The following is a 72,089-nucleotide window of genomic DNA, read 5'->3' as shown; positions in this document are numbered from 1 at the left end:
AGAAATATAATAAGAACAACTCCTGAGAACGATCGACCTTTTGATTCCTTAGCGGTTACCTAATCACAACCAATTATAACCTCCATTAATGATAAGCAACAATGAAAGGGTCTTAACCTAAACCCCACTCTCGGGACCTCGAAACATGCCCACACGGTGAGTAGATTCGATCCCGGGCCTTAAGGATTGAAACCCCGAGCCAAAAACACTCAAAATGGGATTCTAGAGGAACAGAGTAGCGCTACAGCACTACTCCCTAGCACCCCAGAGCTATACTCAGAACCCCCAACCGCCCAACATTCATCCTGTGTAGCATTATAGCGCCCTCTGATGGGCGTTGTAGCGCTACCCCCAGACTGAATCTCCCCTGAAACCTCCTTCTTCGACTCCTTCAATTCCAACCTGATTCCAATGCTTCCAAACCTCATTTTTGATGCCAAATGAACCCAAAAACCATCCTCATATACCCTAAGCATCACAACCACAAGAACCCTAGCCAAAACTCCCAACAAAACCAATCATTCAACCTAGAAATCCCAATTGAAAACTAGAACTAAAACAGAGCAAAGTAGGAATTTTAATTGCTAGAAACTTACCTCAAGCTCAGATTACGATGCTCTTCAATGGTGGAACACACTCCCAAACTCTCAAGATTTACTTCCCAAGCTTGAATCCTCAAGAATGGCTCAAAAATCACAAAGAAAACAGAAGGAGAAAAGGTACGGGAGAACTCTTGAAGATGCTTTGTTGTCACTACCTTTCTACAGCCTTCAATGGCTTATATCTATCCTAGGGGTGAAAAGACCAAAATACCCCTAGGTCAATTAAGGGTTTCTAAAGGCTCCCATGGGCAATATTGGTATTTCCCTCCTATCTCGTTAATCATAATTAACGCTCTCCAATTCCCGCTATTCTCAGTATTCTCAAACACCAATAATTCACATTCTGTTACCCTTCATTTCTCGGCAACGCTCTAATCATTAAAATCACCCCGAGACTCATCCCAAGCCTCGAACTTAAACCTGTTATGACTAGACCGCTAATTAATATTCCAAGATCGTCTCATATCGAATAGCTCGAACAAACCCACATTATAATGTGGTCTCAATAATATATCACCGACATGCGTACAAATATACAATTACGCCCTAAACGGGCCAAATTACTAAAACACCCCTGTAACTGAAATGTGGACCCACATGCATACATTTAACATCATATTATAATATAATTCACATATACATGAATATTATCAATTAATGGCATTGTTTATCCAAAACACAGCTCTTGATGACGTGGCATGGATTTTCGACACTTGGCCGACACGTGGCAGAGATGCTGCCCGCATATTGACCAGAGATATTTCCATATGCGAAGTGCAAGTTTTATATAAGACCAGCCTGGTCGTATACTCTGTTTATTTATGAATAAATCTGTACAGTTGTAATAATATCCGAGAATATCTCTTCATTATGACCTGAAGATCCGTTTATTAAGGGAAGATATTATTACTTGACACATGTAACCCTCCTTGAGCCTATAAATATACAAGAAATAGCTCAAGGAGGGATCTTTTTATCTTTTTCTGAATTACATTACTATTATCCATCGTTTGTGTTGTTTTCTCCTTCTAAGGTCTATGAAACTCAGGAACCTTAATTCTTTGATCACACCTTTGAAGCTCAATATTAATAATAGTATCAAGTGGACGTAGGTCATTACCAATCACTGGGGCCGAACCACTATAATTCTTTGTGTTCTTTATTTCCCATTAGATTGTTTTCTCAAGCTTTGTACTATTTTTCTGTCGTTTTCTTGACTTCGTGTCGTTGACCAAAACGAGGGTCAACATTCTGGTGCTTTCATTGAGAGCTTGACAAAAGAAGATCTAATGGTGAAAACTACCAAGAAGACTGGACAGGCTGCCACTGCACCAACCCAACCCCCTCCCCCAAATGTGGCTGAAGATGAACCTCATTTGGAGTTTGATGAGGAGGAGTTGGATTATGAGACCCTGAAGACAACACTGGGGGTGTTGCAAGATGAGTTGGCCAATCTAAGGGCCAACCAATAGAATGTTGCCGAGATAATGGCGTTGCAGCAAAGGGAGATAGAGCGCCAGAGCCAGGAGCTAAGCGAGCGGCAGGCGAAGATGGACCGTCAGGAGAAGGATGCCATGGCAGCCCTTGAAGCAGCCATCCAGCTGGCTAGGAATCAGGCTGTGCCAGCCTCCCAGCCAGATCAACCACAAAACGGGCCACCTCAAAGGGGCCCCAATCCTAGTCCTCCGCTCCAGCCAATCCTAGGCCGGAGCAGCCACCTATGCCTCAGAATGTTGTCCTACCTAGGGATCTTGAGACGTAGCCTCTGGCTCAGGCTGGTCGGGGCAATCACCCGCGCCCGAGGCATAATAGGATCAGGCAATAGCCCCGCAGCCTTAGACACCCAGGGGGTGAAGAGTCGCATCCACTAAGCAGGGGGCAGCATCCTTCTGCCAACAGAAGGAACTCAGAGACAGGCTCTACGGTCAAGGTCCCCCCACGACATGACAATGCACGAGGACCCACCGACCAACGTAGGCCTCCCCTTAACGCTCAGGAAATGCCAGCCCAAGGAGGCAACGAAGGGAATAGTCAGTCGCACCATAGCCAGCCACGGTTCAGAGATGGCCACGGCTACAATGAAGCTGACTCGGGCAGAGGAAATGCTGTTCGGAGGGATGAAGAGAGAGGTGGCGGCAGGAGCCCCCCACCTAGAGAAGACCGACCAGCAGGTCGTAACGCTGGGGGGTAGCCCAGGCAGAATAACATTTTTAGTCGACTCGAAGCCAGCGAGTAGCGGCGAAGAGACGATGACTTGAGGGATGTACTCAACGATCGCCGAGAAAGGCATGATGAGTACATTCCCCTGGCACCAGAGGCCCCAGCAATCCCAGAAGTTGTTGAGGCTCAAATCGATGCCCTGAACCAGGCTATGCAACAGCTGGTCGGGGGGCAGACATCACACATTGAGTACAATCGGAGGAGAGGCACCCCTTTCATACAGAGGATTGCTGTGGCAGAAACCCCCAGTAAGTTCAAGATGCCAACTCTGCCAAATTTCGACGGGTATGGATGCCCAGTATCTCATGTCAACAAGTTGGAGATACAAATGGACATTCAGAAAGTCTCTGAAGATGCTCGCTGCAGGATCTTCCCAGCGACACTTTCTGATGCTGCCCAGGAGTGGTTCTTTAAGTTCCCTCCTGCAAGTATAGTATCCTGGGAGATGTTCGTGAAGGATTTTTATGAACAATTCTACGCAGGTCGTGTGCACCCCACTGAGGTGAATCAATTGGTCGAGATACACCAGAAAAAGGGAGAGCCCCTTAAGGAATACGTTCAACGCTTCATGCGAGCTGCAGCTGGAGCCAAGACTGTGGGCGATGAAGGCAAGATGATGGCCCTAACTACTGGAGTTAGGTGCCATTCTCCCCTCTGGAGTAGCCACAGAAAGCATGGGGTTAAAAGTACCCAGGATTTTTTGGATCGAGCTGATCGATACATCAAGCTCGAGGACGCGATTTCCAATGAAGGGAAATCTCCAGCAAAAGACAAGGGGCACAAGGAAGAACCCGCCAAAGCCGCCACCGGGTCTAAACCCAATGGCAACGGCAAAGGAAACGGAAATTCCAATGGCAAGAATGGTGGAAAGCGAGCAAACAGCGAACCCTCAACCTCCGAGAGTAAGCGCCCCAAAGGTAATCGGTATGAACCGAAATTCACCAATTACACTGCCCTTGTTGAAAGCCGAGCCGAGGTTTACCAAGCGACCAACTCAAACGTGCCCTACAAACGACCCGCACCAATAAGGAAAGATATCTCCAAGAGAGATTCAACAAAGTTCTGTCATGTTCATAACGACTATGGGCACGACACTAGTGACTGTAACCAGCTGAAGGACGAAATTGAGTTCGTGATAAGAGAGGGACATTTAAGAAGATATGTATGAGCCAGGGGAGGTTCTCAGTGAGAGGCTCAAGGTGGCAACGAGTCAACGCCTGCACGCCAATGCTTGCCACCTTTACAGCCAACTCCCGTGGCAGTTACCCTACTCAGCATCTGCGGAGGCCCAGATCTTGCAAGAGATAGTGAGAAAGCGAGGGAACGATATGCTCAAATCCTGTGCCATGATCAGGACATCGAGATGATGAGTGTCGAGGATCGCGCACCAAAAAAGGCTCAAACAGAGGGGGAACTGATCACCTTCTCTGACGACGACACCCAGCACGTGTTATGAAAAATAATATTGCCTCAATGGAAATGGTAAGATAATGTTACAACTCTATGCAAAATATTGCAATGGACAAGATTTATTAAATAAAGTGTTACAACTCTATAACTGAAAATACAAATAAAACAAAGGAAATGAAGAAGATGATGAAGAAGAAGAGAATAGTAAAATACAACTCAAAACAAAAGTTACAAATAAAATAAAGTGTTTGGACCAAATGAAGAGATTACAACTCTTAAACAAAATATACAAGTAAATAAAACAAGAGAATAAGAAGAAGAACAATAGAATAAAAGGAAGAACATAAACCACAAACAAACTCTCACTTACACAACCTAAGTGAAGAGGATTGGGGATCACCAACTTGAACAAGGTTTGAAACCTTTGTCCAAAAGCTTATTTCCCCCTAACTCAAGCACTAAGGGATCTCTCTCAGATTTTGGAAATGCTTTCTGGAATAATCAAGCCTCAAGGTGTTTCTAGCCAAGTGCTCTAGTGGATAGAAAAATGGTGTGTCTTACAAGTGAGCATTAGGCTCCTATCTATAGAGTTTAGAGGCACTCTTTGAATTTCAAATTCCACCAACCCCCATGGCTGTTACCAATGATTAATTGGGTGTTTTATGGAATTAAAATAGAGATTTGGGAGTTACTTGGCTGTTGGAATCGTTCAAAATTGGATAAAAACCGAAATTATATGAAGCTGTCAACCTTTAGGGCCGCGGCGCTTGTTCCAGGCACCGCGGCACTCAGTCAATTTCAGCAACACATTTTTTTAGTTTTTTTCAAAACGTTCCAATTTATTCCCACTTGATTTTGTAACTTCCATACACAATATGGGAGTTAAAATCACATCTCTATCAGCCATTTCTCATATGGCTTTAAGAAATTCATCTCAATATTGTGTAACAACAAATCTACACAATAATGGGTGATATTTAGGAGTTACAAATTTGTGATGAATTTGTAACACCAAATATGTTACATGTTTGGATATTTCACATATATCCAAATAATGTAACTCTCTATTATATGTTACAATATGTGACACTCTATGTCACATTTATTTAATCTAAAACATTATATTATAAAATAATATAATATTACATTATATTATAAAATAATATAATATTACATTATATTATAAAATAATATAACATTCCCCCACTAGATTAAATAGTCATCTATTGTAACACTTATTTAATCAATCATTATATTTAAAATATAACATATCCCCTACTTGATTAAATAAGAACTCTCTCTTATAGGAGTCATTGCATTGATGCATAAAGTAAAGTGTTTTTTAACTTGAACTTTACTATAGTGTAATTATCACAAAATTTGTCGAAAATTTGGTTGCACTAGGCATTGAACCATCTTTTCATGATGACAAATCGGTGATAATACACACACCTTTGCGATGTTCACTTGAGACCTCTATGTCTCGCTTTGCATCGTTAATGGCCATGTGCACTTTCCATTCATGGACGTTCTTGAGAATACTCCCAATTCTCATGAGAGGCGGCACCACCCCTAGGTCCATATAGGTAGAATTCTTATAGTATTTTGTTACCATAAATTTTTGTCTTTACAAGACTGAATTTTATTAAAAAAACCTTTCAGTTTTAACCCTCCACTTGGTAACACACAAGTACTCAATATCTCAGATGGGACTTGTTTTGAGTACAACTAATATTCACTTGATTGACTTGTTATTACCTATTGAACCTAACACTAGTTGAATAACTAGTGTGAAGATAGGTTGCCATCAATCGTGAATCTCTTTAGGGAGTTTAAGTCCCATCCCTCGAGATGATGCAGCGACTAAATCCCTTGTTAGTGGCTTAGTGAAAGGATCCGCCAGATTTTTACTTGTTCTCACATAGGATATTGAGATGACTCCTCTTTGAATCAATTCTCTTACATATCCATGTCTTATACTAATATGTCTAGACTTCCCATTATACACTCTGTTGTATGCTCTAGCCAATGTTGCTTGGCTATCACAATGTATCGATATAGTAGATACATTATCTTTGATTAGGGGAATCTCTATCAACAGATCCCTTAACCATTCGGCCTCTTTGCCAGTAGCAGCTAGAGCTATGAACTCCGCTTCCATAGTGGAATGAGATATACAGGTTTGTTTCTTGGAACCCCAAGAAATTGCACTTCCACCAAGTGTAAATACCCAACCAGTTGTGGACAAGTTGTCCCCAAGATTGGATATCCAACTTGCATCTGTATATCCTTCTAATATCAAAGGAAATTTGGAGTAGTGAAGGCTTAGTCCTTTGGTTTTCTTGAGATAACCAAGGACTCTTCCAATTGCCTTCCAGTGATCCACACTTGGATTACTTGTAAACCTACTAAGTTTACTTACTGCAAATGCTATATCAGGTCTAGTACACTGGGCAGCGTACATTAGACTCCCTATAGCACTAGCGTACTCCAATTGAGCCACCGCTCTTCCTTCATTCTTCTCTAGTTTTACACTATGATCGAATGGAGTATTGGCATCTTTAACCTTGAGATGGTTAAATTTGTTCAATACTTTCTCAACGTAGTGGGCTTGTCCTAGCGCAAACCCTCACTATGTTTCTTTACTTTGATACCGAGTATGGTATCAACTTCTCCAAGATCTTTCATCATGAAGGTTGATGATAGAAACCTCTTCGTTTCTTCTATCCCTTTCATGCTATTACTTAGAATAAGCATGTCATCCACATATAAGCAAACAATGATCACATATCCCTTACAATTTTTGGAATACAAACACTTGTCTCCATTGTTATGTCTAAACCCATTAGACATGATGGCTTGATCAAATTTCTCATGCCATTGCTTAGGAGCTTGTTTCAATCCATATAAGGATTTTACAAGTCTACAAACTTTATGTTCATATTTTGGTAGGACAAACCCTTCGGGTTGTTCCATATAGACCTCCTCATTGAGGTCACCATTAAGGAATGCTGTTTTGACATTTATTTGATGAACATACAAGTTGTGTATAGAAGCTAAAGCAAACAAAAATTCTTATAGAAGTTGTTCTTGCAACAGGCGCATAGGTATCGAAATAATCGATACCCTCTTTTTGCCTAAACCCTTCAGCTACTAATCTAGCTTTAAAGGTTTGGATAGTGCCATCAGTGTGGTATTTTCTCCTAAATACCCACTTACACCCAATTGGCTTAGACCCCGGTGGGAGGTCTACCAATTCCCAAGTGTTATTGGAAAGAATGGAATCCATCTCATCATTGATGGATTCTTTCCAAAATGCACTATCTCTCGATTGCATAGCTTCTCTATAAGTCTTAGGATCATCCTCAACGAGAAGTACAATAGGAATTTTCCTAATGACTTCCTCTCTATTTCCTTCTACCATGTAGAATGAAATTCGTTGAGAATCTATCTCATCCACTACTAGACTTTTATGATTTTTAAGCCTTTGACTTCTTCTAGGTTCAAAGGGTTGCTTTACATCCTTTTGAGAATTCTCCTCTTGAGAATAAATTTTGGATGTAGAAGCTTGAGAATTATTCTCATATAACAAATTCTCCTTTAGAGATGTTGAAGCTTGAGAATTGTTGTCACATAACATATTCTCAAAGAATTCAACTTCTCTAGATTCAATCACAATATTAGACTCTAAGTCTAATAGCCTATAAGCTTTACTATTGTTGGCATAACCAACAAAAGTACACTTTATGGCTCTTGAGCCTAACTTTGTTCTATTAGGTTCGATTTTCTTGCAATATGCAAGACACCCCCACACTTTGAAGTACCCTATGTTGGGTTTTCTTCCTTTCCATTACTCATATGGAGATATCTCATTTTTCTTCATCGGTATTCGATTAAGAATGTGACAAGCGGTTAAAAGCGCTTCACCCCATAAGTTGAAGTTCAACTTAGAAAACACCAACATAGAATTTATCATCTCTAGATAAGTCCTATTTTTCCTTTCGGCAACACCATTGTGTTGTGGTGTATAAGGTGCAGTGCACTCATGAATTATACCATTTTCTTCACAAAATGTATTGAATTCATTAGAGAAGTACTCTCCTCCTCTATCACTTCTTAGCACCTTAATCTTTTTATTTAGTTGACTAAATAATCTCAAAGTCACTTAACCAACTTTTGTGCGTTTTCTAAGAGTCTCTTTGAGATTCTTTTGAAAACATCATTTTGACATCCATTGATTTTCTCATCAAAATCAATTTGAAGATGTCAATTTTAAACACTTAAATCAAAGAAAATAAACCCTCAATGATTTATTTAAACACTTTGATTTCTAATGCTTTGGTTTAACATTATCTCCTCTTTGAGATTAATTTAAAACATATCACCTTTTTTAACAAGAATGAATAAAATTCTCTTCAACCTTATTCATTATTGGTATAAAGATTCAAAATTGCTTCTCCAATTTTGTAATGTTACCTCATTGAGACATTGAATATTTGAGAATTATTGTCACTAAATAATTCTCAAATGTTTTCTCTTTTGACCACACTTTAGACTCCAAGCCTATAGGTCAATATTTCATTCCATAATTTTGGATTCTCTTAATCCATTTTCTTGCAATAGCAAGACTCTTATCAAAACATGTAACCATTTTAGGTTCATCTTTTCTTATCTCATAAGTTGAGATGGTCAACACTTAAATGAGAAATTTTAATTTCTCAAATAGTTCTCTTTATTTACCAAATAAATGGTAATTCATCACATTGCAATAAAATATGATAAAACATATTTATATTATTATCACCTTAATTATCATATTATATGAAACACCATAATAATCATGATAATTGTCATGTATATATCAATATACTTTTATATATTAACATAATTATGTCTCAAAGAAATTTCACATAATTTTCCAACATACATCCATCATATTAGCATGCATTTTGAATCTCATAATTATATTGTAAGTATATCACAAATATCATCCAATAATTCACATATCTATTGATTCACAAAATCAATATATAGGCATGTCAAAAACAACCTAATTATCATGCTTTATAAATTCTCAAAACATAATTTTCTTGTCAAATGTATGTACTACTATCTTACTTATAGCATACACATAAGATTAATAATTACTAGATTATGTAGAGCTTCTCAAAAGTTCACTTCTAAGAATTTAACTTTCATAAATAGATGTGTAACCTATGTTACAATGTATCTCATATTATATTAACATGTTAAAATTTACACAATTATTCATATATCAACATTTGGAAAACATGCTAATACATGAAATAAAATTTCATCACTATAATACAAAAGAGTGTATACATTTACACTTACCTTGTCTTACCACCTAGTTCAATGGGATCCATCAAACCTATCCAATCTCACTAAGTCTTGGTTCATGATTTTGATTGTCTCCCCTTCCATTGAAACAAAAAGGGATAAGCTTTTGAATGTTATGAAAAATAATATTGCCTCAATGGAAATGGTAAGAAAATGTTACAACTCTATGCAAAATATTACAATGGACAAGATTGATTAAATAAAGTGTTACAACTCTATAACTGAAAATACAAATAAAACAAAGGAAATGAAGAAGATGATGAAGAAGAAGAGAATAGTAAAATACAACTCAAAACAAAAGTTACAAATAAAATAAAGTGTTTGGACCAAATGAAGAGATTACAACTCTTAAACAAAATATACAAGTAAATAAAACAAGAGAATAAGAAGAAGAATAATAGAATAAAAGGAAGAACATAAACCACAAACAAACTCTCACTTACACAACCTAAGTGAAGAGGATTGGGGATCACCAACATGAACAAGATTTGAAACTTTTGTCCAAAAGCTTATTTCCCCCTAACTCAAGCACTAAGGGATCTCTCTCAGATTTTGGAAATGCTTTCTGGAATAATCAAGCCTCAAGGTGTTTCTAGCCAAGTGCTCTAGTGGATAGAAAAATGGTGTGTCTTACAAGTGAGCATTAGGCTCCTATTTATAGAGTTTAGAGACACCCTTTGAATTTTAAATTCCACCAACCCCCATGGCTGTTACCAATGATTAATTGGGTGTTTTATGGAATTAAAATAGAGATTTGGGAGTTACTTGGCTGTTGGAATCGTTCAAAATTGGATAAAAACCGAAATTATATGAAGCTGTCAGCCTTTAGGGCCGCGGCGCTTGTTCCAGGCACCGCGGCCCTCAGTCAATTTCAGCAACACATTTTTTCAGTTTTTTTCAAAACGTTCCAATTTATTCCCACTTGATTTTGTAACTTCCATACACAATATGGGAGTTAAAATCACATCTCTATCAGCCATTTCTCATATGGCTTTAAGAAATTCATCTCAATATTGTGTAACAACAAATCTACACAATAATGGGTGATATTTAGGAGTTACAAATTTGTGATAAATTTGTAACACCAAATATGTTACATGTTTGGATATTTCACATATATCCAAATAATGTAACTCTCTATTATATGTTACAATATGTGACACTCTATGTCACATTTATTTAATCTAAAACATTATATTATAAAATAATATAATATTACATTATATTATAAAATAATATAACAGCACGTGTGATTCCCACACTCCGATCCACTGATTGTGAACATACAGATCGCGAACATGATGGTGAAAAGGGTGTTGGTTGATACAGGCAATTCGGTCAACATCCTGTATAAGTCATCGCTGGAAAGGTTGAAGTTGTCCGTGAAGAACCTAGAGTCGTGCAACCAAATCATTTATGATTTTTCCGGAGAAGGGCTCACCCCAGTAGGGTCGATTAGACTCCCAGTCACAGCAGGCACTGCGCTTGCTAACAGAACATTACTCACTACTTTTATAGTAGTTGATCGTCCTTCAGTGTACAACGCTGTGATAGGGAGACCAATTCTAGTCGACCTGCGAGCCATCACTTCTATATGGCACCTCGCCATGAAATTCCCAACGGACGCAGGGGTAGGATGCGTGTTGGGAAACCAGAGGGAAGCGAGGGAGTGCTACAACGCCTCGATCACCAAGGCAAAGACGGGTGTATCGAGAGATGCCATCGGAAAGGGGTTGCAAATGGAAACTGATGTTCAAGCCCGCTCAGGTGATAATCTCACCAAATAAAGTGTTGCCCAAAGTGAGGATAGAGACTTAGATCCTCGCTTTGGGGATTTTGAAGAAGAAGTGGGACCCATCGAGGACCTTGAAGAGGTCCAACTCGATGAGGAAAATCCGACCAGAGTTGTGAAAGTCGGTAAAAACTTAGAGACAACAACAAAACAAGCACTGGTGGAGTTCTTAAGGAAGAACCAGGAGGTCTTTGCCTGTTCGCACAAACACATGGTCGGGATGGATCCCGCAGTCATCAGCCATGTCCTGAACATCAACAAAAGCTTTCCACCAGTGCAACAAAAAAGAAGGTTGCTTGACAAAGATAGATCAAAGGCCTTGAAAGAGGAAGTCGAGAAGCTGAAGGAGAATGGGTTCATCAGGGTGGCGTTTTATCCATTATGGGTCTCTAATCCCCTACTAGTGCCCAAGCTGAATGGTAAGTGGCGTACATGTGTGGATTTTATAGACCAGCTGGTCGATGCCACAGCAGGGCATGAGATCCTCTCATTCATGGATGCGTACTCCGAGTATAATCAAATCAGTATGCATCCCCCTGATGAGGATCACACTAGCTTTCGAACTGATACAGGGCTCTACTGTTACAAGGTGATGCCCTTTGGTTTGAAAAACGCTGGTGCGACTTACCAGAGACTCATCAACCACATGTTCAAGGAGCTGATCGGCACAAACATGGAGGTCTACGTCGACGACATGCTGGTTAAGTCAAAGAAAGCAGAAGGGCATGTAAGGGATTTGCAGGAATGCTTCAACGTCCTGAATAAATATCGGATGAAGTTAAATCCCCTTAAATGCTCCTTCGGAGTAGGATCAGGGAAGTTCTTGGGATTTATAGTTAACTCAAGAGGAATTGAAGCCAACTCCGAGAAAATAAAAGCCCTGATCGAAATGAAATCGCCAGTAAGGATTAAAGATGTTCAAAGCCTCACCAGGAGGATTGCTGCTCTTAGTAGATTCATTTTGAAATCGACAGACAAGTGTGTTCCGTTTTTCAATCTACTAAGAGGCAATAAGAAATTTGAATGGACAGATGGGTGCGAACAGGCCTTTCAAGCACTAAAAGCACATATGGCGCAACCACCCATCCTGTCAAAGTCGGTCAATAAAGAAACTCTGTTTATCTTCCTGACAATCATGGAATACGCTGCTAGTGCGGTTTTAGTAAGAGAAGAAGAAGGTGTGTAGAAGGATGTCTACTACGTAAGAAAAAGGCTGATTGGAGCAGAGCAGCGGTATCCGCCCATTGAGAAGCTAGCCTACTGCTTATTTTTGGCCTCTAGGAAGCTGCGGCCTTACTTCCAAGCTCATCCAATTACGGTCTTGACCAACTAGCCTCTTCGACAAGTCCTGCAAAATCCAGAGGTTGCAGGTAGATTACAAAAGTAGGCAGTCGAACTCGGACAGTTTGACATATCTTACTTGTCGCGAACAGCGATAAAATGACAAGCCTTGGCTGACTTCATCGCAGAATTCACAGAGCTCACGAGTGGCGAGCAGACTGAAGAGCCCAACGAGCCTGATTGTCAAATCTAAGCACCCACGTGGAAATTATTTACGGACGGTTCTTCTAACGAGTCCCATGCTGGGGCAGGAGTAATTCTGAAAACACCAGAAGGGCATCAATTTCACTGTGCAATTAGATTTGACTTCACTGCTTCTAACAATGAGGCCGAATATGAGGCACTGTTCGCTGGATTGCAGTTAGCCAAGGATATGAATATAAAAGTGCTTGACATCTATAGTGATTCTCAGTTGGTGGTGAATCAGGTCTTGGGAGAGTACCAGGCGCGAGGTTTGAAGATGGTTGCCTATCTAAACAAAACAAAGGATATGTTAGCCCAGTTCAACAGATATAGTCTCCAGCAAGTCCTTCGCGATCAGAATTCCAACGCGGACGCTTTGGCAAAATTGGCTAGTGCAAATGATGCTGATACTCTGAACATAGTGCCAGTCGAGCGACTATATGTACCAAGCATCCAAACAGCAGAGACCACTCTGGTAATCCAGATGGCGAATATGTGGATGGCACCATATGTAGAGTATCTATTGAACGGCGTGTTACCGACGGACAGAAACAAAGCCAGGACCCTTCAGCGCCAAGCTGCTAGGTATATCCTGGTCGATGGAATCCTGTACCAAGCTGCTAACAGGACATTACTCACTACTTTTATAGTAGTTGATTGTCCTTCAGTGTACAACGCTGTGATAGGGAGACCAATTCTAGTCGACCTGCGAGCCGTCACTTCTATATGGCACCTCGCCATGAAATTCCCAACGGACGCAGGGGTAGGATGCGTGTTGGGAAACTAGAGGGAAACGAGGGAGTGCTACAATGCCTCGATCACCAAGGCAAAGAAGGGTGTATCGAGAGATGCCATCGGAAAGGGGTTGCAAATGGAAACTAATGTTCAAGCCCGCTCAGGTGATAATCTCACCAAATAAAGCGTTGCCCAAAGTGAGGATAGAGACTTAGATCCTCGCTTTGGGGATTTTGAAGAAGAAGTGGGACCCATCAAGGACCTTGAAGAGGTCCAACTCGATGAGGAAAATCCGACCAAAGTTGTGAAAGTCGGTAAAAACTTAGAGACAACAAAAAAACAAGCACTGGTGGAGTTCTTAAGGAGGAACCAGGATGTCTTTGCCTGGTCGCATAAAGACATTGTCAGAATAGATCCTACAGTCATCATCCATGTCCTGAACATCGACAAAAGCTTTCCACCAGTGCAACAAAAAAGAAGGCTACTCGACAAAGATAGATCAAAGGCCTTGAAAGAGGAAGTCGAGAAGTTGAAGGAGAATGGATTCATCAGGGTGGCGTTTTATCCATCGTGGGTCTCTAATCCCGTAATCGTGCCCAAGACGAATGGCAAGTGGCGTACGTACGTGGATTTTACAGACCTAAATAAAGCCTACCCCAAAGATTGTTTCCCACTCCCGAGGATCGACCAGCTGGTCGATGCAACTGCAGAGCACGAGATCCTCTCATTCATGGATGCATACTCTGGGTATAATCAAATAAGTATGCAACCCCCGATGAGGATCACACTAGCTTTCGAACTGATACAGGGCTCTACTGTTACAAGGTGATGCCCTTCGGTTTGAAAAACGCTGGTGCGACTTACCAGAGACTCGCCAACCACATGTTCAAGGAGCTGATCGGCACAAACATGGAGGTTTACATAGACAACATGCTGGTTAAGTCGAAGAAAGTAGAACGGCATGTAAGGGATTTGCGGGAATTCTTCAATGTCCTGAATAAATATAGGATGAAGCTAAATCTCCTTAAATGCTCCTTCGGAGTAGGATTAGGGAATTTCTTGGGATTTATAGTTAACTCGATAGAAATTGAAGCTAATCCTGAGAAAATAAAAGCCTTGATCGAGATGAAGTCGCCAGTGAAGATTAAGTATTTCCAAAGCCTGACCGGGAGGATTGCTGCTCTCAATAGATTCATTTCGAAATCAACAGACAAGTGCGTCCCATTTTTCAATCTACTAAGAGGCCATAAGAAATTTGAATGGACAGATGAGTGCGAACAGGCCTTTCAAGAACTAAAAGTGCATATGGCGTAACCACCCATCCTGTCAAAGACGGTCGATAAAGAGACTTTGTTCATCTACCTGGAAATCACTGACTATGCTGCTAGTGCTGTTCTAGTAAGAGAAGAAGAAGGTGTGCAGAAGGATGTCTAGCAAAAGGTTGATCGAAGCAGAATTGAGGTATCCCCCCATCGGAAGGTTAGCCTATTGTTTAGTTTTGTCCTCTAGGAAGCTGCGGCCTTACTTCCAAGCTCATCCAATTACGATATTGACCGACCAGCCTCTTCGACAAGTCCTGCAAAAGCCAAAGGCTGCAGGAAGATTACTAAAGTGGGCAGTCGAACTCGGTCAGTTCGACATATCTTACTTGCCGCGAACAGCGATAAAAGGGAAAGCCTTGGCTGACTTCATCGCTGAATTCACAGAGCTCGCGGGTGGCGAGAAGACTGAAGAGCCCAGCGAGCCTGAGTGTCAAATCCAAGCACCCTCGTGGAAATTGTTTACAGACGGTTCATCCAACGAATCCCACGCAGGAGCCGGAGTGATATTGATAACATCGGAAGGGCTTCGATTTCACTGTGCAATTAGATTTGACTTCGCTACTTCTAACAATGATGCCGAATATGAAGCATTACTCGCTAGATTGCGGTTAGCCAAGGATATGAACATAAAAGTGCTTGACATCTATAGCGATTCTCAGCTGGTGGTGAACCAAGTCTTAGGAGAGTATCAGGCGCGAGGTTTGAAGATGGTCGCCTATCTGAACAAAGCAAAGGATCTGTTAGCCCAGTTCAACAGATACAGTCTCCAGCAAGTACCTCGTGATCAGAATTCCAACGCGGACACTTTGGCAAAGTTGGCAAGTGCAAAAGATGCTGATACTCTGAACATAGTACCAGTCGAGCGGCTATCAGTACCAAGCATCCAAGCAGCAAAAAACACTCTAGTCATCCAGATGGCGGATACGTGGATGGCACCTTATGTAGAGTATCTGTCAAACGGCATACTGCCAGCGAACAAAAACAAAGCCAGGACCCTTCAGCGACAAGTTGCTAGGTATATCCTGGTTGATGGAATCCTATACCAAAGGGGATACTCACTGCCACTTCTCAGATGTATAACCAAGGAGAAAGCCAAAGAATTGATGAAAGAGGTGCACGAAGGCTTTTGCGGGGACCATGCTGGGGGGAAAAGTCTGTCAAAAAAGATCCTAAGGCAGGGTTATTTCTGGCCAACCATGAATGAAGACTCAATGGAGTTTGTGCGAAGATGTGACAAGTGTCAGAGATTTTCTAAAATCCCACTAGCAGCTCCCAACGAGTTAAAGCAGATGTAGAATCCATGGCCCTTCATAGTTTGGGGAATAGATCTAATCGAATCTTTGCCTACAGCGAAAGGTGGTGTAAAGTATACAGTGGTTTCCATCGACTACTTCACCAAATGGGCCGAGGTTGAGCCACTCGCAACCATAACGACCAAGAAAGTGCTTGACTTCATAATCAAAAACATCATTTGTCACTATGGATTACCAAGGAAGATAGTCTCGGATAACGGCACCCAGTTTGACAGTGATCTAATCACGGACTTTTGCAAACGACATGATATTATCAAAATCTTTTCTTCAGTCGCTCATCCCCAAGCGAATGGGCAAGTCGAAGCAGTTAACAAAACGTTGAAGGATACCCTGAAGAAAAGACTTGAAGAAGCTAAGGGAGCATGGCCATAGCAGTTGCCTGAAGTCCTTTGGTCGTACAGAACTTCCCACAGAACAGCAACAGGTCATACCCCGTTTTCCTTGGCGTACGGGTATGAAGCTATGTTGCCTGTTGAGTTAGATCCACCCTCGCACCGTAGATTGACATACGACCAAGATTCTAACAGCCAGCTATTGATGGAATCCCTGGACTCAATTGATGAAAGGCATAAACAATTTCAGCTCCGAGTAGCTGCGTACCAGCAGAAGGTCTCCCGGTATTTCAACTCTAAAGTACGAGAAAGAAAAATCAATATTGGAGATCTTGTACTTCGAAGAGTTTTCCTTAACACCCACGACCAAGCTACTGGAATACTAGGGCCAAATTGGGAAGGGCCTTACCAAATTGATGAGGTCCTTCACCCAGGCACTTATAAACTTGCACACTTAAACGGAGATCTCGTTCCTTGCTATTGGAACGGAGAACACATGCGCAAGTATTACCAATAAACAATTCTTCTTAAAGAATTGGCTTGTATAAATTTTACTTTCTACAAGTTTTGAAAAAATGTAAGATCTTATTGATCACTCGTACAGACATGTTTAGTCCATTTATTACGAGAAATAAAAGGGATTGTGCTCAGCCAGTCATTTCTTGCCAACTATTTTATTTATTACAAGTATTTTCTCATTACGTGTGTTGTTTTGTTGTATTATAATGCTAATCATATTGCTGGGAGCAGTAATGTTCGAGCAGGTTCTAGTCAAGGCAAGTGACCAAGGACCTAAAGCTCCCCGATCACTTAGGGGGCATATAAGGTACAAGTAAGCAAAGCATATCGTGAAAAGGTATGTAAAAACATGAGCAAAGTAAGTGAAAGCATGCTAGGGCACTTAGAGTATTTTTCAAAATTTTGTTATTTTGTTAAATCAAACCAAAGTGCTATGCTAAGTTCGGTCATGCTAACAGATGTTATAATAATATGAAAATATATTATAATATCAAAACAAATCCTTTTACACCGCAAGTTGTCACTGCTCGAATGTAATTGTTCAAGTAAAAGTAAAAGTTGCCCATGCAGCAACAAAAAAAAAATATATTGTCTTTACATCATGACCCGTAGGTCGTGTAGTTAAAAAGATGAAATATAAGCAGAAAAGACTAAGGAGCTCAAGGATCTTGAGGAGCCGGAGGATCTTGGGAAAGGTTCTGATCAATGACGCCTACAGCCTCGTTGTCTACCCCATCCATCTCAGTGGCCAGCGAGATTTCAGGGGAAGCAAGAACCCTTGATCTTTCTTCCTCAGCCAGCTGAGCAGCGTAGCGAGCAAACTCGGCATCTCTCGAATTCTCAGGAAGGTAGTCGAAGTTGGCACCCTGATTATGCTTCCAGAAATCATAGAAGCATCGAAGAGTGGCACTCTTGTACCTTTCCAAGTTGCCGGCGTTGGCTTTCTCCAATTCCTCAATTCGGCCCTCCAGGGTAGTATTCTCCTGCCTGCTCGCGACCAAGTCCACCTCGAGCTATTGGGCCGCGCGGTAATTGAAGCGGTTGGACTCCTTAAATTGGTCCCTCTGCTCACGAACTTTCTCCAGAGACCTCTGCTTTTCCTCCAACTCCTAAGCCAGTTTGGCCTTTTCCTCAACCACCACTGCCAGTTGTTCAGCATATTTTTCCTCGGCAGCTTTAAGTTCATCCTAGTGCCGTTGCTCCAAAGTTCTAGCCTGCTTGGTGATGGCACCCGAGCGGATACGGCCGGCAGTGAGGGTCAGCATGGCCTGCAATCAGAGTAAAAGTTAGGCTAACTATAAAATGAAGAAGACATGTTGCCACAGAAAAAGATGACTTACACTAGTGAACTCATTCAGGGTGCGGTTCAGGATTAGGTCAATATCCATAACCTCTGTAGTATCCATTGCCTCTCGGTAGCAGTCGTGCTTCACAATCTTCGTGACCCTCTCCTTGATCAATTTAAAGGCACGACCAGTCATGTCGCCCCCGGGTGAGGCAGGATCGGCCTGCTGAGTTTGGTTGGTCGAGGTCACGGGAGGTGGAGTTGATCCAGCTGGAGCAGGAGGAATCTGCTGCTCGCGGGGAGAGGATGGAGTTGTGGTGGCAGAGGGCATATCCTCCGAAGGGCCTGCATTTCGAGCCTTCTTCGCCTTAGGCGCTTTGCTGCACTCCCCGTGGTGTCTCTTGCTGGTTTTCTTCTTGCTCAGGGGAGCCGCGGCAACCTCAGGAGTGCTGTAGATATCGAACACATTAACGGATTCCATGTCTGAAAAAGAAGAACAATGTTGAACAGTGAGATAGCATGAATGACCAAGTATATTACATCATAAAAAGAAGTAAAGAAAGATTGCAAAGTCAAATACCCGAGTTATTATTACTGGTCGCTATACTATAGACTCTACTAGTCTTATACTCACTCTCTGACATGAAGAAGTCTGGACCTAAATTTGGAGCATGTTTAAAATTGTCGTCCCTATCGAATAGGTGACAGGGAATTGACAAGCTATCTAAAAGCGAAATATCTATACCATTATCATCCAAAGACTCATCCGAGTGTTCGACAGGCTCGATGGCCTTCTTCTTTCCCTTCCCCAAGGGGACAGAGGGCCGCTCTGCTGGAGGAGTGTTAGCAGGTTCCCTGATCGTGACCCCAGTCGGTCTCCTTCGTGGAGGTGATGCTGGAGGTTGCTACTCGGGTTCCTCCTCGGCAATGGCACTCCCTGATGTTGGCGCCCTCATGTCCTGATGAGGGGCCAGGAGGCCAACCAACCTAAGGTTAGCCTCAGTAACCAGATGCTTGACGCTCTTTTCTACGTCAGTCATGCTGGCTAGGAGAACCGATCTCAACTCCATGTCCGGAGTTGGGTCTGGTCGTAGCCATGGGCCTGGAAGACATTAAAAGTTTAAGAAATTGTGGAGGGAAACACTAAGTGAAGAAGTAACAGCCAGTGATACGAAAGTTTTACCTCCTTGTGTGAAGGCCAGGTTGTCTGCAATCATGTCAGTTGTGAGGAAGTACTCCTGGTAGTACCTCCCCACATTTAAGATGTGGGTGGTGTCAGCCAGGAAGGTGCGCCCGGTTTCCTGATGACAGAAGTGAGAAAACCCTGTGCCTTCTTAGTTGGGGCTGGATTTGAGGTCGAACAGGTAGTTGACATCATGAGACGTTCGCATGGGCCATTTCTTGTGGTTGTACAGGATATAGAGTGCAGCGAGCATCCTATATCCGTTTGGGGTTATTTGAAAGGGGGCAACTCCGAAATAGTTGGCCACCCCCTGGAAAAATGAGTGAAGAGGCAAGGTAGCCCCTGCCTCGATATGAAACCTCGACCAGGCGCTGAAGACACCTCCGGGCAGGTTCGCCCTTTGGTCTTGGTTAGGTCTTACTAAGGTCACCCCCATGAAACCATACTTCTTTATATAATTGGCGATAATTCTGATCGTCACTCTGCACTCAGGAACTAAATGCCACTCAACATCTGGTTGAGTGGCATGTCGGGGTCGAGCGTGTCTTTGGATGTTGGGGTCAGGAGCATTTTCATCTCAACCGTTGGTTGAGGGAGCATCAGCCCTAGGAGCAGGCTGATGAGAAGGATCGGAGGTTCTCTTTTTTTGTGCTTTGGTTTTGGTGCGAGCCATACTTTGAACAGGGACAGGTGAAGTGTTTGGATTGGCACGAGAAAATGGAATTTTGGGTATCAATGATGATGGTTGTTCTTCGTCCTCGAGCAGTTGAGCCAATAGATCGTCGTCTATAGGTCTTTCTCCTCCCCATGGATCTTGCATGTAAACTGCGAACAGAGAAAGGAGGAGATAAGACACACAGCCTGGGAGCTTATGTTGAAAGTTGGAATAACATTGCTCGCGTCTACGACCAGCAGCATTCTAACAGAAACGCTAAGTTCTATGCGAGCAGTTTGAAAAACTTATCAAAAAGCGAAAATAAAAAGTTTTTGGGAAAAAGCTTTTTCGACTCCGAAGAGGCGGGAAAAACCTAGTTTTTCAGCTAGTCTAAAAATCGAATGTTTACTTCGAGTTTACGCCCTAAACTTACGATCTTGACTATCAAACTGGCTCCTAACTCCTACAGAGCAAAACTACACCACCCTATCAAGCATCAATCAACATTCCCACAATCATCATGCATTTCTACCCAAGAACACAAAAAGCTTCATAACTCAAAACAGTCGTATAGCAGTATGCATGGCATGTCAAAGGGCTTAAAAGTTGAGGAAATTTACCTAGATGAAGGTTGCAGATTCTGAAATGAAGCGACTTTGGACGAGCGAACGGAGGATCCTTAGAATAGCGACGGAAGGTCTTCGAAACTTTTGAGCTCTGAGATGGAGTTCTTGAGGGTTCTTGGTAAGAAAATGGCGAGTAAAAAGTTAAAAGGTAAATGTGAGAATTATTTATAAAGGATGAGATATGTTGAAAAGGGGTAATCATGAGTTACCATTTTCAAGGCATGGGGGAGTGTAATAGCCGTCAGAGGGATTGCTTGGAAACCGAAAAGGTGTGATTAGACGTGATTAGGTACAGTTTTCAAGAACGTACGAAGGACTCTGACAGATTTCGTGGGGCATACGAAAAGTTAGTTTCCTAAGTTTGCTTATTGCTGGTCACAATAAATAAACTTGGGGGGCATATGTTTATCCAAAAAACAGCTTTTGATGACGTGGCATAGATTTTCGACATGTGGCAGAGATGTTGCCCACATAACGACCAGAGATATTTCCATATGTGAAGTGCAAGTTTTATATACGACCAGCCTGGTCGTATACTTCGTTTATTTATGAATAAATCTGTACAGTTGTAATAATATCCGAGAATATCTCTTCGTTATGACCTGAAGATCCATTTATTAAGGGAAGATATTATTACTTGACTCATGTAACCCTCCTTGAGCCTATAAATATACAAGAAATAGCTCAAAGAGGGATCTTTTGATCTTTTTCCAAATTACATTATTATTATCCATCGTTTGTATTGTTTTCTCCTTCTAAGGTCTGTGAAACTCAGGAACCCTAGTTCTTTGATCACACCTTTGAAGCTCAATATTAATAATAGTATCAAGTGGACGTAGGTCATTACCAATCACTTGGGTCGAACCACTATAATTTTTTGTGTTCTTTATTTCCCATTAGATTGTTTTCTCAAGCTTTGTACTATTTTTCTGTCGTTTTCTTGACTCCGTGTCGTTGACCAAAACGAGGGTCAACAGACATAATTAAACAGTTATGGCCCTCCCAGCCTATTAATCCAGCCATTAAACCGCATTAGGGATTCCGGGCATTACATTCACATCCCAACTATTCATTTGGAAGATTTAACATTGAAGCACAAATATGTTTTACAAAAATGTATTCAGGTGATTATTATTCTTTGCCATGGAAATATGAGATAAATCTTATGAGAAATCTAAAAATGACATTATACCATTGGCAATAATGCAATAAAAGATTGGACATAAAACCTAACACAAATATTACTTTTACTATTTATAAAATACATAGAAAGAGCATGACTAATTCTATATAGATTTTAGGAAAAGTAAATATATATGAATGAGATAAGTAAAGGATAAAGATAGTATCTATATATTATTTTCACTAATTTGATAATACATAGAAAGTGCTTGACAAAATCTATATACTATTAGTAAACATAACATAAATATAGATAACAAGATGAAGAAATAGAGATGAAAGAAAATAAATCACTCAAATATATAAACTTTAAGCACATGGTGAATCAAAAATACAAAACAAAGTCATAGTGCATATAGGATCATCCTAACCTTCCTAAGAAGGTTAGCCTATTATGCTAGACATTCTCATGAAATTCTAGAGAGAAAATATGAGAAATGAGACTAAAATTTGGTAGAGTTTTGCTACCTAAAAATTACATTTTAAATATGAAATGAGAGTCCCTATGTATAGAGGGAGAAAATGACTAAAAAGAAATTAAACAACAAAATGGGATTTGCAAGATAAATCTGAAATATTAATAATAAAATATGATTTTGAAAAATCAAATCTTATTATAAATATTAACCTAATTATTTTAGTGTATGGTCAATATGCCTTTTTTCTAAAGCACAAAAAAAATGAGCTTTAAAGCTCAAAATGGCAATGTGCAAGGCTCAAAGTGCTTAGAAGATTGGGCTCATGGGTGGCTGCTGCATAGAGGACCTTGACTCAGGCGCAACCAATGGGAGTGCGCCACGTGGCACTGGCTGATGGAGGAGAAGGGCTGGAGGTTGGAGCTTCGGATTGGGCTTGCTGGGATGGTTGAAGGGTGCTTCGGATTGGGCTGAAGGAGGATTACGTTGGGTCTACTGGGATCCTTGGGCTGAAGCTACGTTGGAGGGAGCTAAAGACTGAGCTGCTTGCTGAAGGAGGAGCTCGTGGACACCTGGCGCAATGCTGGCGCGCCACTTGGCACGCTGGTAGTGGGAGCTCGCTGGGCCTGGGCCAAACGGGCCTGGGCAATATTATTTCAAAAATGCCACAATTCCACTATATTTTCAGTTCTACTTCTTCCCTTCTTGCTTTCTTTTTTTTTTCTTTGTTTCCAAGTGCCAAAATACACTTCATTTTCTACAATATATAAATAAATTAAATTAAGATCAAATATTTCCAATGTAAGAATATATCACATTAACTCCATGAAAATATTAATTAAAACTTAATTTATTTTGACAATTAAAATCAACAAATGTGTATTTTTCACCACTAATCAGCCCACCAGACTCTGCTCTAGTTCTGGTCACACCCTTCAACTAACATGTTACTTGGACAATCACCTTTTCTTGACAATGAGGTGTCATAGTAACCTACAAACTAGTTCTGATCTATAAGAAGACTCAGAACTCTTCCACAACGTACATGTAATATCCTGCCCGTCCAAGGAACTCCTGCCCTCTGAGGCATTCCTTGACCTTGGCAAATCTCCAACTGAGAGTATACTACAATACCGTCGATCAAGACGATCAAAAATCCTATTAAGATAATCTTTGAATACTATGTTCATCTAATTCATCAAAATAACTCAGCATTAATCAAATTCTCAAGACATAACTCAACACTCCTAGTGCCCATATCTAATATAAAAAGCAGTCTTTTGCATGTCCTTCTTCCTGATCTTTAGCTGGTAAAAACTAGATCAAAGATCCACCTTAAAGAATATTGTCTTATTTAATAACTAAGCATTTAGCTCTTACAGCTTTGCTGAAGCCATACAATACAGTGCCCTAGACCTGGTTCCGCCCCTGGCACCAATCTAATTACCATTCTATTTCTTTGGTTAAAGATAATCCTAACAAATCCCTTGGAGATACATCCAAAAACTCATAGACTAATCCAGTCTTTCCTGGTCCCACTGGCACGACCTAAGTGGTATCCACCACACTAGCTAAGGGTCCTATGCATTCTACTGCAATAGGTCTCTAGCTCTAAATTCAGATGTCATAAGCATATAAGGTCCATGCAAAGTGCCAAAAAATACAAGGGTTTCTCACCCTCAAACCCAAGTTACCATCCTTTCCTTCCAATCCATCATTGCCCCATACTTGGTTAATCCGTCTATATCCAGGATCATATCGAAGTCAGTCATAACCGACCCTATCAACTCAACTGATGAGTCATTTCAACAATAATCTAACCCATCTCATAATATTACCAATAGAGTATCGAATTCCCATCACAACATAACCATGTGATCTGCATATCAAGTCTATCCCTCTCTAGATGTAACAAGTAAAGAACAACATGGAACCAAAACTACTCAGCACAATACAAAAACCAGAACTAGGAAGATGAGGACTTGCCACCACTGAGGAACCAGCCCCAGTCTCAGTCTCAGTCTCTGACTCTGACCGCATCAGAGCAAACTCTCGAGCTGGAGTCGAGCTGTCCGCCCCCTTTTCCTTATCTGTCCTCCGTTCTGGGAAATCCTTTACACAAAAGAATCATGCCTTTGCTCGGCATTCCTTCAGATGATGCCTCTTGCACCGCGTGCATTTTGGGTAAAATTTCTAATTTTCTTTCTTGCCCCGATGGTGTACCACAGTACTTGGAAACCCTTTTCCTAAACCAGAGGTACCAGATACATTGATAACTCTTCTTTTCTGATCACTGGGATCTCCGCCCCATGTTGATCCCTAAAACGGTGGTATCAATACTTGAACACTATGCTCTCCAGTACTTTCCTCCGAAATCAGATTTCCTGTGCTCTCAACAGCAAGAGCCTTCCCTACCACCTGAGCGTAGGTAGAGATTTCATGTACTGGGGCGACTTTAATGCTCTGAGGTATTCTGCGATTTAATCCCTGGATAAACCTTTCCTTCCAAGCTACGTCCGTGGGTACCATATTAAAAGCAAACTTGGCCAACCCATCGAATCTATTAACACACTCAGTCACTGTTGCATTCCCCTGAACTAGGTTCAGAAACTTATTCATCTTAGCCATCTTGGATGCATCACAGTAATATATTTCATTAAACAACTGCCTAAATTATTTCCAGCTCATCGCCGATGTATCTCATGTCTGAGATACCACTTTCCACCACGTTCGGGCATCATCCCGCAACACGTATGTAGCACATATCACCCTATCGTGTCTTACCACCCCCATACTGTCAAGGATAGAACAAATCATGCCCATCCATTTCTCAGCTCTGAATGGATCTAGGCCTCCCTCAAAAACTGGAGGGTAAAATTCCTATAATCTTCCACAAAGAAATCCCCATCTCTTCTCAACCCTAGGTTGAGCCAATACTGATGCCTCTCCTGGCATAGCAAAGAAAGAGGTGTTCCCTGACAGAAGTTGCTGCTGTTTCAAACACCTAATATTTTCCTCTTACCTCTGCAATCTTAATTGCATATCTGTAAACACCTGTTGGAAATTCTGAGGGGCAGGTGAAGAGCTCAGGTCCTGGCTATAATTCCCAGCCTCAGTATAACAACCACCAGATCTCATTAACTGCCTTGGATACATAATCTCTAATCAATCTGTAGTCAATAACTTGATCCATTAAACATGATGAGCATATTCGAAAGCCTTCCCCATGGGAACAATCTTACCACACTACATTCACAAATCACTGCAGTGCTAAAAATATACCCACAACATTCATACTTCAATCATAATCACTGCTCTTCCAACATACATACCATGCCTTCCACTCCAGCATGCAAATAACACATTCATATATTCACTTAGTAGGTAATCATATAATCATATTAATATTCTTGGGCTAAGCCCTAATAGATTCTCATGCTCCCTAATAAGGTGTGCAGGTAAAGCATTTACATTCTATTTAAGCAGTTAGGCACATAACCACATAACCCTGAGTTAATCTTGTCTTTAGGACGAGTGTACATGCCCAGCTTGTCTATAAGAACCCTTAACATTGGCTCACTCTAACACCAAGTTGTAACGCCCTACTACCTAGGGACCGTTACGCTATGCATTTTAAACAGTGCTAAACTCGCTAACTGATTCATTTTGCCATAATCGTGTAACTAAGTATGATTAGCGGTTTAGGGTTAAAAAATTTGGTCAAAGGTACAACGTTTCACTAAAACGTTTACTGTATACATTGGGATCCCAAAATATATTTTAAAGATTAATTACAATAAAAGAGTTACAATCAACCGACCTAAGCGGCAAAATAGGGTTTAACCCTAGTTCCTCTTTAAACCCTTGGTCGTGGTGGTCGAGTAGTCGCATATGTACACATCGTCACCTGAACTCTCCAACTCAAGAATGGTCCAGCTTTCTTTTGCCTTTACCTACACCACATAGCACCCATGAGCCGAGGCTCAGTAAGAAAACTTATTATTGCATGTATACAGGACAAATAAATCATTCTAGGGCTTGTAGCCCTAATCAAATGGTGACTAATGAGTCACTTTCTGGATAGGTGACTAATGAGTCACACTCTGAATAGGTGACTAATGAGTCACACTCTGAATAGGTGACTAATGAGTCACTCTCTGGGGCTCCGCACCCTAAGCCATGTGACGTTTGTGTCACCTGAGCCTTTTGGCCCAAGCTCTAAGTAACTAGCCTTTAGACTAGACTAGCACTTTCAGTTTTCTTCGACCTTAGGGTCGGTCAAGAATTTAATGCTCATGTTGATTAGATCTAATCATTTTGGCATGTTTTAAACACATAAATGTCATTCTTGACTCATAAGCCAATACCATACGACCAGTGCTCAGTACTACCGCTGATCTTGACTGATAAGTCACAGCTTCACAACCAATACTAAACACCAATGTTGTTCCCTGACTAATAAGTCAGTGCCATTCACAAGTAAACAAAGTTGCTATGCATTTACAATGCAATCAATGTCCTTATATAGAACACTCAACATGCCTCATCAACATTCACCAACATAATTATAATCACACACATTCAAACATCCAGATATAAGGCATTTAGCATGCTTAACCAATAATCACAAGCATAATCATAATCATGATCAATTACAGAGACTCAAGCTCTGGTCAATTCTATATTCAACATTTATGCCATGCCATATCCACATGTATCATATGCATCACATGCATCACATACTGGGTGCAGTTTTCTTACCTTAGACTTAAGCGTAAAATAGATGAAGAATGACCCTTGAGAACGATTCTATCCTTAGGTCCCTTAGCGGTCACCTAATCATAACCAAATATAAAATCCCATCAATAAAATGAGTAATAAAAGGTTCATGGCTTAAAACCCAACTCCCGAGACCTCGAATCCTACTAAAACAGTTAGTAGATTTGAACCCGAGCCTTGAGAATTGGAAACCCGAGCTTAAAACCCATTAAAACCCAACCTGACACAAGGAAGACAGGTTGGTCGCGACCTGCCCACAAGGGCCGCAGCGCGCTCCCAAGTCAGAGAGGTCCCCTACCTAGGTGCCAGGGGTGGGTTGCGACTTGACCCTATGGGTCGCAGCGTGCCTACTTGACAGAGCCCAGGGGAGGCTCTGGAACACCTTCAAGTCGTGACTTGACCCTACGAACCCAGCTCCCCTGCATTTTTCTCAATCTAAACTTCAATCAAAACTCATCAAACCAATCCCAATATCACAATTAATCATCACCAAAACATTACCACCATTCAAACAATAAAACCCAAGCTTTATACCACTTAAAACCACACCAAACATCCAATCTTAAGATCAAAATCTCAAGCTTATAAACTACCTAAAAACAAGGTAAAAACTCATAAATTTCAAGCTAAAAACCTTACCTCAATTACGAATTGAACCACCTTCAGGTGCTGATCACTAGCCTAAACTCTCAAGCTTTAATCCTTAAGCCTCAATTTCTTTCTTGCTTCAAAATCCCAACCGAGAGAGAAGAAGAAATAATCGAGAGAAAGAGAAACCTCTTTTTTTTAGCCTTAAACCCTCTACAGCCTTCTAACCTTAAGCATATCCAATGGTCAAAATGACCAAAATGCCCCTAGGGCCATTTTAATTCCTCAAAGTCAACAAGGGCAAAATTGTCATTTCCCACCTATCCCGCTAATCATAATTAACGTCCTCCAATTCCCATTATTCCCAACATCCTCAAATAATTATAAATAATATCTCATTACCCTCTCATTCCCGATAATGTACTAAACATCAATTTACCCCTAGGCTCACCCCGAGCCCAGTAATTAATCCCTTTATGACCAAATCGCGAACTTGCATCCTAGGAACATCTCATGTTGAATAGCTCAACCATACCCACATAATAATGTGGTCTATTCATATATCACATACATGCATATAAATATACAAATACACCCTTACCGGCCAAAATTATGAAAATGCCCTTCTAATAAGAAGTGGGCCCACATGCATGCAATTATCATCATATATTAATATAACTCACATAAACATGCATGTAATCACATAATTGCACATAATATCACATAATTTCATAATTTTCCATCTTGTCCCCCTAATCAAGGCCCTAAGCCTTATTAGGAAATTTGGGGCGTTACAATTCGCCCAACCATCTTTGTCGCCCAACCCACGATTCTGCTCGCCTAGGTCGGTTGCACACACCCATATCTCTGCCTCATCTTACGTCATGCCTAGATCTGACTTTCAATAGCTTAGCCTCCACAACAGCAGTTCATCCCAACCTAGCCAGCCATCACCAGATTCCATGGCCTTCTGCATACACGAGTACCTTTGCCACTCCTCGGGTCCATCACACCTCCATAGGTATGGCCATCGCGTTGCAGAAATTGGGTCTGCCATGGAAGCCTGTTGTGGGGGCCCAGGTCTGCCATGGAAGTCTGTTGTGGGGGCCTGGTTGGCGCTAGCCTACTGTGGGGGCTAGGTAAGATCCCGACGGTCAAGGTATCTGCAAATGAAGAAGATGAAGAAAGGAAGAAGAAGATGTAGGAAGGAAGAAAAAAAAAGAATCAGTTTTTTATTTTCTCAGATTTAGTTTTAGTTTCATTTTTTTTAATTTTATATGTAATATTGTTTTTAAAATTAAGAATATTTTTGTTTTTTGATTTATTTTCTATTTTGAAATCTATTTATAATTGTTTCATTAATTTATTAATTAAAAAACATAAGGGTATTTTGGTCATATTAAAAAAAGTTTGATCGAAATTGGGCTCAGGGTATTATTTTGTTCCATTTTACAAAACGAATGGTCTAAATTGTCATTTAACAAAACAAGGTTTGGTCGGTAACTTTTGCACAACACAGGGTCCAAAATGGTATTTACCCTTTTAATATTGAAGACTTGTATTAAATTACCAATACATGGACTCCAATTTAGCTTGTATTGTATACTTTTAAAAGTCCCAATTCAGCCCTTAAACTATTGACTAGATTTACAAATTGTCCAAAATAATAGCCTAGCTAATTAAATTTAGTATGGAATTTTTATTAAAAAAAAATACCTCCCCATACTTTTTTTTAGATTATTTACATTGTATACAAGTTGTGACAAAATATTTACTAATTTAACCTTTTTAAAAAATATATATTTTACCAATCAAAATAATGTATATCCTTATTTAGGAGATAGTGGCCTGACCAATCTTAGTGATGAACTCATACTTTTTTATTTTTTAATTGGAAGCTTGGAATAAAAAGAAAAAAGAAAAACTACACATAGCATTATAAATACGAAATTTTACAAAAATACGGATAATAGTTTGTAACACATCTATAATCGCATGTTACAATTTTCTATTTAGTCTATAAATGTTGTGTTGACTAGCTTTTTCGCTAACAACTAATTAGACGAAGCTTAAAGAAAATAGAGATTGAGACAAGGAATTTTACGTAGTTCATGTTATAAATTAACCTTAGTCCACGAGTCACTTGTATTTATGAGGTTTGAAGCATGCAAATGTCAAGCTTCTATGGATGTTTTCAGGCATGTTTGGCAATGCTTTGAAAACCAAAAATGAATCAAAATTATTTTACAAAGTGTGTCATATCCCTATTTATAGATAGATGAGGGCAATTAGTTCCCTAATAAAGGCTAATTATAATTATCCTTCCTTAATGGGGGCTTAAAATGTACAGTAAATGGTCAATTCCATCATTTATATTGTTGGTGGGCCCCTGTGTATCTCAGTGGGCCCAATTACAAGGATTTAACCCACTACTTTATGGGGTAACACGCTCCTGACAGTGTCAGAAGGGTAGTTGCACATTTTCCCATGTCTGGCGGCGTCTTGAGACATCCTCCTTGTCACTTGTATGAAATCGACACCACGATGTGTGCAACAGTGAATGTCAGATGGCTGCTTGTAGTCCAGGGTCACTATGCTTTACACCTGGCAGCTCTACTCCAGGTCTGAAGGATGATTCTCGCAGACTTGAAGGACATGAGTAGAAGAGACTATCTTGTTAATGATTTGAAGCAAATCCTGTAACATGGTCCTTAGGAAGTAGCTCTTCCACGAGGACATACTCCTCCAATGGTGGTGAACGGTAATTGGAGGCAAGGCTTTCTTTCCGTGGAGCTCCAAGCAAGCTCCATGGGGCTTAATTGGCTTCCATGAAGACTAAATTACTCTTAAATGCATGTCACGTGTCACTTGGTGAAAACACGGACAACATGTTGTTTACAAAATTGTAACATATAGTTACAAACTTGTAAATTTTAGTTACAAATTTGTAAACTTTGATTACAAAAAAAAAAGCTTTGTATTTACAAATATGTCCCTTCGTATTTTTGTAATTTTTTTCCAGATTCTATATTTTTAGTTTTTTTTTTTTTTAAATCTTAGATATATTTGTGAATTTTTCTAAAAAAAATATGCATTAACCAATATCAATAGCCATAAAAATTATTGTTGCCTATCTTAAACAAAAATTACAACTATTTAAATAATTCTATCTATTTTATGGGGCTTAATCGTCTTAAAAAATATTTAATATATTTTTTTAAAGTGGGGCTTTCATGACCCTCTAAGCCACAGTTGGAGCGGTCCCTGATTCTTATCATTATTAGTATTTTTATATAGGTTGTGTCGTAAACACATTTAACATCTGCTCATTCGTACTTCGTGTTAAGTTTTCATATTATTATTGTGTTTGTTTATATTGTGCTTACAATATATTTAGAAAATATAATAGTTTTGCCTACAATTTGAGCGATTTAAATTAGGGTAAATACTATTTTGGACTCTGTGTTTTGTAATAGTTACCGATCAGACCCTGTGTTTTGTTAAATGACAATTTGGACCCTGCATTTTGCAAAACGGAACAAAATAATACCCTGGATAGGATTTTGGTCAAAATATGTTTCAATATGACCAAAATACCCTCATATTTTTTAATTAATGAATTAAATCATATAAAATATATCATTATTGAACCACAAATTAATATAAATAAAAAAATCATATTTAAATTAATTAAAACTATAAAATAATTATAATAAAGAAAATCTAAATTAAATCTAAACTTAAACTTAAACTTAAATTAAAATAAAAAACTATACTTAAATATATTTTTATTTTTCCTCTTTATCTCTCCAACCTCTCTCTTTTCACTTTAGCGCCTAGCCGACCCTAGCAACTCCTCCATTGCAATACATGCACTTTCATCTCTTCCACCATGCATCTCCTCCACGACAATAGATCGACGATGATGTGACGATAATTTCTCTCCTCTCCGACCGCTGAAGGTGATGGCTGTAGGTAAATAGCGATGATAGGTTATGGGCGAAGGTTGAACGATGATGGATTATTGTAATGCCCTACTACCCTAGAGTCGTTACCATGTGATTTTAAAAGGTGTCATTGGCTCCTTGATCGAGGTATTAGACTGAAAAATGTGATTAAATCAAAATAAAGACTCGTTTAATGAAAATTAAGTATAAAGGGTTGGACATTCATTAAAATTATAAAAGTGTTACATTGGTATCCCAAAACATTGTTTCAAAATATATTTACAACTCAAAAGTTGGTTACAGCCGATCTAAGCGACAAAATCAAATGTTTATAACATGTCCCTCAAAACAACCCTAGTCGTGGCAGCTAGGTAAGCCAAACATGTACGCACCGCTCCATGCCCTCCAATTCATGGTTGATCAACCATTTCCTTGCCCTTACCTGCACCATAGAGCACCTGTGAGTTGAGGCCCAGCAAGAAAACTTCACAGCACAACATATAATAATTTACTTTAACAGATGCATAATTAATCAGACACCACAAACAATTACAAACTTTTATCAAAATTCAATACAACAAAACAGCATAACAGCATAATAGCACAACAGCGGCCTCCGCTGATCAAGGTGTGTTACCAGGCACCAAGTCCACGATCTTAACTGAGCAGGTGAGTACAGTATCCTTTGAGGGTCTCGCCCTAGCGGCCTGCATTTAGCATGGTTAATGTCGATCCCGGCCTTTTTCGTTCCCGAACTTTGCCATTCATGACCTTTGCCGATCCTGGCCTTCACCGTTCTCGACCTTTGTCATTCTCAACCTTTGCCGATCTCGGCCTTCATCACTCCCGACCTTTGCCGTTTCGTCAGAAACACACGTATGACGTAATAGTTGCAAACCATACACACAATACTAAGCATAATATAGCTCTACGGGCACATATAGTTTTCTTACCTTGTGTCCCGAGCTGACAACCCAAAGCGATCCCGAGCATGATCCCTAATCCCGAGCCTGAGCGGTAAAACCTAGTCACAACGTAATGATAAATAGCAATCACTATCTAAATCAATTAAAAGACTTTAGAATAACATACTAGCCTCCGGGACCTCGAATTCTACTAAACCGGGTAGTAGAATCCTTCCTGAGCCTTAAGATTTGAGTTCCCGAGCTTAAAACCCTTAACTGGCCAATATCCCCTATTTGAGCCACGACCCGCCCTCTAGGGCCGCGGCACACAACAAGTCAAAGAGCCTTAGGGCTCTCTTCTGGGGGACACAGGCTGCGGTGCGCCCTACTTGTACCGCAGTGCTTGGGAAAAATCTCAAAGGCTCCCAGCCTCTTCGCACACACGGACCGCGGCGCCTAAAGAATAGGGTCGCGGCTCGAGCCCAAAACCCAGAAAATCCTGCATATTTTCATTACGTTTTCCTCAACCTAACTCACTAATTCACACCCAATACAACCCCTAAACCCAGAATTGTTTCCAGAACTCCCATTCACACCACATAAACATCATGATTATCCCAAAATCTAACCAAGAATCCTCCCAATTCTACAATTCAAGCTAAAACTAAACCCAGCTCAAACCTATCTCAACATCAGAATTTCACATAAAATCAAGACTCAGACCTCACCTTAATGACGATTTCAATCCTCAGCTGCTGTTAATCACCTCCGAATTTCATTTCCCTTCAATCCGCAAGCCTTTTTTTTTCCTCTAGAAATTCAGCAAGGAAGTAGTCAAGTGAGCATAAGGGAGAGAGAAACATGTGAGAGAGAGAATGATAAGGCTGAGAGAATGTTTATGTTTTTTATTTATTTCTTTCCACATAGTTCCTAAGGTTGAGCCTATCTCTTGATACAAAAGACCATAATGCCCCTAACTTATCCTTAGCCTTTCTAACACCACCAAGGGCAAAATCATATTTTGGCACATTCCCGTAATTCCTCGAATAGTCCTATAAATCCCCATTTAATCCCGACATCCCCAAATAATCGTTGAATGACTACCCGTTATCTGCTAATTCCAAACACGTGCTACATTCCCAAAATACCCCTAGGCTCACCCCAAGTCGGACATTCGACCCCATTGTGACTATTCCGCTAATCCGCTCCCTAGGGTCGTATCGAACCACACATCTCAAATATATCCCCATAACACTGGGGTCTCACTCATAACACATACATAGTTACATTTATGCCCTCAACGAGCCAAAATTACAAACATGCCCCAATTTACAGAAATGGGCCCACATGCATATTTAATACACATAAGCATGCATGTCTAATCACATTACCACACAATTCATTTATATCACATAATCACACATATAATCCATTACTCACTCATATAATCCAAATTAGGCCCTCCAGACACTTTAGTCAAGGCACTTTGCCTTAATAACAAATTCGGGACATTACAACTATCCCCTTCTTATTAAAATTTCGTCCTCAAAATTTATTCAAACATCTCAGGATACTAATTTTGCAATCCTAAACATAACTCCAGAGTCAGGTCCTTTACAGTGTCATTTCTTGTAACACCTTCACAAGAAGGATAGTCTTAATCTGTATGAATTTATCTCTTTTATCCAAAATTTCCACTAGATAAGTTTCATTGAATTTCTAGGGTCTCCTCACCCAATCAGGGGCCGTGCTCGACACCCCTTTCCTTAACATTGGCACCAGTAACACCTTATGAGCCTCTACCCATGCTGGGGTAAGACCAATCTGTAGGCCCCTGACCTAATCCCTATTAGGATCTCACAAATATATCAAATCTAGAGTCAAACCCCTCTTTCTTATATGAACCATCTTATCCTTATTAGTTCATAATACTCAGAGAAATACAAATTCCTCAATCTTGGAACTCCACGTTCCCATATTTAGATTTGCGAACTCTTATGTCCTTTTAATAACGCAGACACTCTTGATCTAATGATCCTTAATAATTTTACTGGTCCCCTGAGACAATTCTGAACTAGGATACTTCCTATCTCTGGGTTCATTTTCCGGAATAAGCACTCCTCGTTTCCTATCTCACAATATCCTACTCAGAGCCACTCTATGACCCTTTTCTAGAACCTAGTAATCTAAGAGTCTCAATCTGACACTATTGACTTCGGTGTCCAGTGGAGACATACGGTCTCCTTTCATACACACTCCCTCAATTGATATCTTACTCACACGACCATAGTATGTTAACTCAATAGGTTAAGTCACAACTCTTCGCATCCACTCGCCTCATCTGCCATCTAAGGTGATCCACCCATAGGGTCCATTTTTGTATCCCTCCATACTAACTCCAGAATACCCTAGAGTCATAATAACCTTTCTGGCTTCCAATTATTACCCCTCTCTTACTAAAAGATTAGGTCATGCGCCTCCCAGTATAAAAATTTTAGGTCTTAACGCCCATTCAGACTTCTTGAATGCAACAATCACAATGGTTAGTATAAGATTCATCCAGAATCACCACCTCGATGGCAGCTCCATCAAATGACTCATCTGATCATCATATCTTAACCTATCCATGCTAAAATGGTAGGATCCCTAACCATTCCTACCAGATCTTCTTCTTTTGTATTTCATTCGTCATAGAGGTATATCTGCCAATTGCCATTTACAGGTTCTGCACCAATCTCGATCATCACCTCACTTGGCTTTACCGTAGTTTATTACTATCTACTTAATATCTCATGCAGAGCATCTATGCTCTTATTCCTTCACCCACTGTGAAGCACAAACAACCCCCTTTTCAATCTACACACGGGCGCACCCTAACTCATAATGTACTACACTATAATTCCACACTTCAAGCAAGGACAATGTTCTTCGCTTCGTTATTCTGTACCAGGCCATTACGTGCATTCTCTAATACCATGGCGTGTGAATCAACCCTTACTTCAACTTCTAAAAATTCAGCACATAACTATCTATTTGAATAAACTTTAAGTTTCTACGTTGCTTCAATCAAGATATGGATGTCCTTGATGATGCTTCAAATAAGGAATTCCTTTAGCAATTTCCTTACGGTTTCTATCTTATTTACGTCATACATGATCCCATCACTTCCCATAACGTGACCCTGAATAACATTCGAAGAAATCAGAACTTATCCCTTCCAGAACCTTACCGGAAAGCCCCCACTTCCTCAACCTCAGTAGCTATCAACACAGGTATTACTCATATTTTGCTCATAACCGAAAGTAGTCCAAAACATTCTCGATCAAGCTAGGTATGACTTGTCCAAATCATCCTTGTATTCTTGACTCGTTGAGTTCACATGGGTCGCTAATGCCTTGATCAGTTCAAGAGTCTTCGATGATAACCCGTCACATCATACTTAGTGCAAGCGGCAATTCTTGGAATGTCTCTTTCCTTGAACCTCAGCTGGTAATAACCAGATTGAGGGTCAATTCCTGAGAGCACTATCCTACTTTGCAATTGGGCAAATAAATCATTTATTCTTGGCAATGGATATTTGTTATTATCAATTACTTCATCTGGCTATCCACACGCAGTACACCTCATTGCAGACTTGGTCTTCATCTTGACAAACGATGTTGACGTGTCCCTTGGTGAAATGCTCCGTCTGATCAATCCTCAAGTCAAATAACCTCCTTAACCAAACCTTTAATTCTTGTTGCTCAGTTAGTGTCATTCTTCATGATGTCCCTGATACCAGTTCTATCCCTTCCTTATTCCCGTAGCATACTCAATTCCTTAACGCGAAAGCGATCCCAAAAAATCCTTGTGAACCCATCTGAAACCTTACTAGCTGATCCAGTTTTCATCTAGTCTAACTGATATAACCCTAGTGGCATCTACCACCATAGCTAGGCATCTCTTGAACGCAACTGAATCCTTCCTTTTTAAACCCGGAAGTCACCATCCTCTCTTTCAATCCATGGTAATCCCTTACTTGGCAAACTAATCCATACTTAGGATCACACCGCGATCATCATATAACAATCCCAATTAGTTATTACTACTAACTTTCCACCCATAATTGTAACGACCCGAATTCGCTAATAAGGCTTAAGGGCCTTGATTAGTGTGCCTGGAGGGCATAATGGAAATTAAGTGTGATTTTAATTAGTAAACTGCATGATTATGATCTAAAGCATGTTATATGACTATTTGAATATTCGAGATGCATGACTATGTGTATTAGTATGCATGTAGGCCCTGATTAGGTTAGAAGGGCATAATCGTAATTTTGGCCATTATGGGCATAACTGTATACATATATATATGATAAATATTGATACCACATTATTATGTGGATATATCTATTATCTGTGACTCGAGACGATCCTAGTGAGCAGATTAGCGAAAAAGTCATGGCGGGGATTTATACCCGGCTCGGGGTGAGCCAAGGGTATAAATGGGAATTTAGTGAGTATATTGGAGTCTATTTTGACATTGAGTAATATAAATGGTGATTAATTAGGTATTGGGAAGTAAGCGGGAAAATATTGGAGACACCCGAGGAATTAGCGGGAATCGGGTAAAATGACTAAAATGGCCCTAAGTGGACTAAAGGGTTTAGAATTAATAGGGAGGGCATTTTGGTCAATTGGCTTCTTAGAGATAAGTAAGTTAAGGCTTTATACTTAGTGGGAATTTTATAATAATATAGAAGTCTGAGGAAAGAAGGAAAAGAAAGAAAAAGAAAGGGAGGAAAACAGAGTTGTTTTCTCTAGGGTCGGTTTGTGGTTCTCTCACCATTTTTCTTGGGTTTTCTTGGAGCAAAGCTCAGAGGAGGGCTAGTTTAGGCTGAGCATCAAGGATCCTAAGCTAGGCTTGAAGAATAGGCAGGGGTTTAGCAGGAACACATCATCACTTGAGGTAAGACTTTGTAGCTTCTTCAGTTTCTGGTTTTAGTTTTTGACCTATGGTGCATAAGCTGTATTTGATGGAAACTTTAGGGAATTCAGGCCAAAGGTTGAGTAAGAGCAAGCTAAGGAGGTGTAGAGGTTGTCTTGAAATCGAATTCCCATTAAAGGTCTGAAATTCTAAGCTTTAAACTTTGAAGGTTTGATTGTCTTTGCTGAGTTTCTGAAGTCTGTGAGCAACAATGGTGAATTCTGAGTTTAGGGATGCATGTGATTGGGTTTTGAGTATTTGGGATGCTTGGGATGAGTGGAGTGTGTTAATAAGCTTGTTTTTGAGTTTGGTGAAGGTTTGGAGAAGTTTTGGTTAAGTTTGGCTCGAGGAAATCGCAAGAAGGGAAAATGAGTTGTTGCCTGTCTGTGACTAGCGCTATAGCGCTAGCCGTTGGGCGCTGTAGTGCTAGGCCATGCATGCTGAGGGTATTTTGGTTCTACTTGTAGCGCTGTAGTGCCTCCAATGAGTGCTGTAGCGCTACCCTATCTTCATAAAGGAATTTTAGGGTTGTTTTCAAGGGTTTTTGACTAAGGGTTTGGGGTTTGATTCCACCACCTTGTTTGGTGGAACTAGAACTTCCAGAGGGCTCGGGATTGGTCCCGAGGCTAGGTTTTTGGACTTGAGGTTTGGTGATGACTTTAACCTATGGTTGTGTTTAGGTGAGCGCTAGGGCTCGAGAGGGATCGTGCTCAAGGAGTCAAGTGATCAACGCTAGCGAATCGAAAGGTAAGAAAACTGCACCCGGTTATATGTTTGTGATGGGACTAAGTGCTCTCGATATTTGTATTATATCAATGATGGTATTATGCCATGGGACATGTGACAGCGGCCTAAGGGTGTCGTACACAATATTTGCGCACAGGGCGCGACTTGGCCACTGGTAGCCAAGGACAGCTTAATATTCACTGAGCTCAGTTTAAGCGGGCCGGAGTCAGTGGGATAACGGAGGGTGCGGCCTGAGGGCGCTAACCCTAGTTATCATATGTGATTTAGTGTATGCTATATATTGATATGATTAGTGTGCTGAACACTTGGCTATTCTGAATGTTGATATGGTTAAGAATATGTGATGCCATATGAGATATTGATTTGTCTGTTGATTGCTTGTGCTCTGTTGTTGTGTTTTCTTGCTGGGCCTTGGCTCACGGGTGCTACGTGGTGCAGGTAAAGGCAAAGGCAAGTTGGACCAATCCTGAGATGGAGGGCTGCGGGGTTGAATGTACATAGCCAGTTTTTCGGTCGCCGTGACCGAGGAGTGGATCAGGACAGAGATTGTCTAATTGTCTGTTTTGCCTTAATATGGCTAATACTGTATTTAGTCCTTGAATCTTTTGTAAACAATTTCAAACTTAACATTTTTGGGATCCCGTGTAAACAGGAAATGTTTCTTTATGAAAATGTGACTTTTGAGACCAGAACATTTTAACCCTAGTTCCTTTGTAGGTTCAATAACACGTTTTTAATTAAACGACTTGATTAGCAAGTCTAGCACTTTATAAACACACAGTGTAACGGTCTTGGCTATCCAGGGCGTTACAATAATACTCTGACCCATTTCCTGGAAATTACCAAGTTTCCTTAGCAGACACCAGATCTCAAGCCCCATAGCATAATAACCATACAGTATGTACCACATACATATGTTTCCACTAAAAGATATGTAGCACCGAATTCAACCAACCCAATTTAAAAGTACATGAACTAGAAAGCTGACCTGCCGCCTCTGAGGGACTAGCCATAAGCTCTGACCGCGTCAAGACGAACACTCAAGCTGGGGTCGAGCTATCTGTACTCCTTGGTTCTTTCATCATTGTCTTCAGGCAATTTCTCTTGATGTTCCCTACTATTTCACATAGAAAACATGCCTTCGCTCGGCATTCTCCTAGATGGCATCTCTTGCACCTGGTGCATACTGAATAACTCCTTCAGACCTCATCGTCGTCCTAGCAGCTGCCCTAAATACTATGACCCCTCCTGTCAGGACCAGGAGTAGTAGGACTATCAGGGATCGTTCCTTCCTGGTTACTGGGCCTCCGCCCCCACCTAATCCTACAAATGGGGATACCATTGCATGATTTTCTCGCCCAATGACACTCTCACTCTATGTCCCATCTCATGCGTCCTCTATAACAAGGGCCCTCCTTACTGCCCAAGCGTAGGTAACAATCTCATATACCAGAGCGATCCCAACTCTCTGGGTCATCCCAGGGTTCAATCCTCGAATGAATCATTCCTTCCAGGCACATCCGTTGGTACCAAATCAAAAGTGAATTTGGTTCAATCTATGAAACTCACTGACATACTTTATCACTATCTTACTACCCTGAATCGAGTTCATAAACTCATTGGTCTTCGCAATTCAAACTGCGTCACAGTAATACCTCATGTTGAACCATTGTCTGAATTTCTCCCAACCCACCAGGACAACGTTCCGGGTTTGGGATACAACTTCCCACCACATTCAAGCACCCTCTCACAACATGTACATAGCACAAGCCATTCCATCATTGTCTTTCGCTCCCACATAGCCAAGGGCGAAGCTAATCATGCTCATCCACTGTTCAGCTCTGAACGAGCCTAAACCTCCCTCAGAAACTAGAGGACGATGCTTCTGGAATCTATCATATAGTGATTCCCATATTGTTGCCAACACACACAGGGCAGCGTTCCCTGACAGAACCCGTTATCTCAACAACCTAATCTCTTCCTCTTGCTTTTGCGATCTTGCTTGCAGGCCAGCAAACATCCCCTGCCAATCCCGGGGCAGATGGAGGACTCTGGCCTCAACTATCATCCGCAACCCTACTATTAACAATGCCTGATCCAGTTGGCTGCCTTGAACACAAAACTTCCAAATCTATCTGCAACCAATAACCTAACCTACCAGCCCTAATGTTCTTATCCAGAACTATACCATTAGTAAGGCCAAACAACACAATAGTCATATATGATATGCATACCAGGACATAAGTCCATAACACTCATGCATCAAATACCAAGCCTCATTTCCACAAAATACATAAATATATAGCATGCTCTCTATTCTAGCAGATAAGGCAATTCAGATAAGCAGTTAAACAAATATTGCACTTAATACCAACCAACCCTGAGTCGAGCTTGTCTCTGGCAGGGAGCGTACATGTCTAGTCAATCTCCAGGAACCATAAACCTTGGCTCGCTTTGATACCAAGCTGTAACGCCCAACTACCCTAGAGTCGTTACCATGTGATTTTAAAAGGTGTCATTGGCTTGCTAATCGAGGTATTAGACTAAAAAGTTGATTAAATCAAAATAAAGACTCGTTTAATGAAAATTAAGTATAAAGGGTTGGACATTCATTAAAATTATAAAAGTGTTACATTGGGATCCCAAAACAATGTTTCAAAAATATATTTACAACTCAAAAGTACGGATACAGTCGACCTAAGCGATAAAATCAAATGTTTATAACATGTCCCTCAAAACAAGCCTAGTCGTGGCAGTCAGGTAGGCCAAACATGTACGCACTGCTCCATGCCTTCCAACTCATGGTTGATCGACCATTTCCTTGCCCTTACTTGCACCATAGAGCACCTGTGAGCCGAGGTCCAGCAAGAAAACTTCATAGCACAACATATAATAATTTACTTTAACATAAGCATAATTAATCAGACACCACAGACAATTACAACATTTTTGGGTCGTTACAATTTTGGTCATATTAAAAAAAGGTTTTAATAAAATTAGGCTTGTGGTACTATTTGTTCCATTTTGCAAAACGCAGGCTCCGAACTATCGTTTAACAAAATAGAGAATTTGATCAATAACTTTTGCACAACACAAAATCCAAAATGGTATTTCTCCTTTTTATAAATATTTTGATTTAATTAAATTAAAAAATCTTTATCCTTTTATTACACTAAAGTAGTTGTGTAATTCTAATAAGGTTACACATTACACATAATTATGCTATGTATTATGTTGTAAGTATATTAATGTTGTAACACATTTCAAAACCATGCAATCTGGATCTATATATAATTATACATTGTGTCGATTTCATATTGTACTACTACCTTGTAAACATATCCCGTACTGCTAGTGTACCAAAGGTCCAAACCCCTATCTATTGTCCCAACACTAATCTAACTCAACATTCCATGTGGATCAAATCTAGCCGCGTCACCTTGCCAGCCACCTATGGTATTGGAGTAGGGAAAAATCACATTTATGCATTCAAATATACCGTAATTTTCAAATATGCCAATATAATTAACTATCCCAAAACTATGTCATTTTGTAAAATTTGGACACAATTGCCCCTGTCATTAACAAAGCCTCTCTCTCTCTAAAACTATCTCTCAAACATTCTCTCAACCCCTCTCGCACTCTCTACCATGAAGGCACCACCACCACAACCTTCCCACAGTGGCAGAGCACCACCTCCCTACGTTGTCGCCGTCATTACCACCATCCTCTCCATTGGCGTCGCCACCTTCCATCACCATTGAAACTTCCCATCGAATATCTCTTTTCATTTTTTTTTTATGTTTTAATGATTCAAAATTGTATGTTCTACATACAATTTTTAAGATTTTACATGATCTAATCTTGTAGATCTCGAAAAATTACCAATTTAAAAAAAAAAAAAAAAACCAACTGAAATAAACATTTGAGTGCAAAGATATGAACCTCCAAAATTTTCGTCAAATTTCAGTGCAAAACATCGAAATTTCATCGATGTTGCATCGAAAAAGCATTGTTTTGGCTAAAAATCAAGTTTTCATGATTGTATCTCAAAAGCATCGAAACAACATTTTGTATCGAAAAAACATCGATTTTGCACGAAAAAGCATCGTTTTAACCAAAAATCAAATTTGCATGATTGTATCGCAAGAGCATTGAAAAAGCATCATTATGGAAAAAAAAATCAAGTTTTCATGACTGCATTGAAAAAGCATTGAATTTGAATCGTTTCATTATTTTTTTGGCCAAAACGATGCTTTTTCGATGCAAAATCTATGTTCTTTCGATGCTCTTACAATGCAATCATGAAAACTTGATTTTTTTTTTTTTGCCAAAATGATGCTTTTTTTATGCAAAATCAATGTTGTTTCAATGCAATCATTAAAAAAAAAAATTTGCCAGAACGATGCTTTTTCGATGCAAAATCGTTGTTGTTTCGATGCTCTTGCGATGCAATCATGAAAACTTAAATTTTTTTGTCAAAACTAAGCTTTTTCGATGCAAAATTGATGCATTTTCGTTACAAAATCGATGTTGTTTCGATGCTTTTTAGATGCTTTTGCGATGAAATCATGAAAACTTGATTTTTGGCCAAAACGATATTTTTTTTATGCAATTTCGATGCTCTGCGCTGAAATTTGATGAAAACTTTGGAGGTTCATAACCTTTCACTCAAATGTATGTTTCAGTTTATTTTTATTTAATTTTTGGTCATTTTTCGAAATCTACAAGATTAGATCATGTAAAATCTTAAAATTTTATGTAGGACATACAATTTCGATGATTGCATTTTGAATCATTGAAACATAAAAATAAATGAAGAGAGATATTCGATGGGGTGCTTCAATGGTGATGGAAGGTGGCGGTGCCAATGGAGAGGACGGTGGTAATGACAGCGACAGCGTGGGGAGGTGGTGCTCTGTCGCCGTGGGGAGGTTGTGGTGGTGGTGTCGTCATGGTAGATAATGAGAAAGGGTTGAGAGAATGTTTGAGAAATAGTTTTAGAGAGAGAGAGGGGGGGGGGGGGGGGGGGGGGTTGTTAATGACAGGGGCAATTGTGTCCAAATTTTACAAAATGAGATAGTTTTGGGATAGTTAATTATGTTGGCATATTTAAAATTATGGTATATTAGAATGCATAATATGTGATATTTCTCTCATATGATATTGGATACCTTAAGTAAACCAAATAATAACACTCATTATATTGGGAAAACTTGATGGTTTATGCCTTTTAATATACCTTATTTATTCTATATGAAAACTTTTATAATCATTTAAAATATATGCCATTTTCTAAAAAAATTACCAAACTACCCATTTCATTCAACAACCCCTCTCTCTCTCTCTCTCTCTCTCTCTCTCTCTCTCTCTCTCTCTCTCTCTCTCTCTCTCTCTCTCTCTCTCTCTGTCTGGTCTCAGCCCCTAACCACTCACATCCACCTCCTTCACAGATGTCGTCAACCACCACAGAGGGTCGTCTTCACGTAGTTGTCGACCACCACACAACCAAATCTTCCTTCTCAAAAAAAAAATTTTGAATTTGGATGTTTAGTGTAAATGTGATTATTCTATGACAATGAACACTTTAAAATAAGGATTTGAATGAGTTTTTAGTATCTTTGGCTCAATTGAAATCGATTAATGGATGGTTATCGATGCCTTTATGATGGCTAACGATGTATTTGCGATGGCGCCATGAAAACTTGATTTTTAGGCATAAAACAATGGATAACGATGCTTTAATGATGATTTACCGATGCATTTGCGATGGTGCCAAAAATACTTAATTTAGGCATAAAAACGATGGTTTAGCGATGTGTTAGCGATGGTGCCATAAAAACTTAATTTTTGGCACAAAAATGATGGCTAACGATGGTTTAGCGATGATATCATAAAAACTTAATTTTTGGCATAAAAATTGTGGTATAACGATGGTTTAGCGATGGTACCATAAAAACTTATTTTTTGGCACAAAACGATGGTTTAGCGATGTGTTAGTGATGGCCAGCAATGAAATTTGCTTGAATCTTTTGTGATGCATAATTTTTCACTCGGATGTTAGTTTGATGTTTTTTTTTTTTTTTTGAGATCTAAATGTTTCTAAAGGGTAGATCTCCAAAAAAATATCAAAATTAAAAATAAATCACCTCGAACTGATATCCGAGTGAAAAGTTATGTATCACTAAAGTTTCAAGCAAATTACATCATAGACCATCGCTAACGCATCGTGAAACTATCGTTATACCGTCGTTAGCCATCGGTTTGTGCCAAAAATTAAGTTCTTATGGTACCATTGTTATACCATCGTTTTTATGCCAAAAATTAAGATGTTATGGTACCGTCGCTAACACATCACTAAATCATCGTTATACCATCGTTAGCCATCGTTTTACTATCATTTTTATGCAAAAAATTAAGTTTTAATGGTATCATCGCTAAACCATGGTTTTACAATCATTTTTATGCCAAAAATTAAGTGTCTTTGGCACCATCGTTTTTATGCCTAAAAATCAAGTTTTCGAGGCGCCATTGCAAATGTGTCGTTGTGGATGCCAAAAATCCACCAAGAAAAAAATCCCCAGTACATGTTGAAAATACAAGGCTAAAGGTCACTTAGTCACATTATCAGGCTCAGACCTATAAGTCTTGTGAAACCGGGAGATTGTCCCAAGGGAAGCATCACCTAGTGAGCCGTGAAGTATGGCCTTTGTGGATGCTCAATATTCCATGCTTGTAAAAGATCCAAGGCGCGTGCTAGGGTCACATAAAGGCCTAAATACATGTCTGAGCCGCGGGATGCTCGGGCCACCGTCCTCTTGCAACAGCCTCGCATCACCCCTCGACATCACCCGGGCACATGCGTCTCGCGAGGCCCAGCCTCGCATCACCCTCGGCGCGCCCTCGGCATCACACTGGGCATGTGCATCTCGCAAGGCCCAACTTCGCACCACCCTCGGCGCACCCAGCGAGGCAGCTCGCGCGTTGCAGCCGCACACCCCCCTCACAAGGCCCCTACCTCGCGTCTGCCTCGGCGAATGTGTGTCTCGCGAGGCCCAACCTCACATCCCTTGGCGCGCCCTCGGAACCTCACTGGGCATGTTCGTCTCGCGAGGCCCAGCTTCGCTCCACCCACAGTGCACCCAGCGAGGCGGCTCGTGCGTCACAGCCGAACACCCCCCTCGCGAGGCCCTTGCCTCGCGCCTGCCTTGCTCCTGCCTCGGTGCATGTGCGTCTTGCAAGGCCCAGCCTCGCACAACCTCTCGCGAGGCCCCTGCCTCACATCACCAGTACCACACGCCTGGGAGGGGCGCCTCGCGTCCACGGCGCCTCGCGCCTAAGAGGGGTGCCTCGCATCCGGGGTAGGCATCTCGTGCCTAGGGGGAGCGCCTCACCCCTAGGAGATGCCACGTGCAATGGGTCGCACGCCAACGGCACCTAACACCTATTAGGCATACCTCACGCCCGGGAGATGCCCAACGCCTCGCCTCGGCTTGCATCTCAAGCCCCCCAAGCAACCCTGCCTCACTTCACGCGTCTGGGAATGTGTCGCGAGAAGGACCTTGGGCAGCAGGACAGCCTCGTCCTTGGTGGTCTCACGGCCCCATGCGCATGGGGATCGCGGGGCATTGGTCTTGTGAATGAGACTATCGACTAACGCAGGGGTGCCCTCTACGGGACACCTTTCTTCCTGTGGGACTCATAGGATGTAAGGTCAAGGACCTAAGGGAAGGCTTCACAGTGATGTGAAGGCATGAGGGGTACGGAGTGCACCTACGAACTAAAAGGAAGTAAAGTACGGAAACAAGGCCCATGTCAGACAAGTAGTGGTTGTACAAACAAAGTACTTGTTGTGGTCCTCACCAGCCCACCTCTGACACCCGTACAAAGCAAGTAGTGGAGGCATGACCGAGTACAAAAGCTGAGGTGCTCCCACAAACTCTGACCATGTACCCGAGCAGACACCACTACATCTGATACCACTCTTCTGATAGCGTACTTATGTATAAATTGGTCCCATGGACCACAATGTATCAGGGGCCATTAGAGCCCCCTATAAAAGGAACCCCTCTTCAACATTGAAGGGGGTTGGAGAATTCATTGTATGCAGAGGCTATTGAGAAATATACAGAGGCTTGCTCCATTGTTGATCTATTTTTACTTGTCCTTAAAGTTTATCCTAAATTCTTATATTAATATCACCTAACTTACCTTTTAGTTTTCCGATCTAATTTCGTTGACGAGATTTCACCGTCAATAGTTTGGCGCCGTCTGTGGGAAGAACAAGCATCAAGCCAGTTTTCTTCCATCACTTCCAACAAAGAAAGATGTTAAGACGTTCAAAACGCTTACGGCAAATACAAGAGGATGAGGTTCGCCAGAACGAAGTAGAGCGGAGGGCTTCCAAGAAAGATCCCCCTCCGTCTAAGCATGGAGGTAGACCGGAGGAACCTCTTCCCCCAGGGAAGAAGAGGGAAGCATCGTCCCCAGCTATCCAGCCCGACGGAGGTCATTCAGAGCCACTAGTGTATCCACTTAACCGGCCCCCGGCCCCCGTTGACACCACGCTCAGGCCACCAAGACCCAGGTCCCTCGACGCACTGGCCAGGCGAGGGTCCTGGGGTACGCTCGGTAAGTTCCAGCTCAAGGACTCGCTTCTACAAGGATGAGATTCACAAGTTGCATAAAAAGACTCGGAGGCTGGAAACCACGATAGAGAACATGCAGGAGGTTTTAAGCGACCTACTGCAAGGGAAGTCAAGCATACCCCTCCCTAAGCATAAAGGGAAGGAGCATGAAAAAGGGGAAAACATTGTCCCCAAAGACGATGGGGGAACCTAACTTTCCACCAGTAAAACCCCCCAGACAAAGTACCATGGGGGACCTAGGCCGACAAAATGTCCCCAGGAGCAAAGGTGGAGGGAAGATGATGGTCGTAAGAACGAGGCCGAAGTCCCCTCAAAAGAGGCACCCCCTAGCCTAAGAAAAGAGCTCCATGGGAAGAGGTCAGAAGTAAGAAACGCACCCCCTGCGGTTCCCCCGAGGAAGACAATCAAGGCAAGGGATCAGCCCGAGAACCCGCAAGACTCCTTATGCAGAAAGAGGAGGGGACTAATCACCAAAATGCGAAGCCCTCGGGGCAAGATCACCACTGCACTTGGGGGGCACATGGATGATGAAGAATTCGACCGTGATTCACCCTTCACAAGGGAGATTCAGGCTGAGCAAATGCCCACTGGCTTCAGAGAGCCTCACATGACTCCGTACGAGGGTACTACAGACCCAAAATATCACTTAGAGTCCTTCAATAACTTGATGAAGTTAAGAGGGGTCAACAACAGGGCAAAGTGGTATTGCTTTGTCGTTACGCTTAAAGGAGTGGCGTAAAAGTGGTTCAAGAGGTTAAGACCAGGAACAATCGAGTCATGGCAACAATTCTCTTATGAGTTTCTTTAGCAGCACCATGCAGCCTGTGATTACGGCATGCCAACTACCAGCCTCGCTAACATAAAATAAGGCGAGAATGAAAGTCTGAAGGACTACATCCATAGGTTCAGTATAGAAGCAACAAAGGTGGGAGGTTTAACCAAAGTGGAGCTCAAGATGGCTATTACAGCCGGAATTCATCCAGGAAGCAAGTTATGGGGTAGCATGCTCAAAAGAGAAGTTTCGAATTTGGATGACTTCGAGAGAGAGCACAGAAGTACATACGTGTGGAAGAGGGCCATAAGAATTTCCATGTTGAAGAAAGCAAACCTTCCTCCAGTTGCCCCACTACCAATACATCTGAAGATTCCATATAGAAGGGGGCGTCGTGCTAGAGGGGTCGCTGACCAAGTTTAAGATTGAACGAAGACCATCTAGCCATGAAAGTCCCGACCAGAGGGGAGATCACCTCAAAAATTTCAAAAAAGGGTCTCTAAAGTAGACGCTTGCAAAAAGGGTCTCCAAAGTAGACGCTTGAGAAAAGGGTCTCCAAAGTAGATGCTTGCAAAAAGGGTCTCCAAAGTAGACGCTTGAGAAAAGGGTCTCAAAAGTAGACGCTTGCGAAAAGGGTCTCAAAAGTAGAGGCAGCCAAAAAGGGTCTCCAAAGTAGACGCTTGCGAAAAAGGGTCTCAAAGTAGACGCTTGCAAAAAGGGTCTCAAAGAAGACGCTTGCAAAAATAATACTATGCCAAATGACGAGAAGGACGCTTCTCGCAAGAAATAATAAGCGCGCGCAAAAATAGATAAAAGGATAGCTAGAACCCAAAGGGTCAACATATCCTTATAGATACAATCAAGGTGCACCAAAGAGAGACCTATCGAACCCCCTTTCGCGTGGGCTCCAAAGGACCTCGAGCATGAAAAATATATATATATGAAATAAAATAAAATAGAAAATAAAAAGAAAGAGAAGAGTCTACAAGAACGCCTAAAGGCCTCCCTATAGACTGGGGGGCAAGTGTGGATGCCAAAAATCCACCGAGAAAAAAATCCCCAGTACATGGTGAAAATACAAGGCTAAAGGTCACTTAGTCACATTATCAGGCTCAGACCTATAAGTCTTGTGAAACCGAGAGATTGTCCCAAGGGAAGCATCACCTAGTGAGCCGTGAAGTATGGCCTTTATAAAAGATCCAAGGTGCGTGCTAGGGTCACATAAAGGCCTAAATACATGTCTGAGCCGCGAGATGCTCGGGCCACCGTCCTCTTGCAACGGCCTCGCATCACCCCTCGACATCACCCGGGCAAGTGCGTCTCGCGAGGCCCAGCCTCGCATCACCCTCGGCACGCCCTCTGCATCACACTGGGCATGTGCGTCTTACGAGGCCCAGCTTCGCACCACCCTCGGCACACCCAGCGAGGCGGCTCGCATGTCGCAGCCGCACACCCCCCTCGCGAGGCCCCTGCCTCACTCCTGCCTCAGCGCATGTGCGTCTCGCGAGGCCCAACCTCGCATCACCCTCGGCGCGCCCTCGGCACCTCACTGGGCATGTGCATCTCGCGAGGCCCAGCTTCGCACCACCTACGGCGCACCCAGCGAGGCAGCTCGCACGTCGCAGCCGAACACCCCCCTCGCGAGGCCTCTGCCTTGGCGCATGTGCGTCTCGCAAGGCCTAGCCTCGCACAACCTCTCGCGAGGCCCCTACCTCACATCACCAGTACCACACGCCTGGGAGGGGCACCTCGCGCCCGGAGGATGCGCCTCGCGTCCACGGCGCCTCGCGCCTAAGAGGGGTGCCTCGCATCCGGGGTAGGCATCTCGTGCCTAGGGGGAGCGCCTCGCCCCTAGGATATGCCACGTGCAACGGGTCGCACGCCAACGACACCTAACACCTATTAGGCATACCTCACGCCCGGGAGATGCCCAACGCCTCGCCTCGGCTTGCATCTCAGGCCCCCCAAGCGACCCTGCCTCACTTCACGCATCTGGGAATGTGTCACGAGAAGGACCTTAGGCAGCAGGACAGCCTCGTCCTTGGTGGTCTCGCGGCCCCATGCGCATGGGGACCGCGGGGCATTGGTCTTGTGAATGAGACTATCGACTAACGCTGGGGTGCCCTCTACGGGACACCTTTCTTCCTGTGGGACTCATAGAATGTAAGGTCAAGGACCTAAGGGAAGGCTTCACAGTGATCTGATGCGAAGGCAGGAGGGGTACGGAGTGCACCTACGAACTAAAAGGAAGTAAAGTACGGAAACAAGGCCCATGTCAAACAAGTAGTGGCCGTACAAACAAAGTACTTGTTGTGGTCCTCACCAGCCCACCTCTGACACCCGTACAAAGCAAGTAATGGAGGCATGACCGAGTACAAAAGCTGAGGTGCTCCCACAAACTCTGACCATGTACCAGAGCAGAGACCACTACATCTTATACCACTCTCCTGATAGCGTACTTGTGTATAAATTGGTCCCATGGACCACAATGTATCAGGGGCCATTAGAGCCCCCTATAAAAGGAACCCCTCTTCAACATTGAAGGGGGTTGGAGAAGTCATTGTATGCAGAGGCTATTGAGAAATATACAGAGGCTTGCTCCATTGTTGATCTGTTTTTACTTGTCCTTAAAGTTTATCCTAAATTCTTATATTAATATCACCTAACTTACCTTTGAGTTTTCCGATCTAATTTCGTTGACGAGATTTCACCGTCAGCAGTCGTTAACCATCGTAAAGACATCGCTAACCCTGGTTTTCCAAATTTTCAAACTCATAATCACCTTCAAAATGTAATCATCCATTAATCGATTTTAATTAAACCTAGATACTAAAAACTTATTCAAAATCTTATTTTAAAGTGTTCAGTATCATAGAATCATCACATTTACACTAAATAACTAGATTCAAAACCTTTTTTTTAGGAAGATGTGGTTTTGTGGTGGTCGTCAACAACGAGAAGAAGACTCTGTGTGGTGGTCGACAATATTTGTGAAGGAGGTGGAAGTGAGTGGTTATGGGCTGAGATTCGTGAGGGAGAAAAAGTGAGAGAAATCTTAAAAGTGGGAGAGAAAGAGTGTGAAGTTAGAGAGAATGAGGGGTTATTGAATGGAATGGGTAGTTTGGTAAAAATTTTAGAAAATGACATATTTTAAATGATTACTAAAGTTATCCTATAGAATAAATAAGGTATATTAAGATGCATAAACGATCAAATTTTCTTATATTGAGACCCATTTTTGCACCCAATAACATAAAGCGGCATAGACCAGACTATTTGTCGTCGTACTCGTAATAAGCATTACTCTTGTTGGAAACGACAAGTCGTAATGTACCATTAACTCGCATAAAGATCATTTGTACATCTGTACGATCGTCTCCAATGGATATGGGTCCCACAACCCAACTCTGTGGCCACCAACATCCAATAGCATTGCCTCTGTTCAGTTTCGCCATATCCACACCCAAACTACCATGCTCCCTTCCTCCATCGGACCCTCCTCATGGGCTACTCAATCACCTCACCGCCGCCTATTCCCCGCCACATCCACATTCTCTCCCAACACCAACACACACGACCCGACCCGAAACCGCTCCGCTTCAACTTGACCCGCCGCTCTCTCCTCTTGTCCACGACCACCTCTCTCTCCATCTCCACTGCTACAGCCACCGCTGCCACGACGCCTCCGCCGCCGGACACCACTGTGACCGACCGGGTATTCATGGACTTCAGCCTCTGCCCAAACTATTTCCGACCCGAAAGAACCTTCGCTGATGACATCACCTCACTCTGCTCCGAATCCGTACTCCTGGGTCGGGTCGTCCTCGGCCTCTACGGCCGAGTCGTTCCTCTCACCGTCGCTAATTTCAAGTCAATGTGCACCAATACGACGTCGTCTTCGTCTGCGTCCACCTATAAGGGCACTTTGGTCCACAAGGTTTTCCCTGGTCAGTTCCTTCTCGCCGGCCGCCAAGGCGACAAGCCCGGTGAGGTTCGTCGCCCCATGGGGTTGACCAGAAACGCTGAGACTGTGGACTCCAAATCCTTCACTCTGACCCACTCCAAGCCTGGTCTACTCTCGCTCTGCCTATCCGAAAACGACGACGACGAGGATATCAAGCTCGACCCAGAATACCGCAACGTCGAGTTTTTGATCACCACCGGCCCTGGACCTTGCCCCGAGCTCGATTACAAGAACATTGTCTTCGGTTCAGTACTTGAAGGTATGCTTCTGACGAATTAACTTTCTGGGTAGTCAAATTTTGCTTACATTTACACTGATTTTGATGTGTTCTTATGTTGTAAATGGTTTTGGGTTCGAGTTGGATTTGGGTAGTGATTAGAAGAACATTTTCTTTGCTTTATTACTTGAACGTAGATTTTAGACGAATTGGATTTCAATTTCGATAGGGTCTCATCGATTCTGCGCTTGAAGTTCAGATTTAGGGGATTTGGCATTTGGGTTAATGACAATTACTCTGTAATGTATGATATGGTGAAAATGGTATTGGGTTTGAGATGAATTTGGGTCTGAATTACAAGACAAGAACATCTTCTTCCATAGCCAAAATTAGTCTTTTGGGTAGTTGACTTAGTTTTATATGTATTATTCGAAAATTTCTCTGATCTTTTTTGTTCAATTATAGTGCAAATGATATTGGGTTTGAGTTTGATTGCAAAATTAGTCTTTTGGGCTATTGACTTTACAGTTTTATGAATTCTTCGAAAAAAAATTCTAGTCTTTTTTGATCAACTATAGTGAAAGAGATATTGAGTTTGAGTTTGATTTGGTCTTTAAATTATACAGGTTTGGATGTGGTGACGGCCATTGCTGCCATACCCACTTACAAACCAGCTGAAAGGATCAGGCAATTCAACGATTTGGCTGAGTTTTTTGGGGACGAAAGAGCTCAGAATGCACGTTCGAGCTGGAACAGGCCTCTTAAGACTATTTTTATCAGTGACTGTGGAGAAGTCAAAGTGACAAAGCCTTCACTTTCTCCTCCTAGTCTACCTTAACACCATACCATTCATTATTATTTCAAATTTCCCCATAGTGGTAACAATGCTTCTTGCCTTTGTCCATATTTTTATTGTTTTGTATATCTTTCTTGAGAAAAGGATTTTGTTCTACTGAGTTTAATGCATGAAGAAAAGAAAGAAAAATATAAACCAGAGTTCAATATTGTAATTAGTGTTGACATCTTATTATATGGTTATGTATGTTTACAAGCTTTTAGAATTAAAATTCAAAAAACAAGGAGAAGAATAGATGTTAGTTTCCCAGTCTCTGACAAAAAAAAGAAAGATGTATAGAAGTTTAAGCTCAATCTGATCATTCATAATAGTGATCCAAGTAGAAAGAACCATATGAGAAAGGTAGGTGTAGAATATGATTAAAAACATAAAAATTTACTATGTTATGAAATGGAAAAAAAATCACTAAAATAAATAATTAACAAAACAAACATCAACGTCATGCTTAAGTGGATTTTTTTTCTAATGCACTACTACTAGAATGCAAGCTTTTATTGTAATGATGAATATTTTATAAGACACAATTACTCTTATTAAAAACACAAAAATCTAACTGGGCAAGCCTTAATTTATTCTTCATTGTGCTTTTCTTTTTCCTCAAAACCCACTGTTCACCACCTCCTATCAATTGCTGTCCACTTTTTGTATTCATCAAAGTTGCATCAGTGTCAAATCTAAATCAGCCCTTATTTGCAAAATCATAAAAAGTAGATGTTCTAAACTTCAAAGTTATCATATTATAGAAATTAGTACAACAATACCAAATACAACAAACAACTCAAAAAATAGCAAAATAATATATATATTTTGTCCAAACTTTTGTTTATATATGATATTGATATGATAGAGCATGTTAGTGCTCCACAAAACTCAAAAGAGTAGTCTCAAAATGAACACATGAGGCTTACTATCCACCACATATGAGAGACGTGCAATCATTTATCTTATTTTGAACTTTAAATGATAATTATTGATTTACTTTGTATTTGAAATAACTAATAAAATAAATCTTTTAAGTCCTAAGAATGAAAATTTTAATTTTATGTTTTTTTAAAGATATATAATATGTTTTGAAGTTTAGATATTTTATTATGTGAATAAATTGTTGAATTTTTTTAATGATTATGAAGTTTCTTTAATCTTTATTTTTTTTAACCCAATTTACGTAATAAACCAAATTGTTTATAAAGCCTCGAAAGTACGGGTGTTCATCAAATCACCCACACCGCACCATAATTTGCGGTTTGGAACCTTTCGCGGTGCGGTTGCGGTTTGTATTTTTATCAAACTGTGTTGTGCAATGTTGTTTGCAGTTTTGAATTTTATAAATATGGTTCAAACCGCACCGCATTGTTATTGTTTACCGAGTTTTTTGGAAACTATAAATATATTAAGAGATAAGACCCTGAAAGAAAGGCTAAGAAATAAATAATATCACAGTTTTTACGTGGTTGGGGCATCAATGAGCATTAGTCCACGAGTCACTAATATTAGGCTTTAGAGAGTTTTGACAATAGAGGTTTTCTGCAAGTTCAATAGCGTTTTGCTTACAAGAGAAAATCTGGGATGCCCGATACAATGCACAACTAACCATATTTATAGGCAGTCATGTCACTTGGGCCGGACTAATCCGAGCCCAATAGAGATATAATTACAATTGCTCGCTAATGGAGCCATAATATAAGAGATGTAACATAATTAAGAGTTGTTAATCTGGGCACATTGGGCCGGCTTAGGCGTGGTGAAGCCTTACAACTATCATTTGTACGTTAGCACGAACTGATTCGCGTGGGCTATCGAGGAAATCCTAGGGACAGGATCTGTCAGAGTAGTGGCAATACTATTTCCTAGGAACAGTGTACGTTCCGTGTGTACCCCATTCTGCAGGTTAGTTAGGGAGATCAACTGTCAAATTTCTCGGGGACACGTCAGCTGTAGGAAGGACTGGGCTTATTCTACCCGACTAGGTGATATGGGTTCATTTACCAAGGCAGATATCTTGATGACAGTGCCTTCTCCTGGATCCCACTTGATGGGATCTGTTTCCTGGAATGGATCGTCCGCCATCATAATTTACATCACAGAGGATATAGAATGAATAGGTTCAGGAAGGTGATTTGAGCCTGCACCTTAGTTCTGGCCCCTTCACTATGTTCGTGCTATTTGTCAGTATCTGGATCCGTGTGATCTGGACTAACGAGGTTTACTTGTTCATTGTTCACTGGGCCCAGGTTGAGCCCAGACCTTTTCAATGGGCCCATGTATCTGTTTGGGCGTGCCACGTGTCATAGGTGGCAAATATGCATAACAATTATATATATATATATTAATTCTTTTTTATATTTTTTTTCAATGTTACTACATTTAAACTTAAATACATATACATTTATATAGTATTATATACACAATATCTAGAAAAATTATTATATTTCATAAGATGCTAACATATATTCTACCTCAACATAAATATATTCCTCATTAATCAAAACATTTACTTTATATCACATTATTATTAGTTTGTTTGTATTTTTATTGTTTTGTTAAAAATCTATTAGTTTGTTGTATATTTATTGTCTTGTTAAACATTCTTTAGTTATGAGTTTTATTATTTATTAATTATAATATTTTAATTGCTAAATTATTTGGTGATAGATATAAATTATTTACAGTGCATTTTGCGGTTTGAAAAATTACTCAAACCGTATATACAGTGCAGTCTAATAAATTAGTAAAAAAATACACCACCCACACCACAAACAACCATGTTGAAAGGTGAGATAAACTCGATCCAAATGAACAGCAATGGAACATAGCTCCGACTCTTCGATTACAATCAGAAATGTATCTACATAATCTTGAGGGTGGACTATCAAATTTAAATTGTTATATATATATATATATATGTAAGCCTATAGATTTTTATTAATGTGTTTCTTAGTAAAATTAGTTTTTCCTTATATTAATTTTTCTTAAAATTATAAATTTTATGAATATTTGCGGCGAAAATACCTAAGTTTTGCAAATTATAACACTTAAATACCTAACTCTTTTTTTTTTGCAGTTAAAATACCTTCCGTTACACTTTTTTGGCACCCGTAGGTACCTCACCGTTATCTAACAGGTAAGTGCCTATGTGGCAGCTATTGATTGGTCCAAATAAATAATTTTTATTTAAAATTAAAAAATATTAAATATTCAATTTTATATAATTAAAATTTTAAAAATCAATTTAAAAAATTAAATTAAATCTTAAAACAAAATTAAATTAATTAAAATCTGATTTGAATTTTAAACTTAAACTAAATAAAAATATAAACTAATTTTTTTTCTTAAAAACAATCGTTATTCTCTTTCTCTCCCTCCCGATTCTTCATCTTCTTCACCATTCTTCATTTTTTTTTCGTGTGTGCTAGCTTGCACAAAATTAAGGAAAAATTTGTTTTTGTTACATCTCATTCCTCTTCCCCTCTTCATCTTGTTCTTCTTGTTTTTTTTTTCTTTTCGCAGGTGGAGTGTAGATCTGGATAAGTGGAGGTTGGAATGTTGTCGTCGTGCAAATTAGACAACGTCGTTGGTGGGGGAGGCTGGGTGACGAACATGATCTGGGTTTGACAGAGATTTTGGAGTCGCCACTCGCCATGCTCAGGGGTGGTCAGGTTCCGTGTGAAGCTAGCCCCATCGGTGTCACAGATCTATCTTCTCCAGCCCAGATACCGACTGCCCTGCTCCATCCAAGCAGACCCAGATTTGTGCTCTTCGTCCTCCTCTGGTCCAAGCAATCCCAGCCACTGTCAACATCCATCTTCTCCAGCCTAGCAACCCAGGAACAAAAACAGAAAAAAGAAGAAGAATGGTGAAGATGAAGAATCGGGAGAGAGAAAGAGAGAAAGTGTTTATTTTGATTAGATTTTTAGTTTTAGGCATTTTGATTAATGAATTTTAATTTTAATTTAATTAAAATATGATTTTTTAATGAATTTTTTTATGATTTTTATATAGTTTTTCAATATTTTAATGAATTTTTAATAAAAATTCAATAATAAATAACGTGGACCAATCAGAAGCTGCCACATAGGCACTTACTTGTTAGATAACGGTGAGGTACCTACGGGTGCCAAAAAAGTGTAACCGAAGGTATTTTAGCTGCAAAAAAAAGAGTTAGGTATTTAAGTGTCATAATTTGCAAAACTTAGGGATTTTCATCGCAAATATTCCTAAATTTTATACATGTTTTTCTTTGAAATTTATATATCTCAAATTCTTATATTTATACCACTCCTAAATATTAAGTCTGGGTATATCTGATTGCAACTCAGGATTATAGTAATGGGAAATGCCCTCTGGATTGGAAATTATGGTCTATTTCTATGAATGTATAGCAATTAGCTAGTAGTTTCACTAGTTATATTTTCGTCTATATTAATCGTTTGAACAATGATTAGGCCGATAATTTGGCAAAGCATGCTAAATGCGATAATCTATCTAATTTTGTGTTTCAAAAGAGGGACCCTGATGTAGTGTCCATGCTTTCTTTCCAATCAATTAACTACAAGTTCTATCCAAAAAAAAAAAAAAAAAAAAACCATCCAATCCATCATGGAGTGTATTTTTTGAAAACCCTTGGAAAAAAAATCACACTACCAGCCTAACTTATCCGTTGGGGAACCCTACCTAAAGTTCAAAGTTTGTGCTTATACTTGAGATTGGACTTTTGATTAAAGGTAAAGAACATGTGTCAGTAGGTCAAGCCTCATATTGTTTGGGCCGGGGTTGTTTCTCACTTCTTTGAGAGTTTTGGTCAACTTTTTTGGATTTTTTCTCAGACATCATTCACATGTGGCTCTCAAGTTACAAGTTGCAACTAGATAAGGACTAATATTTATTTGATTGGCTTTTGAGACTTATTCAATCAGGGCCCAATTTATGCTATTACAATTTATTCTCCAATTTTTAAATTAACAGTACTTGAAGTTAAGAAGTATTGTTGTGTTAATATTTTAGATTAAGGGGCTGATCTAAGCTTTTGGGTGCTTAGGTGAAAATTAAAAGCTAAATCTTTTTTGAAGTCAATTTTTTTAACATTGATGTATCCTCCAAAAATAATTAAAAACTTTACATTCATTTGGTGAATCGAATATTCTAAATAAAACCACAACAAAAACAGTATAAATAATGACTTACAAAAATAATATTCAAAATCGTATGTTCGATTCATCCAACAAATGAGAAAAAAAATGATATAACATAGAGATTTTTATGAATTTTTGTATTCTTGAATCCAAATGCTTAAAGAGATATTGAATATAAGAGAATTTGATATTTAGAAAATAAAATATAACATAAAAATTGAAATTGTAATAGCAATTTATCTCTTCTGTATAAAAGGAAATTTTTTTGTTTTAACGATTTGTTTTGTTAGCTTTAACGAAATATTCTGAATATTTAATGGAATGTACTTTTAAAACTAATTAAAAATATATATATATTAATTAAATTAATATAAATTCAAATATTATAAAATATCACTATTATATTAATATTTAATATAAGACTACATATATAATAATTATATTAATATAAATTCAAATTTAAATGTTATAAAATATCATTATTATAATAATATATAATACAAAACTAAATATTTAATAATTATATTAATATAAATTTAAATGTTATCAAATATTATTATAATAATATATAATTCTATTTTTACTAATTATATTAATATAAATTTAAATATAAAATATCATTATAACAATAATATATAATACATAATCTTAATTTTTATTACAAAAATTATCATTTATGTTTAAAAATGTTATCATATTATATATAGGGTGCGACTACAACGCATCAACTTTTTTGACAACACCGGTGCATCCTTTTTCTATTTTTGGCACCTGTATATATATAATCTCATTTTTTTTATATGACAATATACATTGTAGTTATTTAGAACATCCCGCAATTTTTTAAGAAATTCTGAATATTTTACGAAGCCGAAAACAAAGTTCAAACTGTCAAATTTTACACGCGTGCACAAAAAAACAAGCACGCATTCAACAGACAGTTTAAACCATATTTTCGGTACCATAATTTATTCATAATTTCTTAAAAATTTGTAGGATATTCTAGATAGCTAGAATGTACACAATCATACAAAAAAAATCGGATTATATCTATCCAGGTGTCGAAATAAAAAGATGTATTGGTGTTATAAAAAAAGTTGATGCATTGTAGTCGCTCCCTATATATATGTATATAAAAAATCATAAACAATATTTTTGTTTAATTTTTTTATTTAATATGTTCATGTCATTCTTTTATATATAATATTGTTTATTTATTTGAAATTTATATGACAATGATACAAATTTAATAAAAATAATTAATAAATTCCATAAATAAAACTAAACAAATGTGCTAGTACCAGTGTTGACGCGGTTCTTCGCCAACATGTAATTAAGAGAAGAAGAGAAAGGGATTAGTACTCAAAGTAGAACCGTCATAGATATGAAATCTTAAAGAATGAACTAGGTGACTCAGGACACGTTTTTTATGTGGTTCAAAGGTTAAAATCCTTCTACTCCACTAGTCAATATTATTCATATATTCTGGGTATTTGGTTTACAAAGTATATGGCTCTTCAGAGACTATTTTTCCCAACCCCTATCAACTCCCAGGGTCCCCATATTTATAGGAGAAGGCACCTGGAAGTTGGTAGGGAGGTCATCCCGTGACCTTACCATTTGTCATATCAACTCTGTGACATTTATGATTAATTCCTAAACCTGACACATAAGTGTGGTCTAATCAGTATGTAAGGAGATAATGGGCCGCACGGCCCAACCCAGCCGTGGGTGTCTGAATGCGCACGTTCCTGCTACGTGTTCGAGAAGTCAGGGGGATATCGGACACGTGATGTCAGATATATGCACGTTTATCTTGCGTGTGTTGACTTTACAAAGGGTCAGAGATCCATGGCCAGCTCGTACCACGCACTGCTTCCCTGAACTGACCTTCAGCCTTCAGGCCTTCTGATGCCTTCCTCCAGTCTTGGGGGCCCTTGGCGAGCCTTTGAGGATCCCTCGAGCTAAGAAGGTACGATCTGGAAACAGGATCTCCGGCCTGGGGGAGTCCTCGGACTAAACCATGATTAGTCCGAGGCTTGACCTGCTAATCAGCCCGCGGGAAAACCAGGGCGTACACCTGCCCCCCAAGCTCCTGCTCGTGGTATATGACGTCATATATAGAAGACCATAGTAGGGGCTTTTAGACTTCCCCACAACCCTTCACATTCCATTCTTTGTGTAGGCGTCTGATACGTGGAACGTCGTAGGTGGTGACGGTACGTTTTACGAGAACCGCATTTAATGGCCTAGCCTATTGCCCAGCCGTCGTTTCATATTTCGAGTGGAAGGCCTCGGATCCCTCACTAGGGCCATCCAAGAGCCTTCTTCACGTGAACCTTCCCTTATATAAAAAGGGGGTGTCCACCCTACGCACGGGCCATCCCTTCATTCGAAAATTTCCCAAATCTCTCTCCTTCTTCCTTCTCTGACTTTCAGAAGAACGAAACCCTCGACTCTACTGCCACCATTTTCCTTGTTCAAGAAGCTTAGGCGCACGAGTTTCTCCAAAGCTTTGGAAGCTACTGCACCGACGAGGCTCCTACCAACGCAACACTCTCGTTTACCATCCAGCCATATACTGTAAGTTTTCTGACCCTGTTCATTTTGAAAACATGCCACTGTAGCTTAGGTAAAAAATTTTACTGTAGCCGCATGCAAGGGTTTTCTGGGTTGCGTGGGTAGGAGGGTGACATCCCCTTTTAGGCTAGGGCACACTTGTTGTAGGAAATCGCCTTAGAGTATGGGTTTCAAGATGCTTCTTCAGGAACAATTTCTGGTTAGGATCTCTAGGAATTTTGGGTGCAAAACCGGGTAGCTTAGGGGATACGCCTCAAAAGCGGTTTTGCAACGTTCTGCCTGTTGAAACTTCCCCCCCAAGGCAAATTTTTACTCTGAACCCCCCTGACACACGAATTCCGAGTAATCTGGGATCTGTTGGGAGCATAGGCGCGTGTTCATTGAACCGCGTGGTTCCACTCTCCACGGGCTGGGCTTACCTCAGCTCGTGTAAATAATAATTGCTTCGTCCTTCTGCTTGGGTCGCCTTTTCTAAAGTGTTTTCTTTTGTTCGATAGGCGACCAGATGGCTCCAAAAAGGAATCTGCCTCAGAAGAACGTGGGAAGCTCGGTTTCCCAGCAGAGAAAGGAAAGGCGGTGATGTCAAGCTCGCCGATCCCCCACTTCGGGCCGGCCGTGGAGAAGCAGGTCGAGGTGGCCCCCGACGCATTCTTTGAGGCAGAGAGAATTGTCTCAAAGGTAACCGACCAGGCGAAGATCAACAAACTCTTCCTCACCCACAACATTCCACTGGGGAAAGCCTCCATGATTTCCCGACCTGCTACGGAGGGCGAGCGGAGCTGCACGCCGCTCGACGAATCGTTCGCGGCCTGGAGCGGCGAACACTTCAAGGCAGGGGCCTTCCTTCCCCTGGATTAGTACTTCGCTGATTTCCTGAATTATGTGGGGTTGGCCCCATTTCAGCTCCCCCCCAACTCCTACCGTCTGCTGGCGGGCTTGAGGTATTTATTCAAGAAGCAGGAGTGGGAGGTCCCCACTCCTGCGGATATTCTATATTTCTTCTGCCTCAAAGCCAGCCCGGACCAGCGGGGGCGAGGTGATGGGTTCTATTACTTAACCCGTTTCCCTAATACGGCGGCGGTCATCGAGCTTCCAAGCCATCCAAATGACTTCAAGGACCAGTTCTTCATGTCAACTGGGTTCCGGAATTGCGAGCACCATTATTTTAATCGCCCTCATAAGTGGTCCCTGACCTTAGCTCGCCTTTTAAGTGTTTTTTTTATTTTTATTTTAGCTCCTCCCGTATTCCACCCTGACTCCAGCCAATCTTGCAGCCATCTACGCAAGGACCGAAAAGTCTGCGACCCTCGGGGGTCAGTATGACACATTGGCGGGCCTGCCCCCCAGCGAAAAGGACTACCGCATGCTCGTGACGGATGAGACGATGGTGTTTTGCAAATTGATCTTCCCAAACCAGACTCTAAACCTGAAGAGGCCTCGGGGGCCGCCCCCAGCCCGCGACAACAGGCCTATCACCGTGGAGGAGGTCGCGGCAGAGGAAGACGAGGAGGACGAGACGGCTGAAGTTCTGCTCGTGAGGAATAGAAATAGGACCTTGGAGGTCGCCCAGGGGATGGACGAGGAGAGGATCCAAACCGGAGCAGCCGCGGGTCCTTCCGGCCAAGGTAACCCTTATTTGTTTAAGAATGTAGATAGGGCCACTGCAGACCCCCGGCTGGTTAGGTTCAATCCTAGGCAGATCGTCCATCGTCACGGGAGGGACCCGGACCTGAATACACTCCTGCTCCATTGTGTTGACCGGCTCGTGCTGGATCACCAAGAGAGCCGGCCTAGGGGTACCGTAGTAGTAGATAACACCCTAGCTTTTAGGTCGATCCTTTTTGAGGAGTATGGGACCAACTTACGCACATGGCCATCACTTCAGAGGGGTGTCTATGCTCCGGGGTTTAGACAGTACGTAGAAGAGTCCAGCCCCGAGTCAGAACCGGACCTAGAACCCGCGCCAGTTCGTGAGATAATTGTCCTAGGCTCTTCCAGCTCGGGGGGTAGGGCTCCCTCAATATTCGTATACTTTTTGCTTTTAACCTCTGCATGATTGCTAACTTGTAATAACCATGTTTTTGTTTTTGGCAGAAGAGATGTCTCAGCCCGGGGGTAATCTGCGGGGTGTAGTCTTCGGCGGGAATCCCCCAGCAGGGCCAAGGTTGAAAAGGCTCCGAGAGTCCAAGAGCGCGGCCGGGGCCTCCACCAAATCCCCGGCTAAGGAGAAGGAAAAAACCCCGCCATCCCAGGTCGGGGGGGCAATCCTTCCTGCTGCCGGAGCAGGACACATGCCCCCGCCGCCCCAGCAATCTCCATCAGCCACCCAGGACGTGGTACTGGAGGTCGGGACTCCGGGCGTACGCATCCCGGTCGACCCCCAGGATCTGGAAAAGATCCCAGAAGCATTCCGGGGGACGGTGTATGAGTCGGCGAGCTATGCCGTCAGCCGCTTCTACAAGCTCAAAGAGAGGGATCTCCGGGCTATCAAAACAACGAGCCCGGTCCGAGTCATAGAGTCTTCGATGGACATGACCCTAACGGTAATCTGCCCCACTCTTTTAAAGCTTTAACACTTACACAATGCCTCATTTTTCCACTTAGCCAACTTATCCTTCCTTTCTTGCAGGGCATTGCTGCCGTACATCGAGGTATCGCCAGGACCAAGGCTCAGCTCGAGGAGATGGAGGCTGAGCACCAGGCCGCCCTTCAAGAAGCTCAGGCGGCGAAAGATGCGCTGGCGGCTTCGAAGGCCGAGCTAGAGAGGAGCCGCTCAAAGAACCGAGAACTTGAAACCTCCCTTGCCACTTCGCGAACAGATCTCGAGGCAGCGAAGACCGAGGCCCAGGCCGCCCTGGAGGCCGCCTTGGAAGTCGAGCGGGCCATCTCGGAGCAGTCCATGCAGGACCTGTTCTATCACTGCTGGGCCCATAACCCAGATGCTGACTTCTCTTTTATGCCGCCGGACCTCTGGGCTTTTTTGCTGCCGAAGCTCCAAGCTCGCCTAAACAAAGAGGTACCGCCCTCGGAGACTGGGGAAGCCTCTGGCGCGGCGGAGCAGGGCGAGACCGCGACCTCCAAAGGACCAGCTGATGGGGCTTAGGGCACTTCTCCTTATGCATTTTTAATTATTTTTATTTTGTCTTTGTAACCTTTTCATGAGGTGTTTTCACCTCGAGACGATTTACTTGGCAATCTTAACTTATATATATATATATATTTTTTATATAAGCTTAGTTCATGCTAACCGTTATTTATATCCCGAGCTCTTTAAGAAAGAGCCACGACCAATAAACTTAAGTTAACTTCCAAGTTTTATGACCCGGTTAAAACCAGGAACTTATTTTGAAAACTTAGTTCGTGTTAACTTTTATCTATATCCCGAGCTCTTTAAGAAGAACCGCGATCAATAAATTTAAGTTAACTTCTAAGTTTTATGACTCGGTTAAAACCAGGAACTTATTTTGAAAACTTAGTTCGTGTTAACTTTTATCCATATCCCGAGCTCTTTAAGAAGAACCACGATCAATAAATTTAAGTTAACTTCTAAGTTTTATGACCCGGTTAAAACCAGGAACTTATTTTGAAAACTTAGTTCGTGTTAACTTTTATCCATATCCCGAGCTCTTTAAGAAGAACCACGATCAATAAATTTAAGTTAACTTCTAAGTTTTATGACCCGGTTAAAACCAGGAACTTATTTTGAAAACTTAGTTCGTGTTAACTTTTATCCATATCCCGAGCTCTTTAAGAAGAACCACGATCAATAAATTTAAGTTAACTTCTAAGTTTTATGACCCGGTTAAAACCAGGAACTTATTTTGGAAATTTAGTTCGTGTTAACTTTTATCCATATCCCGAGCTCTTTAAGAAGAACCACGATCAATAAATTTAAGTTAACTTCTAAGTTTTATGACCCGGTTAAAACCAGGATAGGACTTAGTTCGCGTTAACCCTTATCCATAGATAAAAGTCAACATCTAAGTCGTTAAGGAGACCTGGTTATATCCAGGTACCATATGCCCCCCAAGTAACTGGGAAAGGGTCTTTCGTGGTTACTTTAAAATCACACTTGCAAATAAAAAGAAACATTTGATTTTTATTTATACATAGAAAGTGGCCTTCCAGGCCTTACAAGTGGATCATTGATAGTATTTCTTTAAGTGGATGGCATTCCAAGTCCGCGGGATCGCCCCTCCATCAAGTCGAGCTAACTTATAAGTTCCCTCCTTGATGACTTCGATGACCTGGTATGGTCCTTCCCAGTTTGGTCCCAAAACCCCATCTTTGGGATCTTTTCCGGCCAGGAAAACTCTCCTTAGGACCAAATCGCCAACGCTAAAGGCACATTTTTTGACCTTAGTGTTGAAGTAGCGAGTGATCTTTTGCTGATAATGGGCGAGCTGGAGTTGCAAATCCTCCCGCCTTTCATCAACTAGATCTAGGGAATGGCATAGGAGTTCGTGGTTCCGATCTTGGTCGTAGGACTGGACTCTATGCGACAGAACTTTAACCTCCACGGGGAGGACTGCTTCACTCCCAAAGGTTAGGGAGAAAGGAGTGTGACCCGTGGGAGTCCGATGCGAGGTCCGGTATGCCCACAGGACCTGGGGGAGCTGTTCTGGCCAGACCCCCTTTGCCTCATCTAGCCTCTTCTTGAGGCTTGCCTTTAGAGTTTTGTTCACAGCCTCGACCTGGCTGTTCGCCTGGGGATAGGCCACGGACGAGAAGCTTTTCAAAATTCCGTGCCTTTCACAAAATTCGGTGAACAGATCGCTGTAAAATTGAGTGCCGTTGTCAGAGACGATCTTCTTAGGTAGGCCAAATCGACAGATGATGCTTTTCACCACAAAGTCGAGTACCTTCTTCGATGTTATTGTCGCCAACGGCTCTGCTTCGGCCCACTTGGTGAAGTAGTCAATGGCTACCACGACGTAACGGACCCCGCCCTTTCCGGTGGGCAGGGCGCCCACTAGATCTATTCCCCAAACGGCAAATGGCCAAGGAGCCGAGATCATTTTTAGCTCGACCGGAGGAGCTCGGGCAACCATAGCGAATCGCTGACACTTGTCGCACCTTTTCACATACGAGATCGAGTCTTTGGACAGAGTCGGCCAATAATAACCTTGCCTGAGAACCTTTAAGGCCAGGCTTTGCCCCCCAGTGTGGTCTCCGCAGAATCCTTCGTGAACTTCCTGCAGGATGGCCTTCGCTTCACTTGGAAGAACGCACCGGAGGAGAGGTAAGGAGTGCCCACGTCGGTATAACACTGCTTCGACTAGCGTATATCTAGGAGCTTGATAAAGGACTCGCCGTGCGTCGTTACGTTCCTCGGGTAACCTGCCCTCGACGAGATACTCAAGAATGGGAGTCATCCAGGTCGGCCTAATATCAATCATCTCGATCTCTGCCCAATCTCCTTCTATACTTGGTTTTTCCAAGAATTCTATTGGCACCAACCCCAGGGTTTCTGTCTCTCCCGAGGTGGCGAGTTTGGCGAGAGCATTTGCGTTGGCGTTCTGCTCCCGAGGTATCTGTTCGATCGACCCTTGCCCAAATGCAGACAGCTCGGCTTTTACTTTCGCCAAATAGGCGGCCATCTTGGGTCCCCGCGCCTGATATTCTCCCAGAACCTGGCTCACCACGAGCTGGGAGTCACTGAAGCACTGGACGGAGCTCGCCTTTAGCTCACTAGCTACCCTCAGCCCAGCCAACAAAGCCTCGTACTCTGCCTCGTTGTTAGACGCCTTGAATCCGAACCTTAGCGCCGAGTGGAATCTATGTCCCTCGGGGGATATCAGGATGATTCCGGCCCCGGAGCCGTTCTCGTTAGATGAACCATCAACGAAGATCTTCCACGACGAATGTGGGGAGGCGACCTGAGGCAAGCCTTCTGATGTATTCTCCTGGAATCCCGTGCATTCCGCCACGAAGTCGGCCAAGGCCTGACTTTTTATGGCAGTTCGTGGAGTATAGAAAATCTCGAGCTGACTGAGTTCGACCGCCCATTTTAACAATCGTCCCGATGCTTTAGGCTTTTGCAAAACCTGCCTTAAAGGCTGATCGGTAATGACGTGTACAGAGTGGGACTGGAAGTACGGCCTGAGCTTTCGCGAGGCCCTGATTAGGCAGAACGCCAGTTTTTCCATCATTGGGTATCTTGATTCTGCTCCGAGGAGTCTCTTGCTGATGTAGTAGACTGGCTTTTGAACTTGGTCCTCTTCTCGTACTAGCACGGCGCTAGCTGCATCCTTAGTGACGGCCATGTAGAGGAAAAGAGGTTATCCCGCCTTGGGCTTGGATAGCACAGGCGGTTCAGCCAGATGCGCCTTCAGGTCGAGGAATGTGCCTTCGCATTCCACTGTCCACTCAAACTTCTTGTTTCCCCGGAGCAGGTTGTAGAAGGGCAAACACTTGTCGATTGATTTGGAAATGAACCGGTTGAGCGCTGCCACCCTTCCTGTGAGGCCTTGGACATCCTTTCGCGACCTAGGGGAAGGAAGCTCGAGCAGTGACCTGATCTTGTCGGGGTTTGCCTCGATTCCTCGGGTATTGACTATGAAACCCAGGAATTTCCCCGATGCGACACCAAAAGTGCACTTCTGAGGATTGAGCCTCATGCCATACTCTCGCAGTATGTTATAACACCCTTCCAGGTCAGAAACGTGGTTATCGGCAGTCTTTGACTTGACCAGCATGTCATCGACGTACACTTCCATGTTTTTTCTGATCTGGTCCTTGAACATTCTGTTTACAAGCCTTTGGTAGGTAGCTCCGGCATTCTTCAGGCCAAATGGCATGACCTTATAGCAATAGACATTAGTCGGGGTCATGAAGCTGGTATGTTCCTGGTCTGTCGGATTCATTGCGATCTGATTGTAGCCTGAGTACGCGTCCATGAAGGGCATGAGCTCGTGCCCCACCGTGGCATCCACCAGCTGATCGATCCTTGGCAATGGAAAGCAATCCTTGGGGCAGGCTTTATTCAGGTCGGAGAAGTCAATACAGGTCCGCCACTTCCCGTTGGGCTTTGGAACCAGCACGGGATTAGTGACCCAAATTGGAAATTTGGCTTCGCGGATAAAGCCACACTTTTTGAGCCGGGCCACTTCTTCTTCAAGGGCTTCGGCTCGGGTCGTTCCTAAACGCCTCTACTTTTGGGATTTGGCAGGAACACTTTTATCCAGGTGGAGTGTGTGCATGATGACACTCGGGCTGATCCCTATCATGTCCTCGTGCGACCATACGAACACGTCTAGGTTTTTCAGCAGAAACGTAGTCAGCTTCGCTTTTCTTTGGTCACAGAGGTTCTTCCCAAGCTTAACCGTCCGTGATGGGTTTTGTTTATCAACGTTCACCTCCTCGAGCTCTTCAATAGCCTGGAGCTCGGATCTGTCCTCGCCTACACGGGGGTCAATGTCCTCGCTTAAGGCGAGCTTTTCCTCTTCGGAAATCTGAGATTTTTCAATCTCAGGAGCCGCCTTGGGTCCCTGAGATTCCTCTTCGCCCTGAATGGCCATTGTCAGCTGCCCGGGTTTAGATTTTCCCTTCGTGGAAATGCTATAGCATTCCCTGGCAGCGAGCTGGTCACCCTTGATAGTACAGACTCCTGTTGAAGTAGGGAACTTCATGGCGAGGTGTCGGATGGAAGTGATAGCCTCGAAAGCTATGAGCGTAGGTCGGCCCAAAATGGCATTGTAAGCAGCGGAGCAGTCAATGACCACGAACTCGAGTAGTTTGGATACTGTCCGAGATTCTTCTCCTAGGGTGATCACCAGCTCGATCGTCCCTATTGCTGCTGATCCTTCTCCCGAAAAGCCATATAGCATCATCGAGGTTGCCTTTAGCTCAGCGACGGTCAGACCCATCTTTTATAAGGTGGATCGGAATAGGAGGTTCACCGAGCTCCCATTGTCCACCAACACTCTCCTTACTTTCCGGTTGGCGAGCTGGACTGCTACGACCAAGGGATCGTTATGAGGGAATTGGACATGGCCTGCGTCTTCCTCCGTGAAAGTTATCGGTTGTTTCTCTAACCGTTGCTGTTTTGACTGACGTTGCTCCGGGACGAACTCTGCTCCGTTGTGAGCCTTTAATTCATTCACATATCTCTTCTGGGCGCCTCTACTCGTGCCAGCCATATGCGGCCCTCCAGAGATGGTGGATATCTCTCCCTCGACCGCGGGGGGAAGGACGTCCTGATCTATCCGAGGCCCGGGCTGGCTGGCTGGGACCTCTGGAACGGGTCGACTTGCTGGGACCCTGTTTCGCGAGTATTGCGCCAATGGGCCTGCTCGGATGAGAGTTTCGATTTCATCTTTGAGATGCCTGCAGTCGTCGGTATTGTGGCCGACGTCGTTATGGAAACGGCAGAATTTTGAAGTATCTCTCTTTCCCTTGTGGTGCTTTAATGGCTCCGGCCTTTTCCAAGGGACCCGAGCAGCGTTGGCCAGGAAAATATTTTCCCTGGACTGGGTGAGCTCGGTATATGTTGTGAACACGGGCTTGAATTTATCCACAGACTTATTCTTCTTTTGACCGTGATGGCTGTTTTCACCATTTCCCTTTCTTTTGCCACCACCGGGCTGGTTGTTCTGCGCGACGTCGGGAATCGCCACTACGATCTCTGTCTCCGTTCCAGCGGGCTTCTCGGGAATCTGGCTGGTCCCCGCGGCGGAAGCTTCAGCTTCTTTTAAGTTTATCCACTCTTGGGCTCTGTTAAGGAATTCGCTAACCAAGCTGACTCCCCTCCTTTGAATATCTTTCCACAGGTCTCCACCGACCAGGATTCCGGTCCTCATGGCCATGAGCTTGGAGCTATCGTCAGCGTCTCTGGCTCGAGCAGCGACATTCGCGAATCTGCTCAAGTAGGCTTTCAGCGTCTCACCGGGCTGCTGTCTCACGTTAGCTAGGGAGTCGGCCTGGACTCGGGCGGCCTGGGAGGCGCGGAATGCCCTCTTGAAGTCAACCAAAAAGGTCTTCCAGGAGCTGATTGACTGCCTTTTACTCTGCTTGAACCACTGCCTGGCAGGTCCAGTCAGTGTGGAAGGAAAGATCAAGCAACGCAGCTCCGGGCCGATGTTATGGGCCATCATTAGGGTGTTGAACATCCCTAAATGGTCCGACGGGTCTCCGTCCCCGTTGAACTTTGACAAGTGAGGCATACGGAAGCCAGACGGGTATGCCGTCGCTGCTATGTTGGGGGCGAAGAGCTCCATTTCGTCACCCAAATCATATTCGTCTTTTTATTTTTCTGATAGGAGCTTTCTCATCAGTTCCTCCATTTGAGTTAGGTGCTCGAGGGTTTTGTCCTGAGATCCTGGGTTATTCCGGGGCTGTTCAACAGCTCCGGACCCGTTGTACATATTAGGTGGGTTGTTGCCCCCCCTATCTTGAGATAGGTTATTTGGGACATTCCCTCCGTTACGTACTTCGGATCGGACTCCCACTGAACAGGCCTGGCTACCATCTCCGGTTCGATCGTCTCTGTGAGAGTTGAGGCGATCTCGGAGGTCGCCTCCCTGTGTAGTCTGGTGACTTTGTGCCGAACTTAGTCGCTGACGCAGGTCTCCTCCCGAGAGATCACTCCGGAGACTACCGGTCCAGTGGCTCCTGCTGGATAGGCTTGGAGTGCGTCTTTGGCGGTTACGATCTGATCCTTCCCCTGGCACCCTGCTGCGCCAGGAAGGCCCAGCCGACGGCGGGTCTCTCCTACTACTCCCGTAGGCCGGGATGTCTCGGACGGGCTGAGGAGATGGGTATCTGATTGGAGAAGGAGGATGCCTGACTGGGGAGGCGATCCTAGTTCCGTCCGGACAGATCAAATTCGGTGGGGGCCTTTCGGCCCTGCCAGCCTGCTGGTCCCGCGCTGGGCGAGCTGGACGAGGCGCAGGACGGTCTTCGGGGACGGGCTGACGTCTCTGGTCCTCCCCGGATCTTCTTCGGGAATTTCCTCGATCTCTCCTGGGCGCCCTCGAGGAAGGTTGAGAGCTAGGGGTTGATGTCCTAACCGAACGGCTGTATTGCTGTTGTCCGGTTCTAGGCATTTCCCTTAAGTTTGCCTCTTGGTGGTGTGATGAAGGGGTAGAGTTGGCTGCAGGAAGTCTATCCGAACGGCTATGTCTGGACCGATTACTCCGGCGAGACTTAGGAGCATCACCTTGCCTCTCTCCAACGTTAACGTTGGTTGTGAGAGGGGGTAGTCGATCCAGAATATCCTGGATTTGCTGACCAGCTGCTGCTAACTGGCTCCTCAGCTGAGCATTCTCCATCTCCACCGCAGTATAATAACACGGACTCGGATTAGGTGGCCGGGGCGCTGAACTACCAGTGTCGTCTTGGCCCGCCAGCTGCTTTCCTGGCCTCTGCTGGACTTCAGGAATTTGCTCATCAGAGATGGCAACATGGTGGGCCTCCTGCCCAGTGTCGTCTTGGCCCGGGGCGCTGAACTACCAGTGTCGTCTTGGCCCGCCAACTGCTTTCCTGGCCTCTGCTGGACTTCAGGAATTTGCTCATCAGGGATGGCAACATGGTGGGCCTCCTGCCCATCATGCTGTTCTGTTTCGTTGCCATGTCTGGATCGAGTGGTCACCATAGTTGGATGTTTGTGGTAGTACTAATCGAACTTGCTCTCAATGAAAGCACCAAACTGTTGACGCGGTTCTTCGCCAACAGGTAATTAAGAGAAGAAGAGAAAGGGATTAGTACTCAAAGTAGAACCGTCATAGATATGAAATCTTAAAGAATGAACTAGGTGACTCAGGACACGTTTTTTAAGTGGTTCAAAGGTTAAAATCCTTCTACTCCACTAGTCAATATTATTCATATATTCTGGGTATTTGGTTTACAAAGTATATGGCTCTTAAGAGACTATTTTTCCCAACCCCTATCAACTCCCAGGGTCCCCATATTTATAGGAGAAGGCACCTGGAAGTTGGTAGGGAGGTCATCCCGTGACCTTACCATTTGTCATATCAACTCTGTGACATTTATGATTAATTCCTAAACCTGACACATAAGTGTGGTCTAATCAGTATGTAAGGAGATAATGGGCCGCACGGCCCAACCCAGCCGTGGGTGTCTGAATGCGCACGTTCCTACTACGTGTTCGAGAAGTTAGGGGGATATCGGACACGTGATGTCAGATATATGCACGTTTATCTTGCGTGTGTTGACTTTACAAAGGGTCAGAGATCCATGGCCAACTCGTACCACGCGCTGCTTCCCTGAACCGACCTTCAGCCTTCAGGCCTTCTGATGCCTTCCTCCAGTCTTGGGGGCCCTTGGCGAGCCTTTGAGGATCCCTCGAGCTAAGAAGGTACGATCTGGAAACAGGATCTCCGGCCTGGGGGAGTCCTCGGACTAAACCATGATTAGTCCGAGGCTCGACCTGCTAATCAGCCCGCGGGAAAACCAGGGCGTACAACTAGATACAAGCAACGTGCAATGCACATTTGCTTGATTTTGTTTATGGAATTTAGTAATTAATTTTATTAAATTTGTATCATTGTCATAT

At 42.1% G+C, this 72,089-nt stretch overlaps 1 protein-coding gene across 1 annotated transcript; it reads left to right on the top strand.

Moving 5' to 3' along the window:
- Window positions 1-51,269: 51,269 nt before the first annotated feature.
- LOC133782864 (peptidyl-prolyl cis-trans isomerase CYP28, chloroplastic) lies at window positions 51,270-53,019 on the top strand. The gene is made up of 2 exons (XM_062222284.1): window positions 51,270-52,051; window positions 52,636-53,019. Exons 1-2 carry the CDS (start codon window positions 51,331-51,333, stop codon window positions 52,845-52,847), a joined length of 933 nt encoding a protein of 310 aa, XP_062078268.1. The 5' UTR covers window positions 51,270-51,330; the 3' UTR covers window positions 52,848-53,019.
- Window positions 53,020-72,089: the final 19,070 nt, after the last annotated feature.

This window comes from Humulus lupulus, chromosome 6 (assembly GCF_963169125.1).
Source record: "Humulus lupulus chromosome 6, drHumLupu1.1, whole genome shotgun sequence".
Taxonomy (NCBI): Eukaryota; Viridiplantae; Streptophyta; class Magnoliopsida; order Rosales; family Cannabaceae; genus Humulus; species Humulus lupulus.
The sequence above is the reverse complement of the archived record's forward strand: the minus strand, read 5'-3'. Positions and strand labels throughout refer to the sequence as shown.

Excerpts from the sequence above, each read along its gene's own strand:
- LOC133782864 (XM_062222284.1), top strand. The coding sequence starts at position 51,331 with ATGGGCTACTCAATCACCTCACCGCCGCCTATTCCCCGCCACATCCAC. Across the intron at positions 52,052-52,635 it reads CTTCGGTTCAGTACTTGAAG|GTTTGGATGTGGTGACGGCC; the intron begins GTATGCTTCTGA and ends TAAATTATACAG.